Here is a 72089-nt window from a genome sequence, read left to right as displayed (position 1 = left end):
TACCAGCGGCGATGTCCAGGCTGCGTCGGAGAGGTGAGTATATCAATATTTTTATTTTAATTCTTTATTTTACACTTAAATGTGGATTCCGATACCGATTTCCGATATCACAAACATATCGGAACTCGGTATCGGAATTCCGATACCAGAATCAGAAGATCGCCGACCTCATGGCCGACCCCACACAGGGGTCGGGTCGGGTTTCATGAAACCCGACCTTGCCAAAAGTCGGCGACTTCTGAAAATGGCCGACCCGTTTCGCTCAACCCTAGACCTGACTAGTCTCGAAAGCTTGCAATTTGTTACCATCTTTTCAGTTAGCCATTAAAAGGTATCAACCACTGAGGACTCATAATTATAAATATTTTTCTATCTTCTGGCTAACAAGGTACAAAGATACAGTATATATATTTCCTGTATCATCAGTTCTATGCAGTCATATTTGTGCGTCATGTCAAAGTAATCTTCCTCACTTCCTAATACTGTCACCAATTCCCCCTTTTCTGAATCCACAGGCAGAAGGGTGTCTGGATTCATAACATCTTTTGAGGGTGACATACTCAGGTATTAGTAGAGCACATTCAAGTCTGACCTGTCTGGCCATAGACAGGTGGTTATTCCTCCTTGTGGGAGGACCGTCCAACAGTACTTCATTCACGAAAGTGCCTTTCGTGAATGAAGGCAAAAAGATACTGACAGGACGGAGGAGGGCAGAGGAAAGTGAAACATTTGGAAGTGGCTGACAGGACGGAGGGGGGCAGAGGAAAGTGAAACATTTGGAAGTGGCTGGGATCTGTGACAGTAAGGTGTGTGGGTTAGGAACAATTGAGGTCACACTCTCTGTAACATCATTAACAGCTCTCAGATCATGAATAGTGTTGAGCGATACCGTCCGATACTTGAAAGTATCGGTATCGGAAAGTATCGGCCGATACCGGCAAAGTATCGGATCCAATCCGATACCGATACCCGATACCAATACAAGTCAATGGGACTCAAGTATCGGACGGTATTCCTGATGGTTCCCAGGGTCTGAAGGAGAGGAAACTCTCCTTCAGGCCCTGGGATCCATATAAATGTGTAAAAGAAAGAATTAAAATAAAAAATATCGCTATACTCACCTGTCCGACGCAGCCTGGACCTCAGCGAGGGAACCGGCAGCGTTGTTTGTTTAAAATTCGCGCTTTTACTTGGTTACGTGAAGTCCCGGCTTGTGATTGGTCAGGGCGGCCATGTTGCCGGGACGCGGACCAATCACAAGCCGTGACGTCACGGGAGGCTGGACACGCGCGCATTTTAAAATGCGCGCGTGTCCAGCCTCCCGTGACGTCACGGCTTGTGATTGGTTGCGTCTCCCATGTGACTGCGACGCAACCAATCACAAAGCCGGGACGTAATTTTAAAATACTTAAGGACCTGAAATTACGTCACGGCTTGCTGTGATTGGTTGTGTCGCCCATGTGACTGCGACGCAACCAATCACAACGCCGGAACGTAATTTTAAAATCCTGAAGGACCTGAAATTACGTCACGGCTTGCTGTGATTGGTTGCGTCCCGGTCACATGGGCGGCACGCAACCAATCACAAGCCGGGACTCACGTAAAGGAAAGAAAAGCACGAATTTTAAACAAAGAACGCTGCCACTTCCCTCGGTAAGGTGCAGGCTGCGTCGGAGAGGTGAGTATAGCAATATTTTTTATTTTAATTCTCTCTTTTACACATTTCTACATTAATGTTGTTTCGATACCGATACCCGATATCACAAAAATATCGGATCTCGGTATCGGAATTCCGATACAGCAAGTATCGGCCGATACCCGATACTTGCAGTATCGGAATGCTCAACACTAATCATGAACCATTCTGTAGGTGTCAGGGGAGCCTCTTGGTTCTTTTTTTCTTTCTTAATTTTTCTTTATACAAAGTGGTGTCACAGGAGGAAGATTTTTTCACCACAGCCCCTGCTTGACATACACTTACATCCCTGGTCAAGGCCATTGATTTGGCTAGGCTTAAAGGGTTATTGTTTTAAACAAGGAGGAGTGGTTCCCTCTTTTAGTTCAATCATAACCAGGGGGATGGGGAGCCGACCCACATTAGTTTTTCCCAAACAGTGTCTGGTACCTGACTCGTTTCCTTGTCCTCAGACATTCTGATGTCAGGTGGTACAGTACTTTCACAGCTTTTGTCATATACACTATTGCTCCAAGCTAACAAAAGTGCTTATAAGAGAAGGGACTTGTGACTGTATTACCCTCAGAATTGTATTCTATGGTGGCCTGGATAGCACTTAGCACATCTGCTCCCAGCAAATTCATAGGAGTATTCTCACTAACAATAAGCTTTGTAAGCTTTGTAAGAACATCTTGGCTATCTTGTAATTTTAGTTTTATTTGTGTAGTCTGAGGAGCTTCAGTCACCAGTAGAGTTGAGCGACTCTTACTTTTTTAGGATCGAGTCGGGTTTCGCGAAACCCGACTTTGTCAAAAGTCGGGTCGGGTGAAATCAGCCGATTATTGCGAAAAGTCAGGGGCCGACCGAAACACGAAACCCAATGCAAGTCAATGGGGAATCAAAGTCGGCAGTGAGTGGAGGACAGGAAAACACCTACAGTGCCCATTTTAATGCCAAAAACATCAATTCTTGTTACTCAAGCTTGTCAATCTTAATTTACCTTATAATAATAGTTAGGCATTGAAAATTGGGGGTCATTTGGCTAAAGTTGTGGGGGGATAGGGCTGGCTCAAGTTTTTCGTGGGCCCAGGAAACGCGGCCTACGTCACGGCGGTGGAGCAGGGAGAGGTAAGTATTTAAACTTTGCAAGTGCTGTGATCCTGAGCAAGCAGGGGGGGCCCACTCGTTCGCATTGGCACTAGCACAGGGCCACTCTAAGTACGGCGGTGTGTTTGATGGTGGGGGCGCCTCCCACCGGCAGAGACACTTTTGCGCACTATGAGGGGCCCTGTGCCATTGACGTCGCCAACGAGTATGCCCCCCACCTGATGAAGGAACCTGCACTTTCATCTGCACCTTCCTGTTTGTCCCCGTGTAAGGTGGTATAGTATGCGGGAAGGGGAACTTGACTTTCAGCAGGGTCAGATTCTGGCTGTGTAGAGTGCAAGGGGAATGTAGGTGTCTGGGTCAGTGTACCAGCAGACTCATCTAGCAGTGGCTGGGCAATGGGCAGGATGAGGAGGAAACACAGATATAGGCCCAAATACTAAAGTAGGCTAAATGCAGTTCAAAATTGGTAACAGGACTAAACAGGCGGCATTGCTTTGTTCAGTGGAGGAAAACTGTGATGAGTGGCAGACACAGTTAGTAGGCCCAAGGAATAAAGTGGGGAAAATGCAGTTCAAAATTGGCAACAGGAGTAAACAGGCGGCATTGCTTTGTTCAGCGGAGGAAAACTGTAATGAGTGGCAGACACAGTTAGTATGCCCAAGTAATAAAGTGGGCCAAATGCAGTTCAAAATTGGTAACAGGAGTAAACAGGCGGCACTGCTTTGTTTAGTGGAGGAGAACAACAAACAGCGGCAGACACCGTTAGCCCAACCAAACAAGTAGGCCAAATGCAGTTTAATATTCGAAACAGGAGTAAACTGGCGGCTCAGCTTTGTTCAGTGGAGGACAGCTGTAATGAGTGGTGCAGACACAGTTTGTAGGTGTCACGGGGAGACTAGGTGAGCGAGAGCTAATAACCCGGGCCCCTGCAATTTCCCTCAGGCTAGGGAAATCCTGACTGACCCTCTACTTGAAGTTTACACTGATAGTGTGCATGTCCAGGCCTCGAACCTCACCCTGTCTCCTGTTTCAACCCTAGGCTGAAACCTCCGCCCACCACCCAGTGTTGGTAATACACCAATACCCACAGTTAGCACAGACAAGGATAAAGGAAAATATACACCACGCCGCAGTCACTCAGGAATACACTATAAATGTGCAGGGCAAAATAAATACAAATATAGGAAGGAGTAAATAAAACAAAGGAAAATACACCACCAGCAACGAATCTCCAACAACCAGCTCTCCACTCCAGACCGAGATAACAACGCACAAGACAGAAGCTATAATCGGCGATGCCCAATGATCAGGAGAACTATTTAAAGGCAATGGGCATGGCCCAGCTTCCAATCCGAGGATCAGGTAAATTAACCCCGGAACAGCTAGATAAAATATAGCCGACGCCAATGAGCAAATAGTGGTCAAAAGCGGAATTACCGCTGTCTGTCGAACGACCTGGTCTGAACAGCGTCCGACATGACAGTACCCCGCCTTCTACGAGGGACCCCAGGGCCCTCACGGCTTATAGGACCCGGCTTGTCTGGATGGCGACGATGAAAAAACCTGACCAGCCGATCCGCATGAATATCTGAGGCTGGTACCCAGGACCTCTCCTCAGGCCCATAACCACGCCAGTGTACCAAGTACTGTAAAGTGCGACGCACTACACGAGAGTCAACCACCTTGGAGACTTCAAACTTCAAATTACCATCCACCAAGACTGGAGGTGGCATAGGCGCCACGTCCACAGAACCCACCATCTTCTTTAGAAGAGACCTGTGGAACACGTTGTGTATCTTATACACCGTAGGGAGCTCCAATCGGCACGCTACTGGGTTAATGACGGCGGTGACCCTAAATGGACCAATAAACCGTGGACCCAATTTAAGGGACGGTATTTTGAGTCATGTTTTTTGTGGATAACCACACCCAGTCATCCACACTCAGGTCCGGACCTGGCACACGCCTACTGTCAGCCACACGTTTGAACCTAGCACCCACACTCAACAGGCGCTGTTTAACTCTCCTCCAGACTGATGACAATTGTGCTCCTAACTGATCCTCCTCCGGAACACCGGAAGAGCCCCTCTGACTCAAGGTACAAAATTGAGGATGTAGCCCATAAACACAAAATAACGGAGACTCCCCAGACGACTCCTGGCGGTGATTATTGATGGCAAACTCAGCCAAAGGAAGAAAGGTAGACCACTCCTCCTGGTTATCAGAGACAAAGCAGCGTAGGTACTGTTCCAAATTTTGGTTCATACGCTCAGTCTGACCATTTGACTGAGGATGGAACGCCGAAGAATGAGACAACTTGATCCCCAGCCGCGAGCAAAATGCTTTCCAAAAGTTTGCCACAAACTGAGACCCCCTATCAGACACGATGTCAGACGGAACCCCATGAAGTCTGACCACCTCCTGCACAAATTCCTGAACCAGAGTCTTAGCGTTAGGCAACGAAGGCAAAGACATAAAGTGCGACATTTTAGAAAACCGATCAACAATCATCAAGATGACCGTGTTCCAAGCTGAGGAGGGCAAATCAGTGATGAAATCAATGAAGATTTCCGTCCATGGCTTACTAGGTACCTCAAGAGGAAGTAGTGTGCCAACAGGACGGGAGCGGGGCGTCTTAGCCCTAGCGCACATGGTACAAGCTGACACATATGAGAACACGTCCTGTCGGATCTTGGGCCACCAAAACCGACGTGACACCTGTTGGCATATGCAACAGATTAGGACTTATTATAAGTGAAAGGAGGACTTTACACTAACCAGACAGCAGATGGCGATAGTGTGTAATGTAATATACTTGCTGTAATGTGGAGAGGGAAACTCTCTGTTGTTGTTGGTTGTTTTTCTTACTTCCTGATTCTTCATGTTAGGGTATGTGCACACGTTCAGGATTTCTTGCAGAAATTTCCTGAAGAAAACCGGAAATTTTCTGCAAGAAATCCGCATTTTTTTTTTTGCGTTTTTTTTCCGTTTTTTTTGCGTTTTTTTAACATTCTGCAAGCGTAATTAGCTTGCAGAATGCTAAAGTTTTCCAAGCGATCTGTAGCATCGCTTGGAAAACTGACTGACAAGTTGGTCACACTTGTCAAACATACTGTTTGACAAGTGTGACCAACTTGTTACTATAGATGCTGCTTTTGCAGCATCTATAGTAAAAGATAGAATGTTTAAAAATAATAAAAAAAATAAAAAAAATGCTTATACTCACCCGCAGACATCAGATCTCCTCACCGGCGTCCATTCCTATAGCTGATGTGTGCGCGCAGGGCCTTCCATGACGTCACGGTCACGTGAGCGGTCTCGACCAATCACAGGACAGTGACGTCATTCGGCAAGGTCCTTCTCCGCACACCAGCTACAGGAACCAGCCAGCGTGCAGCACAGAGGCGGGAACACTGCGCTGGACATCGAGGGTGAGTATAGGACTGTTTTTTATTTTATTTCTTATTTTTTGACCACTTATATGGTGCCCAGTGCGTGGAGGAGAGTCTCCTCTCCTCCACCCTGGGTACCAACCGCACATAATCTGCTTACTTCCCGCATGGTGTGCACAGCCCCGTGCGGGAAGTAAGCAGATCAATGGACCCCTAGGTGTGCGGAATCCCCGCAATTCCGCATTTTTAATGAACATGTTGCTTTTTTTTCCGCTATGCGATTTTTTCGCGGAAAAAATCGCAACATTTGCACAAAAAATGCGGAATACCTTGTAAATAATAGGAGGCATATGTTAGCGTTTTTTTCGCGTTTTTATCACGTTTTTATAGCGAAAAAACGCGAAAAAAACGCTAAAAATCCTGAACGTGTGCACATGGCCTTATTCTTCATGAATGTGTTATGCCTCAGTGTGCAGGTGTGACACTGAATTGTATCCTATGTTTACCAGTATGAAGTGAATACTGTTTACTCAAGATATCTTGCTGATTGAAGCTTTCCTAACTACAGCGGTGACTGCAAGAAAACGCACTCTGCAACAGGTTATGGGCCCAGACACCCCAGACACTACAGGTCTGTACTACAAGGCAGAAGGATCCTGGTTTATTCAGATAACAACGGAGCACACAGATAAGCTCTGTAAACAGAAGAAACTAAATCCAGATACAGAGTGACAGAGGAATTCAACACAGGAGCTGGACATACAGGAGAATATCTTCAGAACAACTCTCTAAACAAGTAAGACTATATAAAGATGATGAGTAACACAGAACTGAAATGTACAGTAGCTAAACTGAATAGTGAAAATTATCAGTTATGGAAATTCAAAGTAGAGATGTTGTTATCTAAGGATGATCTATGGGAAGTAATTGTTACAGCAAGACCAGATCAAGATAATCAGACATGGGATAATAAGAATAGAAAAGCTAAAGCCACCATTAGCTTATTAGTGGATGATGCTCAATTAATACATATAAGAAATGAAGAAACAGCTAAGGGAATGTGGGAAGCATTAAGAAAACTGTATGAAAGACCTAGCTTGAATCACAAGTTATTTTTATTAAGAAAGCTGTACAGTATGAGATTGAGTGCAAATGATGATATGCAGAAGCACATATTCTCAATGATGGAAGTGATATCACAGCTAAGATCTATTGGTGAAGATGTTAAAGAAAGTCATGTAGCAGCTATATTGTTGTGCAGTTTACCAGATTCGTATACAGCCTTGATAAATGCCCTTGAGACGAGACCAGAAACTGACATTACATTAGATTTTGTGAAAACAAGACTAATAGATGAATATCAGAGAAGAAAAGAACAAAGAAATGATTCTTCTACTGAAAAGGATAGTGAAAACGCTCTTAAAGCTACAGAATTCAAAAAACCCTATAATAAAGAGACAAGAGAATGTTTCAGATGTAAGAAAAACGGTAATTTAAAGAAAGACTGTACCATATGGAAAGCAGAACAACAAAAATTACAACATAAACAGCATACACAGAAAGTAAGAAACACAATTTCCGATTCATGTGAGAATAATTGGAATGGCACATTTAAAGTAACAGACAAGAAATCATCACTTGGTTGGTTATTGATTCAGGAGCAACGAGTCATATGACAAGTGACAAGAATTTCTTTACTGATCTTGATTTAGATAAGAAAGAAGCCATTTATCTTGCAGATGGAAGCAAAATAACCGCAGAAGGTATCGGACAAGGTATGCTAAATTGTTCAAACAAGTTCGGGCAAGATTCAAAGATACTTGTACAAGATGTGTTGTATGTTCCAAAATTGGAAGGCGGATTATTATCTGTGAAACCTTTAACAGCAAAAGGACTTACAGTGAAATTCAAAGACAATGAGTGTGCAATTATTGCAGGAAACAAAGTGATAACCAAAGTCAAAGCAGATGAACAATTATATCATCTTGACACACCAAAGGAACAGATGAAGGTATGTACACATGATCACAAAAACTGTATTCACATGTGGCATAGACGTCTAGGACATAGACACCCTGACAGTATAAGGGAACTACTGAGAAAAGAATTGACAAAAGATTTAAAGATATCAGATTGCTCAATTACCATAAGATGTGAATGTTGTATAAAATCCAAAGCCACAAGGATATCTATTCCAAAAGAAAGTGAGATGAAAAGCAAAAGACCACTTGATTGGTGCATACTGACGTATGTGGACCCATGAAAGTGACTACATCAGGAGGCAATAGATACATGTTGACTTTTAAAAGTTTTTGATAAACTTGTAGACTATGTAACAAGATCAAGTAACAAATTTCAAAGGAAGCCAATTGTCATCAGAAGTGATAATGGATGTGAATTTACAGGTCACAGAATAGAAGACTACTTAAGACAAAATGGAATAAAACACCAGAAAACGGTTCCATACACACCTGAACAAAATGGAGTAGCAGTAAGGAAAAACAGAACTCTAACAGAAATAATAAGATGTATGCTGACGGATTCCAAACTACCAGAGAAATATTGGGGTGAGGCAGCAATGACAGCTACATATCTACAGAACCGACTTTTTTCCAGAAAACTGACGAAAACTCCATATGAACTGTGGCAAGGTATGAAACCGAGTGTCAATCATTTAAAAGTTTTTGGATGTAAAGTTTTCATATTTATTCCAACAGAAAAACGTTCCAAACTTCAAAACATCCATGGAAGGAATATTTGTTGGACATAGTGAAAATTGCAAGGGATACAGAATCCTAGATCCCAAAACAGACAGAGTTACGGTGAGTAACAGTGTGACATTCATTGAAGATTTACATGAAGACATTATGATTTCAGTTGAAACAAAAAATGAGAAAACCAATGGTGACACAACTGAAGAAATATCTGATGAGAAAGAAGCAGAAATTAATGAAGAACAAAATACTGAAAGTGAAGAATCACATCTACAAACTGACACAGAAACAAGACGTTCAATGAGAGAGAACAAAGGAAAACCACCAAAACGTCTCTCATACAAGACAAGCACAAGAAAAATCTATGAGCCTACCTCTTGGGAAGACATATCTAATCTTCCTGTAGAAGAAGCTAATAAATGGATAGAAGCAACAGAAACAGAAATTAAATCCATGCAAGATTCAAATACATGGACACTAACAGATTTACCAGAAGGAAGAAAAACCATAGGATGTAAATGGATTTTTAAAGTTAAATACCAAACAGATGGCACAGCTGAAAGATACCGAGCAAGACTCGTAGCTAAAGGGTATTCTCAAAAATATGGAGAAGACTATGATGAGACATTTGCTCCAGTTGTCAAACACACTACAATAAGAACTTTACTTACAGTTGCAGCAATGAAACAGATGCAACTGAGACATCTGGATGTAAAGACAGCTTTTCTAAATGGAGATTTAACAGAAGACATTTATATGGAACAACCTCCAGGATTCAAAGATGAAAGAAATCCAAACAAAGTTTGTAAACTACAGAAAAGCATATATGGTTTAAAGCAAGCAGCTAAAGCGTGGAATGAAAAAATCACGGAAGTACTTACAAATGAAAAATTTCAAAGAAGCAAAGCTGATCCATGCTTATACAACAAAAAGGCTGAGTAATAGATGGATTTATATACTCATATATGTAGACGACATTTTGATTTGTTTTGAACAAGAAAGGGATCACGAAAACATTCTAAAAATCCTGAAGCAACATTTCGAAATCAAAGACTTGGGAAATGTAAAACAATACCTAGGAATACAGGTAGAAAGAGAAGAAGACGGAAGTTTCCTACTGAATCAAAATCACATGATTCAAGACATAACAGATAAATTTGGATTAAAGGATGCAAAAACAGTAAAGTCTCCAATGGAAACTAATTATCTCAAAGAGATGAACAGTGAAAAAAATATGCTACCAAATAATGAAGAATACAGAACAGCAATAGGAAAACTACTGTATCTAGCGACCGTTACAAGACCAGACATCGCAGCAGCAGTAGGAATCCTGAGTAGAAAGGTATCAAAACCAAATAAAGCTGATTGGAATGCCGTGAAGAGAGTAATGCATTATTTGAAAGGAACTAGCAATGTTAAGCTGAAATTACCCACAAGTGACGATTGCATTTTAACAGGATATGTTGATGCAGATTGGGCTGGAGATCCAACTGACAGAAGATCTACTAGTGGACATATTTTTTTTCTCTCAGTTGGACCAATAAGTTGGACAAGTAAGAAACAGTCAATTGTGACATTATCTTCAACAGAAGCAGAATATGTTGCCGCAGCACATGCGAGTCAAGAAGTACTGTGGTTAAGACAATTATTGACAGAATTAGGACAACCACAGTTGGCACTAGGGTTGAGCGAAACGGGTCGGCAATTTTCAGAAGTCGCCGACTTTTGGCAAAGTCGGGTTTCATGAAACCCGACCTGACCCCTGTGTGGGGTCGGCCATGAAGTCGGCGATCTTCTGAATCTGGAATCGGAATTCCGATACCGATTCCCGATATGTTTAAGATATCGGGAATTGGTATCGGAATTCAGATTTAAGTGTAAAATAAAAAATTAAAATAAAAAATATCGCCATACTTACCATCTGATGCGCCCTGGTACTAACCGGGAACCTTCCTTCCTTAGAATCAGCCTTCCAGGACCTTGCGGTGACATCACGGTGACGTCACCGCTTGTGATTGGTCGCACGGCCGCCCATGTGACCGCTCGCGCGACCAATCACAAGCCGCGACGTCACCGTGACGTCACCGAAGGTCCTGGAAGGGCTGATTCTTAGGAAGGAAGGCTGCCGGAACGAAGCCGAGGGTGAGTATATTCCTATTAGGTATATACTCACCCTCAGACACGCCCTGCTTCTTTCCGGCAGCCTTCCTTCCTAAGAATCAGCCCTTCCAGGACCTTCGGTGACGTCACGGTGACGTCGCGGCTTGTGATTGGTCGCGCGAGCGGTCACATGGGCGGCCGCGCGACCAATCACAAGCCGCGACATCACCGTGACGTCACCGCAAGGTCCTGGAAGGCTGATTCTAAGGAAGGAAGGTTCCCGGTTAGTACCAGGGCCCGTCAGAGGGTAAGTATGGCGATATTTTTTATTTTAATTCTTTATTTTACACTTAAATATGGATCCCAGGGCCTGAAGGAGAGTTTCCGCTCCTTCAGACCCTGGGAACCTTTGGAAACCCAATGCACTGCATTGGGTTTCGAGTTTCGGCCGACCCCGACCCCGACTATTTTATAGGATCGGCCGATTTCACTCGACCCGACTTTTGAAAAAGTCGGGTTTCGTGAAACCCGAACCGATCCTATAAAAGTAAAGGTCGCTCAACCCTAGTTGGCACCAACAAAACTGAAAGAGGACAATCAAGGATGTCTTGTTCTTGCTCAGATGGAAAGAAACACCAAAATAATATCCCTAATAGGGCCATGAAGGTATAACCATGATAGCATACCGAAACAAACACCCTCACATTAAGGCCAGATGATAGAGAAAAAATGTAAACTTTATTAATATATAAAAACAATAAAATACAGCCATAAAACTATTAGGGGTGATGACCACCAGTGCAGCAGCAATGGTGGGTCACACACAGGAAACAACCTCAGTACACACAGAAGTAAGGCAGCAGAGAGTATATATGGACCATGTGTGGCAACAGGTATATAGTAAATCCCTAAGCATAAAGTATAATATATGCATAAATATGTGACATATAACACCATGCCCATAAACAAAGTCAATCAGCTAGAACAGCCTGAACAAAATACTAACATACTGCATAGATGCAACATATAGTTATAAATATAGTTACCAGGAGGAAGAACCCGGGGACCCACCACACCCGACGCGCGTTTCGCACCGAAATGCTTCGTCCGGGGTGGTTGGGTCCTGGCCAGATAGGGGTTATATATTGGTCATGACCAATGAGAACAAAGAGGAATTAAAATAAAAATGCCGACACCTGTGACCATGCATCATAGTGGATGAACGTACCTTAAACCCAACCGCCGTACATGCAGCTCTGAGAGTGTAGTGCCTATTTTGCAGCACAAGCGCACCGTAAAGCGATCCATGTGGTTGCGTGTATGGCGCTTCAAAAAGGAAGTTGTTCGGCGTCTATCAGACGCTTACAGCGCAGGCGCGCACTGCTAAGTCAGGAAGCATACCTACTGCGCATGCGTACACTAAGGTCTCTTTCACACTTCAGTCTTTCGGCGTCAGTCAAAAACCGCCATTTTCGTAAAATGGCGGATCCGTTTTTTTTTTTGGGCGGATCCGCTATTTTCCCATTGACTTGCATTAGAGACGGATTGTAGCGGATGGTCGTCCGTTCCATCCGCCTTGCGACGGATCCGTCGATATTTGGCGGACGTTGTCTAGACATTGACGGACTTTGTAACATTTTTTGTCGCCGGCAAAAAGGCGGAACGCGGCGGATCCGTCGCATCCGCCTTTTTTTTGAATGGGTGTCTATGGGCGACGGATCCGTCGCGATCCGTTTTTTGGCGGATCCGTCGCCTCAATCCGCTTTTTTTGATTGAGCATGCTCCAAAAAGTTGCAACTTTGCCCAGACAACCCAAAAACTATATAAAGAGGACAGGTCATTCCCAAATGTACCAGCCAGCAAGAGAGACCCTTCCATGCCCGAGAGACCCAGCCAGACCCAGCCAGCAAGACCTCTGCCAGCAAGACTTTGCCAGCCAGGCACTGCCATCCAGCCAGAGAGGCCCTGCAAGCCAGAGACACTCTGCCAGCAAGACTTTGCCAGCCAGGCACTGCCATCCAGCCAGAGAGGCCCTGCAAGCCAGACCCTGCCTGAGACAGCCATGTGAGTACTGCCATCCAGCATGCATGCATGCGTGCGTGCGTGCTTGTGTGCGTGCGTGTTTGTGTGCGTGCTTGCGTGCGTGCATGCTTGTGTGCGTGCGTGCTTGTGTGCGTGCTTGCGTGCGTGCATGCTTGTGTGCGTGCGTGCTTGTGTGCGTGCTTGCGTGCGTGCATGCTTGTGTGCGTGCGTGCTTGCGTGCGTGCATGCTTGTGTGCGTGCGCGCTTGTGTGCGTGCTTGCGTGCGTGCATGCTTGTGTGCGTGCGTGCGTGCTTGCGTGCGTGCATGCTTGTGTGCGTGCGTGCTTGTGTGCGTGCGCCTGCCTGCTCTGTTTATATGTTTTTCATACTATTTAAGCTGTTATTTTTTATAGCTGAGGTGTAAAATGTGTTTTGTGTGTGTGTATAAATGATGTGTGATGTGTTCTGCATTTTTGTTGTTATCCCAAATGTAATAGTATTTCAAATAAAGAGCAGTATAGCTCCTACTGTACCATTAAAAAAAATAAATTTTTAAAAAAAAATAGTAATAAAAATTACACAAAACTGTCAGTAGTCTCATTTCAAGATAAATGTAATATTGGGTAAACATGCAGTAAAGGTTATATATATAAATGTGTAATGCAAATCTTGTGTATAGAATATGTTATCCGGTTTTAGAAAATACAAACTGTAGGGTAATCATAATTACCAATTTTTGGAATTGGTATTTTAAGTTCGAATGAGGAACTTTTTTGATAAGGTTTGATAGGTGGCTTTTACCAACATGCGCATTGCGCATATCAATTTCAGTTTTGGTGTTGCTTTAAAGGGTTCTTGGGGTTTTTTTTTGGTGGGGAAACAGGGCTAGAGGGTTTGGCAGCTTGTGCATCAAGCATATCTACCATATAAAGTATGACGGTTAGAAAAAAAATTTCATTTTGTGTGGGATGAAATCTAAAAGTTTTTAAAAAAGATGTAAGGGATGAAATCTAAAAGTTTTTAAAAAAGATGTAAGTGTTAAATCCTACAGCTGCATCTATCCTTGTGTATAGTAGCTTAGAACTGTCTGTATACTTACAGATACTTGGGACCAAGAGGTACGCAAAGACCATAATGTCTTCTTCTGAGAGCCCCCCAGCACATCAGCAGCAAACTGAGGTATTGTATTTTTTTTTTTTGTTCTCTAAAATTTTTTGGTGATACAACTATGGTCATTGTTTTTTTACCCTTTATGTGTTCTGTATTCACAGGAATATGAAGCAGAGGGGCTTACAGAAGGAGACGGACAGGGTGGAGAAAGACAAGGAGCGGGAGCGCATAGTGTAAGTTTTGAACAGACCGATCCTCACATACAATGCACTACACCCAACACAAACATTCATGACAGCACACACAATACATATGCCTCGATCTAAGAACATTATTAATTTTTTTTTTTATTTTTTTTTTATTAGTCTTCACAATCCGGGGCTCGACATAGAGTTCCTCAAAGCACCTCCCATAGTCGTCGGAATGCTAATCGCGGCGGTCGCCAAAGAGTAAGTTCCTTTTTGTTTTTGTGTTTAGTCAAATGTAAAATTCATGTGTTGTAATCTTTCCCTTTTTATTCTTATATTTTTCGTAGGCTTCACAGCGTGCTCCCGAACAAGATGATGAAGAGGAGGGCATTGATGTGAACACCCTCATCGAAGCAGTACAAAGTCGGGAGCCGCTGTGGAACATGTCGGACCGCCGCCATGCTGACCAGTTAATCACCCGACGGCTATGGGAGGAAGTGTGCAGTGCTGTTATGGATAACTGGGAGGAACTCGATGCTGGGGCCCAGGATCTAGCGCGTAAGTATTCACAATTCATAACCTTATTTTAGCATGATTTAATGTGGTGTATAGTAACAAATTTTTGCTATCTCTTTCCAGGTAACAGGATTATCGTGCGGTGGCGGTCAATCAGGGATTGCTTCAAGAGGGAGTTTAATAAGGAGATGCAGGCCCCGAGTGGATCTAGAGGACGCAGGAGCAGATACAAACATGCAAGAGCCCTGTCGTTCCTCCGGTCGACGCTGCTGAGCAGAAGGTAAATATTCAACACCACATTTTCAGTAAAACTGTAAAAATGTGTAAAACCTTCAATTTTTTTTTGCAGCAAGGGCAATTGTAATATCAAAGTACTAATTTGTTTTTCTTCTTCTTTAACAGCACTTTCTGTAGCACTCGGGAGCCTGCATCAGAGTTGCAGCCCTCTGGAGCGATCCCTCGAGAGTCCGCCACCGGGGACCACGTCGCCCCCTCTGTTTCTGCACCTTCCCTTTTGTTTGATCCCTCAGCCTCATCCACCAGCGCTGGAGCAGCAGGGCGGACTTCGTCACTTGAAGCTGCAGGTGATGAGTTAGAGTTCCCTTTACCCCACCCCTCTGCCACTGCCGCAACATCTAGACCAACTTTGTGGTCAGGACGGCAGCGCCAGAGAGGTCAGGAAAGGAGCTATGCGCCTGACTTTTTGCAGCTGAATGCATCCTTTCACAGTGCCATCAAGCTTTTGACTGAGCAAACGTCTGCTGGGTACAATATGCTTAACAAAAGCATACTTGAACTCAGCAGTCGTCTTGATAGGATGCAATCAGAAGCAAACCAGTCACCAAGACACTGCTTTTTTCAGTCGGTCCTCAGGCACATGGAAAATCTAACTCCTGACCTGCAGATGCATGTGATGCAAGGCTGCCTCACAGCTCTAGCGCAGGCGATATCCCATGCCCCTGCACCTACCCCTCATGTGTCAACACCTTTCCCCTCTCAAGTCGCCGTCTATCCTCCCATCCGTCCTCCTCCTCCTGTACGTCCTCCTCCCGTCCATTCTACTCCTTCGTCATTTGTTCCTTCCCCCCTTAGTCTTTCCCAGTTTTTAACGTCCCCCTTCCATTCTTCCCCTTTAACTTCTCCATTATCAATCCCAGCAACACCTTCATACCTCACACACACCACATCTGCACCTCAACTCTCTACACAACCTCATGTTTTCACCACCCATTCCACTTCTGTTCCTCCCCGTGATGTCCTGTCCCCCACTCTCGACGTGGTCCGGCCGCCTGTCAGCCCCTCCGCTACTATCTCCACCCCAAACTATGAGAATCTGTAAAAGTCAATAAACATTTTTTTTGGTTTAAAAACAATTTTATTGTCTTTCTTTTTTTTTTTCTTTTAATTTTTTAAGTCACCAAGGTTATGGCAATAGTAACATTAACAGTGTTTAAAGGGTACCGTTGCAAAACATACAATGCTGCATTAAAGTACAAAGATTTTGTATGCAAACAAAAATTGGTATTTTTACAAGTATAAAAATAAAAAATTTTTTTACACCATTTCATACTGCCAGTCAACTGATCCTGCAGGAGACATGAAGTAGTCTGCAAAACTGTCCCGCATTCTGCAGACTGCAACTGGACTGCGAAAAGTGGGGTTTTGGTAATCCCGTAAGGTGCTTTCTGAAACATTATCCTCCAGGGAAACTTGTTCTTTTGATAGAACAAAATTATGCAGGACAACGCACGCTTTGACCACATCATCGACAGTTTCAGTCTGCAGTTTAATGGCAGTTAGTAGCACTCTCCATTTGGCAGTTAGGATGCCAAAGGCACATTCCACTACTCTGCGTGCTCTGGTTAAACGGTAATTGAAAATTTTCTTCCTCTGGGTCAGTCCACTACTTCCAAAGGGTTTAAGCAAATGTGGGGAAAGCTGGAAGGCATCATCTCCAACACAAACAAATGGTAACGGTGGACCGGTGGTTCCAGGGAGAGGTCTAGGGGGCGGAAAATCAAATGTCTCTCCATATAAACGGCGCCCCATTGGTGAATTTTTAAAGATTTGTGAATCATTTGCACGTCCATACGCACCTATATCCACAGCGATGAACTTGCATTGTGCGTCAGCTATGGCCATCAACACAATAGAGAAATACTTCTTATAGTTATAAAACTGTGACCCAGAGCCTGAAGGTTTGACGATCCTTATGTGCTTTCCATCAACTGCTCCAACACAATTTGGAAACTGGCAAATCTGATGAAAAATTTGGGCGATCTCCAGCCACCTCTCCTGTGATGGCTCTGGGATGTATTCCACTTGTAGGCACTCCCACAATGCCCGGCAGGTATCTCTGATGATACCCGAGATGGTGGATATCCCAAGTCGAAATTGAAAATGGAGGGATGAGAAGGACTCTCCAGTTGCAAGGAATCTGTTAACAAAAAGAAAAGACAATACTTAAAGGGAACCTGTCACCACGTTTTTGGAAGATGGGATAAAAATAGCGTTAAATAGGGGCAGAGGTGGGCGTTACATTAGTGTGTGTGTTATGCGTTTATTACCCACCTAAGTTGCCGAAATAACTTTGCAAAGTCTCCGTTTTCGCCTGTCAATCAGGCTGGTCAGGTCGCATGGGCGTTGTCTTCCCCCAGATTTGGCGTAGTTTTCCGTTGGTGGCGTAGTGGTGTGCGCATGCCCAAAGTCCGGAATCCTCTTCCAGGGGATTTAAAATAGCGCGGTGTTCGTTATTGCATTGGTGATCGGTGGGCGCGGCCATCTTCCTTTGGCCGCGCGTGCGCAGAAGCGGCGCTCTGCTGGCCGCGGCTTCAGGAAAATGGCCGCCGCGATATCCATCTGCGCACGCGCGGCATCCCGCGGCCATTTTCCTGAAGCCGCGGCCAGCAGAGCGCCGCTTCTGCGCACGCGCGGCCAAAGGAAGATGGCCGCGCCCACCGATCACCAATGCAATAACGAACACCGCGCTATTTTAAATCCCCTGGAAGAGGATTCCGGACTTTGGGCATGCGCACACCACTACGCCACCAACGGAAAACTACGCCAAATCTGGGTGAAGACACCACGCCCATGTGACCTGACCAGCCTGATTGACAGGCGAAAACGGAGACTTTGCAAAGTTATTTCGGCAACTTAGGTGGGTAATAAACGCATAACAAACACACTAATGTAACGCCCACCTCTGCCCCTATTTAACGCTATTTTTATCCCATCTTCCAAAAACGTGGTGACAGGTTCCCTTTAATAAAAAAAATACAAAAAAAAACAACACAGTTATAAGTCTGATGAATGAGAATCATTTAATAAAAAAAATGACTTACCGAATAGTCACCATGAGACGCTCTGCTGGTGATATTGAGAATTGCATCTGGGTGTCTCGTCTCCGTATAGAATCTTCCACATGGCCCAATAAAAATTCAAAATTTTCAGCTCTCATCCTCACATAATTGAAGAACTTTTGAGGGTTTTCCCTTAGTTCCATGTAAAGCGTGGAATAAACACCACGGGTCATACGTTGTGCTGTGATGGGATGGATCCACAGCCTTCTCTTACGCCGCTGCCGTAGGATTCGCAGTCTTCGTTCCTCCCTCTCTCGAACACTGACTGCCAACTGATTTGCCTCAAAAGTAAAATCTGCATAGATCTTTGCAATGTTCGCCAGGACTCCTTCCATTTCTGCCACTTTCTCTACAACCTTTCAAAGATGTGGTGTAAATACACGCTATATATAGTTTTCCAGAAGTTTCCAGTAGCCAATCACATTGAAATCCTCCCCTTTTTAAAAACGGATCCGTCAAAAAACGGTTGCAACGGATGTAAAAACGTTCACAACGGTTCTAACGGATCCGTTTTTTTAACGGATTAGGGCAGCTGATCCGTTAAAAAACCGGATCCGTTAGAACCGTTTTTGGACAAAATTTGACGGATCCGTCGATCCGCCACGATGTCGGACCCAACTGACGACACACAACTGAAGTGTGAAAGAAGCCTAAGCGGGCAACAGTTGCTAGAGCCAGGATACAGCAACGCTGGCGAACAAAAGTCGGAAATATGCAGCCGTACTATAAAACGATAAGGCACGGGCGCATATGCTAAGTCCTATATAAGGATGCACAGCACAACCATACGAAGTGACGTAACAGTATAAGGGAACAGTTCCTGAGAGGAAAATACAGATGAGACTAATAAGACCCAATAAGATAAAGAGAACTGGAAATAAAGACAAACTGTGCATGAAAAAGATATTGTGACGTACACACACACTAGCTAGGAAAAATGGAGTGTATAAACAAAAAATTAGAATAATGGCACAAAGGAACGAATGTGCACCAGTGAAGGGACAAATGAATATAATAAGTGAACAATAATAATAATCAAAAAAGAATATAAAGTTATTACAAATAATATACAATTGTTGCAATAGTGAAGCTGGTGTTAAAGGGATGTGAATATGTCAAAGAGACACAACGACTGGTTAATTAGTGAAAATAATTGTGGGAAGAACTATAAAGAAACCTGTTGACTATATAATTGTCACAAAGACGTGAGGCAACATACATTATGGTATATAAATATCACAACAAAGTGAGGCAACGTGCAATATGCTATAGGTAAAATAAAGTGACATGAGTGCATTCAAATAGATATAATTGTTCCCAATTGAGGGAACCACAATCCGAGTGGTGTATAAGTAACAGGTGACACAGTATAACACATGTCCATGCAGGATTATAAATAAAGAAGTACAGATAATAAATATGGTAATATAAAAGCATGAAAAAATTAATTAATAGACACAGCAAATGTAATGCCACGAAGCAAGTATCCTCTTGAAGCAGCTGATAATGACATCCTCTTGAGACATCGTGAAGGAATATGACCAAAGATTCTAACCCCTAAAAAATATATATACACAATCAATTATAAATAAAACACAAACATACAACATATAATGTTTATTAAAAACAAAGCCAGGATAAAAACATACAGAAGACAGCAATGAAAGGTCATAGAGACAATAGCTGGAACAGAAATATCATATAGGCAAAAAGGGAACAAAGCTGTTGTGATCGTTCAGTCCATGTGGGAAGATGGTATTCAGTCTATATATCCACCTTGTTTCCCTTTGAGCCAGAAGTCTCTTCCAATTCCCTCCATGGGGGCCAATAAACACTCTATCAATACCCTTGACGCTCAACCCCGTAGGGTCGCAGTTGTGAAAAGCCTTAAAGTGGCGCGGTATTGGTTTGAGTTTGATGATGTCATCTTCGGTGGATGCATTTTCAATATCCAGGATGTGCTCACGCACCCTGTGGCGAAGTTCACGCGACGTCATACCCACATAAATAAGGCCACAGGGGCAAGTGGCATGGTATACAACCGCTTTGGTAGTACATGTAATTGTGTGGGTAGTTTTAAAAATTCTATCCCCAGCAGAATTGGGGAACTCAGTAGAGTCACAGATATTTTTACACGCAACACACTTGCCACATCGAGTACAGCCCCATTTTGGGCCTCTGGAATCAAAAATGTATTTTTGTCTCGGACCTTTGTGATGACTGTGAACTAAATGGTCTCTGAGATTCTGAGATCTCCTAAAGGAGACCGCTGGGATATCGCCAATAAATTGGGAGATTGTGTCGTCTATTTGAAGGATGTGCCAGTATTTGGCAATGGCGGCCCTAATTTCACTGCTCCTGGAATTGTAGTCCAAAATGCATCGTACCTGATCATTTTGTCCAGCAGGCTTCTTTTGCTGTAGTAATTCGGCTCTCCGACTCCGATATGCTCGTTGGTATGACCGACAGATGGTTCTTCTCCCATATCCTCTGTCCTTGAATCGTTTATGGAGATCCGATGCCTGTTTTTCAAAAAGAAGATAATTTGAACAAATTCTTCTTGCCCGTAGATATTGTCCTGTTGGGATATTTTTAATAAGATGATATGGATGTTGTGATGACGCATGTAGTACTGAATTAACCAACGTACTTTTACGGTACAAGTCGGTTTGCAGAAACCCGTCTTTATCAACAGAGATGGAGATATCTAGGAACTCGATACGGCTGGTGTCACATTTGTATGTAAGTTTAATGTTCTTATTGTTATTGTTGAGAGCGGTAAAGAATGAATCCAAATCAGCCCGAGTTCCCTGCCAAATCATGAGTATGTCATCGATATACCTCTACCAGGCAATAACCCCTGTGCTGAGATGGTGTGGTGATGTTTGGAAAATCCCGCGCTCCCAGAGGCCTAAAAACAGGTTAGCATATGAGGGCGCACAGGACGCCCCCATAGCTGTACCCTGTACTTGACGGAAGAATGAGTCCTTGTATATGAAAAAGTTGTGTGTCAGGATGAATCTCAAGGCTTTGATGAGAAAAATACATAAATATTCATCCAACCCACTATTACTTAAGATAGAAAGTGACTGCCTCCAATCCATCATCGTGGCAAATCGATGTATACAGCGACTCAACGTCACAAGTTACAAGGATCATACCAGATTCCAATTGGATCCCATCTAATTTTTTCAAAGTGTCTGTCGTATCCTTCAAAAAGGAAGGGAGTGTTTCCACCAATGGTTTAAGGTAGAAATCAACCAGTTTGGAAATAGGGTCCGAGATGTTATTAATACCCGACACTATGGGCCTACCTGGTGGTGTGCTGGGATCTTTGTGGATTTTTGGGAGTAGATAGATACTTGCTATCGTTCGATCTTCAATCCAGAGTCCTTCCATCTGCTTATTTGTTAGGACGCCATTATCTACCGCCTCCTGTAAAAGACCACGAAGTTCAACCTTATACTTCAGTAAAGGGTTAAATGTCAGTTTCTGATAACAGGACGTATTCTTTAGCTGTCTCGTCATCTCTTTTTCATAAGCGGTAACTGACCATACTACCACATTCCCCCCTTTATCAGAGGGTTTAATAGTTACCTCATGGAGATTTCTCAATTCCTTAAGGGCCTTTCTTTCATCACTGCTGAGGTTATCGCCTCTGATAGTTTCAGGGATCTTTTTTACTTCCTGCATAACTGAGCGTACAAACATATCAAGGGCAGGTACAGTCTGGATTTGGGGGAATTTTTTAGATTTAGGAAGAAGATGTCTAGGAAAATTACTCCCCTCAGCGTCCGCTGCCAAGTCTTCTAGGATCTGGATTGTTTCCGCCTCTGTTGCTGTTGAAGATAAATCGTCATGTGTATCACGAAAGAACGTTTTTTTAAAGAATAACCTTCGGGTAAATAATTGCAAGTCCTTAAGGACCGAAAATTGGTCTAGAGCAGAGGATGGGGAAAACGTAAGACCTTTCCCAAGGAGAGAAATTTGAGCAGATGATAAAACAACATTAGAAAGGTTAATTACCTTCATGGAGGTATTCTGGGAAAGGTCTTCAGGGTCCAAATCCAAGTTTTTGACACGACGCCTCGTGTTGTACCCACGAAAACGATCATCCCTCCGCCTTTGGTTAAATCTTAAATGTCGCTCAACAGTCTGACCGACTGATGAAGTAGAAGAATTAGCGCTGGAGGTACTAGCAGATTCTAAAGTGTGACCATTCTTATTAGTTGGATCAAGATGAGACCATTTATACACCTTATTGTCCATTTTATCCTGCTGATCACGTAGAAATTTCTTATTTTTGTTACTAGAAATATCTCTCTCCCATGTATCACAATGTTCATCGATTTCCTTGATGAAAGTCTCAAATTCCTCAGGTGTACATTCCATCTGTAGTTTTTTGTAGATCTCATCGATCTCAATACCCAAATCATTAATGGATTTCCCATTGATTTCAATCAAAATGGTCATAAATGTCGTGGAACATACATGGCATGCAGTCTCCCATCTCATACGCATGGCTGGATCACTAACCGGGAATGAAGGAAAAATCTGGACACGCAGTCCTCTAGGGATAAGACTCTTAGATATATAATTTTCCAATGATGTCCTGTTCCACCACAATCTGGTACGACGGTTAAGTAGATTTTTAAAAGTTTTTTTCAATGCTGTCTTCTGAACTGGCTCCTGCACCGGTGGAGCACCACCACCAAACACATTTTGAGCATGTACGGTCCAAGAAGCATCTCTGCTTCTAAAGTCCATAGTGGACTGGGATATCAATACGCTGTGAAATAAGATAAATACAAGAAACACCAAAATAATATCCCTAATAGGGCCATGAAGGTATAACCATGATAGCATACCGAAACAAACACCCTCACATTAAGGCCAGATGATAGAGAAAAAATGTAAACTTTATTAATATATAAAAACAATAAAATACAACCATAAAACTATTAGGGGTGATGACCACCAGTGCAGCAGCAATGGTGGGTCACACACAGGAAACAACCTCAGTACACACAGAAGTAAGGCAGCAGAGAGTATATATGGACCATGTGTGGCAACAGATATATAGTAAATCCCTAAGCATAAAGTATAATATATGCATAAAAATGTGACATATAACACCATGCCCATAAACAAAGTCAATCAGCTAGAACAGCCTGAACAAAATACTAACATACTGCATAGATGCAACATATAGTTATAAATATAGTTACCAGGAGGAAGAACCCGGGGACCCACCACACCCGACGCGCGTTTCGCACCGAAATGCTTCGTCCGGGGTGGTTGGGTCCTGGCCAGATAGGGGTTATATATTGGTCATGACCAATGAGAACAAAGAGGAATTAAAATAAAAATGCCGACACCTGTGACCATGCATCATAGTGGATGAACGTACCTTAAACCCAACCGCCGTACATGCAGCTCTGAGAGTGTAGTGCCTATTTCGCAGCACAAGCGCACCGTAAAGCGATCCACGTGGTTGCGTGTATGGCGCTTCAAACAGGAAGTTGTTCGGCGTCTATCAGACGCTTACAGCTCAGGCGCGCACTGCTAAGTCAGGAAGCATACCTACTGCGCATGCGTACACTAAGCGGGCAACAGTTGCTAGAGCCAGGATACAGCAATGCTGGCGAACAAAAGTCGGAAATATGCAGCCGTACTATAAAACGATAAGGCAAGGGCGCATATGCTAAGTCCTATATAAGGATGCACAGCACAACCATACGAAGTGACGTAACAGTATAAGGGAACAGTTCCCGAGAGGAAAATACAGATGAAACTAATAAGACCCAATAAGATAAAGAGAACTGGAAATAAAGACAAACTGTGCATGAAAGAGATATTGTGACGTACACACACACTAGCTAGGAAAAATGGAGTGTATAAACAAAAAATTAGAATAATGGCACAAAGGAACGAATGTGCACCAGTGAAGGGACAAATGAATATAATAAGTGAACAATAATAATAATCAAAAAAGAATATAAAGTTATTACAAATATTATACAATTATACAATCTCCATAAACGATTCAAGGACAGAGGATATGGGAGAAGAACCATCTGTCGGTCATACCAACGAGCATATCGGAGTCGGAGAGCCGAATTACTACAGCAAAAGAAGCCTGCTGGACAAAATGATCAGGTACGATGCATTTTGGACTACAATTCCAGGAGCAGTGAAATTAGGGCCGCCATTGCCAAATACTGGCACATCCTTCAAATAGACGACACAATCTCCCAATTTATTGGCGATATCCCAGCAGTCTCCTTTAGGAGATCTCAGAATCTCAGAGACCATTTAGTTCACAGTCATCACAAAGGTCCGAGACAAAAATACATTTTTGATTCCAGAGGCCCAAAATGGGGCTGTACTCGATGTGGCAAGTGTGTTGCGTGTAAAAATATCTGTGACTCTACTGAGTTCCCCAATTCTGCTGGGGATAGAATTTTTAAAACTACCCACACAATTACATGTACTACCAAAGCGGTTGTATACCATGCCACTTGCCCCTGCGGCCTTATTTATGTGGGTTATATGACGTCGCGTGAACTTCGCCGCAGGGTGCGTGAGCACATCCTGGATATTGAAAATGCATCCACCGAAGATGACATCACCAAACTCAAACCAATACCGCGCCACTTTAAGGCTTTTCACAACTGCGACCCTACGGGGTTGAGCGTCAAGGGTATTGATAGAGTGTTTATTGGCCTCTGTGGAGGGAATTGGAAGAGACTTCTGGCTCAAAGGGAAACAAGGTGGATATACAGGGCCGTATTTAGAGTTTCTGCTGCCCTAGGCACTTTTAGCGCTGCCTCCCCCATTGGTGAGTATGACACTATCGGCAGTGACTTTGGCAAGAATCGCTGTTGTGAAAATAGCCTTTTGCAGCAGATCGGGCAGTTTTTTTGCATCTGACGCGTAACAGATCACTTACAACGGATCACTTACGGCAACACTGCGTTTGGCTTCATTCATTCCCTATGGGATTTGTGTCACTTGCTGTGATCTGGCAAATGCGGTACCATACCTCCCAACTCTTGAAGGGAAAGAGGTATAAAGGTTGCGGCGCACTACGTGCGCCGCGGCAAATTTTAGGCCACTCCTCTGACCACACCCATTTCACAACTAGTCACACCCATATCCAATTCCCAACCACACCCATTTAGCACTGCTGATCACAACTGTTTCATATACAATAATTATAACCAAAAAAATATGGCCACACATGATGCTCCATACTGTATAATGACCGCACATGATGCTCCATACACTGTATAATGACCGCACATGATGCTCCATACACTGTATAATGACCGCACATGATGCTCCATACACTGTATAATGACCGCACATGATGCTCCATACTGTATAATGACCGCACATGATGCTCCATACACTGTATAATGACCGCACATGATGCTCCATACTGTATAATGACCGCACATGATGCTCCATACACTGTATAATGACCGCACATGATGCTCCATACACTGTATAATGACCGCACATGATGCTCCATACTGTATATTGGCCACACATGATGCTCCATACTGTATAATGACCCCACATGATGCTCCATACTGTATAATGACCCCACATGATGCTCAATAGTGTATAATGCCCCCCTCCCATCTTGTATGCATGGCTCACCTTCCTCGGCGGTCGGGAGGTGGGGAAAAAAAAAAACAAAACAAAAAAACCTTGCTCGCTTGCTCAGGTGCCGCCCCCCGCATCGTCCCCGCCCTAGGCACGTGCCCTCGAGTGCCTAGTGGCAAATACGGCCCTGTCCACCACCCCCTTCCGCTCCCCGCTCCTTCTCCCATGGCACGGGCGGCTTACCGTCCTCCTTCAATCCCCCCTGTCCTCTGTCCCTCATACTCACCTGTCAGCTGTCTCACACCAAGCGGGCGCGCCGACGGCGACATCCCTCCGGCTCTCTGTCCCGACTCCCGGCGCACAGGCGCAGGCTCGCAGCTCCTTCTTCCTGAGTGAGCGGTCACGTGATACTGCTCTCATTAAGGCTCATGAATATGCGCATATTCATGAGCCTTAATGAGCGGTACCACATGACCGCTCACTCAGGACGCGCTACAGAAGCTGAGACCAGGCATCGCTGGAGCAAGGTGAGTATCGTCTTCAAGGAGGGCGGGGGGAGGCGGGGGGGCGGCGGTCGGAGGGTGGGTGGGAGGCTGGTCCCGGGGGGGGGCTGAGGGGGCTGGGGGGCGGGGGTTGGGGCGGTCGGGAGGTGGGAAAAAAAAAAAAAAAAAACCTTGCTCGCTTGCTCAGGTGCCGCCCCCCGCATCGTCCCCGCCCTAGGCACGTGCCCTCGAGTGCCTAGTGGCAAATACGGCCCTGTGGATATATAGACTGAATACCATCTTCCCACATGGACTGAACGATCACAACAGCTTTGTTCCCTTTTTGCCTATATGATCGTTCTGTTCCAGCTATTGTCTCTATGACCTTTCATTGCTGTCTTCTGTATGTTTTTATCCTGGCTTTGTTTTTAATAAACATTATATGCTGTATGTTTGTGTTTTATTTATAATTGATTGTGTATATATATTTTTTAGGGGTTAGAATCTTTGGTCATATTCCTTCACGATGTCTCAAGAGGATGTCATTATCAGCTGCTTCAAGAGGATACTTGCTTCGTGGCATTACATTTGCTGTGTCTATTAATTAATTTTTTCATGCTTTTATATTACCATATTTATTATCTGTACTTCTTTATTTATAATCCTGCATGGACATGTGTTATACTGTGTCACCTGTTACTTATACACCACTCGGATTGTGGTTCCCTCAATTGGGAACAATTATATCTATTTGAATGCACTCATGTCACTTTATTTTACCTATAGTATATTGCACGTTGCCTCACTTTGTTGTGATATTTATATACCATAATGTATGTTGCCTCACGTCTTTGTGACAATTATATAGTCAACAGGTTTCTTTATAGTTCTTCCCACAATTATTTTCACTAATTAACCAGTCGTTGTGTCTCTTTGACATATTCACATCCCTTTAACACCAGCTTCACTATTGCAACAATTGTATATTATTTGTAATAACTTTATATTCTTTTTTAATTATTATTATTGTTCACTTATTATATTCATTTGTCCCTTCACTGGTGCACATTCGTTCCTTTGTGCCATTATTCTAATTTTTTGTTTATACACTCCATTTTTCCTAGCTAGTGTGTGTGTACGTCACAATATCTCTTTCATGCACAGTTTGTCTTTATTTCCAGTTCTCTTTATCTTATTGGGTCTTATTAGTCTCATCTGTATTTTCCTCTCGGGAACTGTTCCCTTATACTGTTACGTCACTTCGTATGGTTGTGCTGTGCATCCTTATATAGGACTTAGCATATGCGCCCGTGCCTTATCGTTTTATAGTACGGCTGCATATTTCCGACTTTTGTTCGCCAGTGTTGCTGTATCCTGGCTCTAGCAACTGTTGCCCGCTTAGTGTACGCATGCGCAGTAGGTATGCTTCCTGACTTAGCAGTGCGCGCCTGCGCTGTAAGCGTCTGATAGACGCCGAACAACTTCCTGTTTGAAGCGCCATACACGCAACCACGTGGATCGCTTTACGGTGCGCTTGTGCTGCGAAATAGGCACTACACTCTCAGAGCTGCATGTACGGCGGTTGGGTTTAAGGTACGTTCATCCACTATGATGCATGGTCACAGGTGTCGGCATTTTTATTTTAATTCCTCTTTGTTCTCATTGGTCATGACCAATATATAACCCCTATCTGGCCAGGACCCAACCACCCCGGACGAAGCATTTCTGTGCGAAACGCGCGTCGGGTGTTGTGGGTCCCCGGGTTCTTCCTCCTGGTAACTATATTTATAACTATATGTTGCATCTATGCAGTATGTTAGTATTTTGTTCAGGCTGTTCTAGCTGATTGACTTTGTTTATGGGCATGGTGTTATATGTCACATATTTATGCATATATTATACTTTATGCTTAGGGATTTACTATATACAGTACCTGTTGCCACACATGGTCCATATATACTCTCTGCTGCCTTACTTCTGTGTGTACTGAGGTTGTTTCCTGTGTGTGACCCACCATTGCTGCTGCACTGGTGGTCATCACCCCTAATAGTTTTATGGTTGTATTTTATTGTTTTTATATATTAATAAAGTTTAATTTTTTTCTCTATCATCTGGCCTTAATGTGAGGGTGTTTGTTTCGGTATGCTCAGATGGAAAGAGTCAATCCAAGAACCAAGCATATTGATGTGAAATATAATTTCTTGAGAGATCATCAGAAACAAGGAGTCTTGAAGTTAGAGTACTGTCCTACTGAAGAAATGACAGCAGACATCTTTACGAAGGCGTTGAATGCTGATAAACATCAGAGACTAATAAAAAAGTTGGGTTTGATTGAATAAGTCCTTACTGTTGAGAACGGGTGTTGGCATATGCAACAGATTAGGACTTATTATAAGTGAAAGGAGGACTTTACACTAACCAGACAGCAGATGGCGATAGTGTGTAATGTAATATACTTGCTGTAATGTGGAGAGGGAAACTCTCTGTTGTTGTTGGTTGTTTTTCTTACTTCCTGATTCTTCATGTTATTCTTCATGAATGTGTTATGCCTCAGTGTGCACGTGTGACACTGAATTGTATCCTATGTTTACCAGTATGAAGTAAATACTGTTTACTCAAGAATAGATATCTTGCTGATTGAAGCTTTCCTAACTACAGCGGTGACTGCAAGAAAACGCACTCTGCAACAACACCAACTCCAAGGTACCTCTAACCCCTGGGTGGCCAGCCAGGACAGCATCATGATGCTCTGCCAAAACCTTTAAGTGGAGATGAAGCAGTACAAAAGATTTGTTGATGTGAAGCTCAGATGGTACCTCCTCCTGAGCCTCGGCAATCTCAGCCTCAACCTCGGTAGTGAGAGCCGAAACCACAACACCCTTTTGGAGGATGGGTACTGGATCTTCCCGAGGTTCACCCCCCGGAAAACACCTGGACAGTGCATCCGCCTTAGTGTTTTTAGACCCCGGTCTGTAAGTGACAACAAAATTGAACCGCGTGAAAAACAATGCCCAACGAGCCTGCCTGGGGGACAGACGCTTGGCTGACTCCAAATACAGCAGATTCTTAAGATTGGTAATAACAGTAACCTGATGTACCGACCCCTCCGAGAAGTTTCGCCATTCCTCAAAGGCCAACTTGATTGCCAACAACTCCCTGTTGCCGATATCGTAGTTACGTTCGGCGGACGACAGTTTCTTGGAGAAATAGGCGCACGGACGCAAACCACTCAAAGATGAGCCTTGAGACAGTACTGCCCCCACACCAACCTCAGACGCATCGACTTCCACAACAAAGGGTTTTGATACGTCTGGCTGCACAAGAATGGGGGCTGAAACAAAACTGTTCTTAAGAAATTCAAATGCGCGCACAGCAGCCTCAGGCCAAACGGAGAAATTGGTACCCTTTTTAGTCATGTCAGTTAGTGGTTTAGCAATGATGGAAAAATCCTTGATAAATTTCCTATAGTAGTTAGAAAACCCAAGGAACCGCTGAAGTGCTTTCAGGTTATCAGGACGTTCCCAATGCAGCACCGCTTGCACCTTAGCGGCGTCCATTTTAAAACCAGAAGCAAACACAATATAACCCAAGAAAGGCAACTCTTGAACAGAAAATACACATTTCTCAAGTTTAGCATACAGCTTATTCTCTCTGAGAAGCTGTAACACCTGCCTGACATGATTTAAATGAGCATCACGGTCGCAAGAATATATGAGGATGTCATCTAGGTACACGATAACGAATTTCCCCAAAACATGCGAGAACACATCATTGATGAAATGTTGGAACACTGCAGGTGCGTTAGTCAACCCAAAAGGCATCACCAAACTGACTCCGCAATGCTGGATCATTCCATTGTGTATCGATCGCCCAGCGATGAAATTCAGAACAGTAATCCTCTGCAACTCGCTCCCCCCTGGCGAATAGTGCATATCTTAGATTCTGCTAGAGCCATTCTGTCAGGTTCATCGTAGATTTTTCCAAGAGAGGAAAAAAAACTCTCCACAGAGTCAAATGCAGCAGAATCAGATGGCAAAGAAAATGCCCATGCTTGGGGATCCCCGCTTAACAATGACAACACCAGGCCCACACGCTGAGCCTCATTACCCGAGGAGATCGGGCGCACGCGGAAATATAGTTTGCAAGCTTCTCGAAAAGAAACAAATATAATGCGTTCCCCAGCAAATTTTTCAGGCAAAGGAAATTTAGGCTCAGCAACTCTTCCTGTCGCTCCAGCTTGCACATTAGATACTGCTAGTCCCTGTTGCTGCACTGCCCCCCTCAACTCAGTGACCTGTAGGAACAGCGCCCTCAACTGGCGGGTTATGGAAGTCATGGGATCCATGACAAGACAAAAAAAAGAAACCCCTTTTTTTTGTTGTTGTTGTTGTTGGGCCGATTATAATGTCACGGGGAGACTAGGTGAGCGAGAGCTAATAACCCGGGCCCCTGTAATTTCCCTCAGACTATGGAAATCCTGACTGACCCTCTGCCTGAAGTTTACACTGATGGTGTGCATGTCCAGGCCTTGAACCTCACCCTGTCTCCTGTTTCAACCCTAGGCTGAAACCTCCGCCCACCATCCAGTGTTGGTAATACACCAATACCCACAGTTAGCACAGACAAGGATAAAGGAAAATATACTCAGGAATACACTATAAATGTGCAGGACAAAATAAATACAAATATAGGAAGGAGTAAATAAGACAAAGGAAAATACACAACCAGCAACGAATCTCCAACAACCAGCTCTCCACTCCAGACCGAGATAACAACGCACAAGACAGAAGCTATAATCGGCGACGCCCAATGATCAGGAGAACTATTTAAAGGCAATGGGCATGGCCCAGCTTCCAATCCGAGGATCAGGTAAATTAACCCCGGAACAGCTAGATAAAATCTAGCGGACGCCAATGAGCAAATAGTGGTCAAAAGCGGAATTACCGCTGTCTGTCGAACGACCTGGTCTGAACAGCGTCCGACATGACAGTAGGCCCACATTAAAAAAGTAGGCTCCAAGCAGTTCAAAAATGGTAACAGGACTAAACTGGCGGCATTGGTTTGTTCAGTGGAGGTCAACTGTAAGGAGTGGCGCAGACAGACTTAGTAGGCCTAAAATAAAAAAGTAGGCTAACTGCAGTTCAAAACTGGTAACAGGAGTACACAGGCGGCATAGCTTTGTTCAGTGGAGGACAACTGTAAGGAGTGGCTGACACAGTTAGTAGGCCAAAATAATAAAGTGAGGTAAATGTCTGACAAAAAAAAGGACATAAATAAACAGGTGGCATAGCTAGGTACAGGGGTGGGCTCTTCTGCTGAGTAGCAGACAGTAGTAGTTGGCGCAAAGTATTAACTGGTCTAAATGGAGGCCAGGGCCCGTGTATATTTTTACTATCATCTATCATTTCAACAAATTAGTATTGGCAGTGCCATTGAAGGATTTAACAGCACAGACTACACAGTGATGGAGCAGGGAGAGGTAAGTTTTGCAAGTGGTAGAGCACTGTTCGACCTGGGGGGAACACTCTCTCGTGGGAGGCAGTACTGGCACAGGGCCCCTCATGTTACGACGGTGTGTCTGACGTCGGTTACATCGATGCAGCAGTACCTGTCGTGTCTGCGGTCATTGCGAAATCACTCCACAACCTGGTCATAAAACCCCTCTGTCCAACGCCACTTCGGATTTGTGCACCTCTGCCATGTTGCCCCCTACAGCTCGTGTGAGAACCATCACCGCCGCTGTGTGCTGGGAATGCCTGAACCAAATGGTCAACAAGAGTTGCTTGTTAGCCAATATTTGCTCAAGGTTCTTATGTGGCTTGATATTTTGTAATTTTCCTTTATATCGTGGATCCAGGAGGCATGCCAACCAGTAATCGTCATCGGTCATCATTTTGATAATGCAGGGGTCCCTTTTTAGGATACGCAAGGCATACTCAGCCATGTGGGCCAATGTTCCAGGTGTCAATTCACTGCTTGTGCTGGGTTGAGGGGCACTTTCTTGCAAATCAACATCACTTGTCTCCGGCAAAAAACCTGTACCTGACCTTGCAACGCCACCAGTTTCTATTGCCCCTGAGAGCATCCTCCTCCCATAAATATTCATCCCCATCATCCTCCTCCTCCTCCTCTTCGTCCACCACCTCGTCCAGGAGAGTTCCCTGAGCAGACAATGGCTGACTGTCATCAAGGCTTCGCTCCTCCTCGGCTGCAGACACCTGCTCCTTAATGTGCGTCAAACTTTGCATCAGCAGATGCATTAGTGGCATGCTCATGCTTATGATGGCGTCATCTGCACTTACCAGCCGTGTGCATTCCTCAAAACACTGAAGGACTTGACAGAGGTCTTGTAGCTTCGACCACTGCACACCTGACAACTCCATGTCTGCCATCCAACTGCCTGCCCGTGTATGTGTATCCTCCCACAAATACATTACAGCACGCCTCTGTTCGCACAGCCTCTAAAGCATGTGCAGTGTGGAATTCCACCTTGTTGCAACGTCGATTATTAAGCGGTGCTGGGGAAGATTCAGCAATCTCTGATGGTTCAGCATACAGCTGGAGTGTACGGGCGACCGGCGGATGTGCGAGCAAAGTCTTCGCACCTTCAGGAGCAGGGCTGGTAACCCCGGATAATTTTTCATGAAGCACTGCACCACCAGGTTCAAGGTGTGAGCCAGGCAAGGTATGTGTTTCAGTTCTGAAAGGGCAGGTCTTTGCAAAGCTTAAAACCACCTTTGACACCCGCACTGCTACAGAAATTAAATTGACGTTCTATGAATGCAAGCAGAGGCTGCAGGATAGCTTACGGGACTATGCCCTTAATCTCCAGGAGGCACTGCGGGCAATCAAGCAGGATGATCCAAACAGCATGCAAGATGAGGATAAACTCTTAAAGGAGCGGTTCATCGAGGGGCTCCTGTGCAATAAACAAAGGGCCCAACTGCACCTCCTGGCCATGCAGAATCCTGACCTGACCTTTGCGCAATTTAAAGACAAGGCCATCCAAGTCCTACTGGAGTGACAGCCCAGCCGTGCAGTACTTCCTAGGCGTGAAGCCCTCATGTACCACCAGGAGGTGGCGCCAGATCCTCAAGTTTATGCCGAGGCCGATGCCCAGATCCTGGAACACGATTCCCCTGCAGGACTACGCCTTCAGATGCAGGAGCTGACCAAGAGCGTTGCTGCCTTAGCTCAGACTGTGCAGTCCCTACAGGAGGCCCCCAAGGAGAAAATCAAGTTGGCTTCCAGACCGAAGGATGTTCCCTGGTGACGACAGAGGAGGATCCCGCCGACCAGAGGCAGAGACGACAATCGCTTTCATCAGGACGGACGACCCATCTGCTGCCGCTGCAACCAGCCAGGCCACATTGCAAGGTACTGTCATTTAAATGAGCAACCCCTGGGGCAGAGGGCCAACTCCCAGGAGTAGGACGACCAGGCCCGCAGAACTGGAGAGCCAAGTACATTGGAGGGCGACCTGTTGTCCCCATTGTGATTGACGGTATCCCCATGAGCGCTCTGTTGGACACCGGTTCTCAGGTGACAACTATGCCTTACATCCTTTATAAACGTTATTGGGAGGACGTCGACATTACTCCTTGATGATTTCACCATAGTAGCCAGTAACGGTCAGCCATTGCCACAAGTGGGGTACAAAGAGTTCACCATTAAAGTGGGATGGGTAGAATTGAAGGCCCAAGGAATTGTGATTGTTGATGTTGACCGACGTGAATGTAACCCCATGATGACCATTGGTACTAATGTCATAGAAAATTGTCTTGCAGAGGTTATTGTCTTGTTACAGCAGGTGGCAGAAACAGCTGGTTACAGTGAACATCGTGTCCTGCAGAAAGAAATCCGAGCTCTGATGCAGAGACAGCAGGTAGAACTGACTGGTGGAGAAATTGGCCGTGTCACTGTGAATGATTCAATCCCCATTGCAATACCCCCCAGGAGTGAAATGTTAATATGGTGTCGGGCAGCAATAGGCCTCAGAGGTAAAGACTATCAAGCTCTGGTAGAACCTGTGTATTCAGAAAGTAGGCCCACCCTCCTGAAAGCCAGAAGGGTGGTTGAAGTCCGCAAGGGGAGGGTGCCAGTACGTGTCCTTAACTGTGGAGAGGAAGAGGTCCACCTAACCAAATATGCCACACTTGCCAAATTATTTACTGTTGATAATAATGTGATAGAGGCAACAGAACCCTTGGTCCCGTCCAACCAGGCGGAGGACAATGGCTCTGCAGGACAAACGGAAGATTGGTGTCAGAAATTACACGTGGGCACTGACTCTACCCCATCGCACCAAAAACAAGGGGCTTACAGGGTGGTTCATGAGTATGAGCGGGTATTCAGCAAGCAGCCCCTAGATTTTGGGCAGGTAAAAGGGATTCAACATCATATCCCCACGGGAAATCATCCACTCATTAAAGAGAGATACCGTCCTGTACCACCAGCTCATTATCAGTGTGCCAAAGACATGTTGCGAGAGATGAAGGAGGCTGGGGTAGTTAGAGATAGTTGTAGCCCCTGGGCAGCTCCATTAGTCCTCGTCAGGAAGAAGGATGGCACGATGAGGATGTGTGTTGATTATAGGCAGATAAACCGCATTACACATAAAGATGCATACCCACTGCCCAGAATAGAAGAGTCCTTGTCTGCTTTAAAATCTGCTAACTACTTCTCTACCTTGGATCTCACCAGTGAGTACTGGCACGTTCCCCTAGCAGAGGCGGACAAGGAAAAGACGGCCTTCACCACACCGATGGGTCTCTGTGAATTCAACAACATGCCATTCGGATTGTGCAACGCCCCAGGAATGTTCCAGAGGATGATGGAGTGCTGTCTTGGACACAAGAATTTCGAAACCGTCCTGCTGTACTTGGATGATGTCATCGTCTTCTCCAATAACTATGAGGACCACCTGAAGCACCTGGCAGAGGTGTTTGAAGCTCTGTCCAACTTTGGCCTAAAGGTAAAACCGTCCAAATGTCATCTATTAAAGCCCAAAGTGCAGTACCTGGGCCATGTGGTGAGTGCTGAAGGAGTGGCCCCAGACCCTGACAAGGTCAGTGTGATCAGAGACTGGCCAAAGCCCAGCAACCTCCATGAAGTCCGACAGTTCCTTGGGTTGGTAGGCTACTACAGAAGATTCATCAAGGACTTCACCAAGAAAGCCGCGCCATTGCAAGACCTGTTGGTGGGCCAATCCAAGAAAACCAAGGGTAAGAATACCCCATTTGACTGGAATGACAGACTGGAAGGATCCTTCACTTGTTTGAAGTTGGCGCTGATGGGAGAAGAGGTACTGGCCTATCCTCAATATGACCAACCGTTTGTGCTGTATACGGATGCCAGCAACATGGGACTGGGAGCTGTATTGTCCCAGGTCCAGAAAGGCAAGGAGAGGGTAATTGCTTACGCCAGCAGGAAACTTCGTCCCACTGAAAGGAACCCTGAAAACTACAGTTCCTTTAAGCTGGAGTTCCTCGCCATCGTTTGGGCAGTGACGGAGAGGTTCAAGCACTACCTGGCCTTAGCAAAATTCACTGTCTTCACGGACAACAATCCACTGACACACTGGGACACAGCAAAACTTGGTGCCTTGGAGCAGCGGTGGATGGCCCGGTTGTCCAATTATGATTTCACCATCAAGTACCTGGCAGGGCACAAGAATGTGAATGCCGATGCATTGTCCAGGATGCCCAACTTGCCAGAAACAGGAGAAGACTCGGAAGCACTCAAAGAAATAGAGTTACCAGCTTTCAATCGCCCCAAGGCCACTCAGTATTCCCATCATGTGAGGAGCGGGTGCAGGAATAAGCAGGATGCCACGCTGAATCCCCTGTCCCACCATGGATGGGCAGAGACTCAGGACAATGACCCCGCAGTCCGTCAGGTGAAAGAGCTCCTGACACAGGCAGGTTCACACCCTGGCCCGGATGATCCACAAGAGACGCAACAACTGTGGAAGGGGAGAGGCAAGGTGTTTATCTACGATGGTAAGCTGTGCCGAAGAAGCATTGACCCACGCACTCATGAGTTGGTATGGCAGATAGTAGTCCCAAAGCAAGATGTGCCAAAGGTTCTGGAAGCGTACCACGATGAAGCAGGACACTTCAGATGGAGGAAGTTGGAGAGTCTACTCTGTGGAAGGTTCTACTTGGGTTGGCATGAAGAAAGCCATCGAAAAGTGGTGTCGAGAGTGTGGCCTATGTAGCCTATGCAGGAAGGACCGTGACAGCCAAAAAGCTCCCCTGCAGCCGATCATCACCAAACGGCCGCTTGAACTGGTCACGCTAGATCATGTAAAGCTAACACCCAGCCGGTCAGGCTATGTCTACGCTCTAATCATCGTGGACCACTACTCTAGATTTCTGGTAGTTGTGCCTGTCAAAGACCTGACAGCCAGGACAGCAGCCAAAGCCTTCCAGCAGTACTTCTGTAGACCACACGGGTACCCAGAGAAGGCACTGACTGATGAAGGACCAGCATTTGAAACGGAAGTGTTCCAGGAATTCTGCAATTTATATGGGTGTAAAAAGATCAGAACGACACTGTATCATCCACAAACCAACGGGATGTGCGAAAAGATGAACCAAGTGGTAATTTACTGAAGACCTTGCCTGTGGAGGAATGGAACTTATGGCCAGCAAAGTTGCCCGACTTGGTCGACATGTACAACCACATCCCAGTGAATTCCACCAACTGTACTCCAGCATACCTGATGAGAGGAAGATCCAGTAAGTTACCTGTTGATCTAGATATGGGAGTCCTAACCCCAGAAGATACCTCGCCAGATGCAGATTGGGATACAGAAAGACAGCAAAGGTATCGCAAAGTACAGGAATGCATGGAAAGAAGTTTAGCCCAAGCCAGACAAAAACAAGAAAGGGACTACAACCAGCATGCTCCTGCAATTCCCTTGTCACCATGTGAACAAGTACTGAAACGGAAAAGGAGACTACACAAACTTGATGACCAATGGGAAGCGGAACTATATACCATCCTGCCATCCGACTTTGACAATACAAAGGTCTGTCTCATCAGCAAAGATGGAGGAGAAACTTCGACAGCAATATCCAGAGACCACCTCAAAACATGCCCTGATAAGTTGAGAGATAGAGAAACAGATCCAGGAACATCTCCACCCGTGGAAGAGGAGCAGATGATACACACTGTACTTGGAGACTTTCCCCAGTCTTGGACTCAAATAAATCAGGCCATCATGGTACCTGTTTTGATGTTCTGTCAGCCGAAACCGCCGGAACCAAATGTGATGCCAGATCATCTTGAGCTAAAAGAGGCTCTGCACCAACAGATTCCAACAGCCGATGCGATCCCAGCCATAACTCAACAACAGCAGACTCCAACAGAGGACGCCATGCCAACAGTTGAATCGGCAAGTCCACCCTCTGCTGTCGGTGAATCTGCCATGCCTACAAGTAGTAGAAGCAGTCCTGAGAGCTCCAGCATACCAGTGCTACCTAGACTCACTAGAAGTGTAGCCAAAAGACAGTGCACTAAACCAGCGATAGCAAGCACAGCGGACCCTGTTAGGTCACTAGCAACTCCTGCACTGCGGAGGTCTACACGTAGCACCAAAAATCAAACCCCAATTCACTACAAAACTTGGAAATATTAACGGTTGCTGCTGTTTGTTTGAAAATGTCTGTATATATATCTTTGTTACAGGTTCAAAATGGGCAATGGAGTAATGGACAGTGAATTACTCAAAAACCTTCATTATACTTTTAAAAGGGATCCCTTTGTTTACCCAGGATCCTTGCTGTTTCAAGTTTGCACTCACTGAACTGGGAGTCATGAACTGTGCATGACCAAGACTTTCGCAACGTTCAAGTGTCCTCACCTCCTATAAAGGGAAGCACTACTTTTGCATAAGTTGTTCATAGCATTTCAAAATTGTATGTCTTTTGCTAATATGTATTGTTGTTCTTCTTTTCCCAGTCCCGGAGTACTGGATTTAACAGGGGGGAGTGCGGCGCCCCAGTGTCCTGGTCGTCGCAGTGATGTCATTATCCTTTCAGGGGAGAAGTGATGTCATGTCTGAGGGCAACGAAAGACAACCACATTCAGGTATCACACAAATGCAACATGATTACACTCCAGACCAGAAGGGGAGCTCCAAGCCTGTTTAGGGTGAACTCCCCTATTTAACATCCTGATCTGGAGGGAAAAGAGTTCAGTTCCTGTCAGGCAGACAGAAGGAGAGGAGCTCTGCTGGCATGAAGTGCTGCAACTCCTGGGAAAAGACACTAAAAGGTGAATATACTGCAGGGAGTGTGCAGGAAAGCAGAGCACAGGAGAGGAATACCTGACAGCCAGGACAGCAGCCAAAGCCTTCCAGCAGTACTTCTGTAGACCACACGGGTACCCAGAGAAGGCACTGACTGATGAAGGACCAGCATTTGAAACGGAAGTGTTCCAGGAATTCTGCAATTTATATGGGTGTAAAAAGATCAGAACGACACTGTATCATCCACAAACCAACGGGATGTGCGAAAAGATGAACCAAGTGGTAATTTACTGAAGACCTTGCCTGTGGAGGAATGGAACTTATGGCCAGCAAAGTTGCCCGACTTGGTCGACATGTACAACCACATCCCAGTGAATTCCACCAACTGTACTCCAGCATACCTGATGAGAGGAAGATCCAGTAAGTTACCTGTTGATCTAGATATGGGAGTCCTAACCCCAGAAGATACCTCGCCAGATGCAGATTGGGATACAGAAAGACAGCAAAGGTATCGCAAAGTACAGGAATGCATGGAAAGAAGTTTAGCCCAAGCCAGACAAAAACAAGAAAGGGACTACAACCAGCATGCTCCTGCAATTCCCTTGTCACCATGTGAACAAGTACTGAAACGGAAAAGGAGACTACACAAACTTGATGACCAATGGGAAGCGGAACTATATACCATCCTGCCATCCGACTTTGACAATACAAAGGTCTGTCTCATCAGCAAAGATGGAGGAGAAACTTCGACAGCAATATCCAGAGACCACCTCAAAACATGCCCTGATAAGTTGAGAGATAGAGAAACAGATCCAGGAACATCTCCACCTGTGGAAGAGGAGCAGATGATACACACTGTTCTTGGAGACTTTCCCCAGTCTTGGACTCAAATAAATCAGGCCATCATGGTACCTGTTTTGATGTTCTGTCAGCCGAAACCGCCGGAACCAAATGTGATGCCAGATCATCTTGAGCTAAAAGAGGCTCTGCACCAACAGATTCCAACAGCCGATGCGATCCCAGCCATAACTCAACAACAGCAGACTCCAACAGAGGACACCATGCCAACAGTTGAATCGGCAAGTCCACCCTCTGCTGTCGGTGAATCTGCCATGCCTACAAGTAGTAGAAGCAGTCCTGAGAGCTCCAGCATACCAGTGCTACCTAGACTCACTAGAAGTGTAGCCAAAAGACAGTGCACTAAACCAGCGATAGCAAGCACAGCGGACCCTGTTAGGTCACTAGCAACTCCTGCACTGCGGAGGTCTACACGTAGCACCAAAAATCAAACCCCAATTCACTACAAAACTTGGAAATATTAACGGTTGCTGCTGTTTGTTTGAAAATGTCTGTATATATATCTTTGTTACAGGTTCAAAATGGGCAATGGAGTAATGGACAGTGAATTACTCAAAAACCTTCATTATACTTTTAAAAGGGATCCCTTTGTTTACCCAGGATCCTTGCTGTTTCAAGTTTGCACTCACTGAACTGGGAGTCATGAACTGTGCATGACCAAGACTTTCGCAACGTTCAAGTGTCCTCACCTCCTATAAAGGGAAGCACTACTTTTGCATAAGTTGTTCATAGCATTTCAAAATTGTATGTCTTTTGCTAATATGTATTGTTGTTCTTCTTTTCCCAGTCCCGGAGTACTGGATTTAACAGGGGGGAGTGCGGCGCCCCAGTGTCCTGGTCGTCGCAGTGATGTCATTATCCTTTCAGGGGAGAAGTGATGTCATGTCTGAGGGCAACGAAAGACAACCACATTCAGGTATCACACAAATGCAACATGATTACACTGCAGACCAGAAGGGGAGCTCCAAGCCTGTTTAGGGTGAACTCCCCTATTTAACATCCTGATCTGGAGGGAAAAGAGTTCAGTTCCTGTCAGGCAGACAGAAGGAGAGGAGCTCTGCTGGCATGAAGTGCTGCAACTCCTGGGAAAAGACACTAAAAGGTGAATATACTGCAGGGAGTGTGCAGGAAAGCAGAGCACAGGAGAGGAATACCAGAGGGAGATCAACCAGGAACAAGCTGCTCCTTTTGAGGCCCAGAAGCCGGTAGCCAGAAACACAGAGGGAGCAACTGTCTCCAAACCTTGCTCCAGAGACCAACAGGACAGTCAATTCCAAGTTGGCTGCCCGACCTTAATACCTAAGAAGACACAGTGGCAACTTGTGGGGGCCGGGGCATCTCTAGGGTCCCTATAAAAGGCCTCAGGCCATCAGTCATACGGGTTTGTCCTATCCATACCATCTGGGGGACAAAGAGGAAGAAATAACATCCAGAACATCTACAATAGTTGTGAAGACCTTACCGAGAAGCTCAGCAGGGAGGTACTACAACACACAGGTGCTAGTAGGAAGGCTACTGATTTCCACCTGGATAAGGGGACTCTGGATTTGCTGTCAGGCCGGCCGGACTCTGCCTACCCTGTCATCTGGCGCTCAGGACTGAGGATAACATCTGTAGTCTTCAGTAAACAAGGTAAAAGACTGCAAACCTGTCTCCTCGTTCTTTACTGCACCTTGCCCATATATAAACTCTTTTACTGGACACCCCTGAGGGCCACGGACCGGGTCAGCCAATGTGACATCCCTCGAACCGCAGGACCCGGTGCCGAGTACCCCATTGCCCTACTCTGGGGGAGATCTAAATTCATCTGTTGTGAGGTGCACCTTTCTACTTACTGATTGCCTCAGTGCATGGACAATGCGGTCTTTGACATGCTGGTGGAGGGCTGGGATGGTTTTCTTGCAAAGAAGTGTCGACTGGGTAGGTCATAGCGTGGTACTGCTTAGGCCATCATGTCTTTGAAAGCTTCACTTTCAACCAACCGGTAGGGCATCATCTCTAAGGTGATTAGTCTTGCAATGTGGGCGTTCAAACCCTGTGTACATGGATGAGAGGATGAGCACTTTCTTTTCCTAACGAGAGTCTCTTGTAGGGTGAGCTGGACTGGAGAGCTGCATATGGTGGAACAAGCGGTGGTGGTGGTGGTGGACATGGCGGATTGAGAGAGGGTTGGTGATGGTATTCTTGATGCTGACCTACATACAGTGTTTCCTACCAAAAACCTTGTGATTCCCTGACTGCTTTGGCCTTGCGACGATACCTCCAAATTTGCTGCTGGTGGTGTCCTAATCCTAACCGGTGGGCTTACAGTGAGGGAAGCAATGTAGCTTTGCTGACTACCTTCATTCTGAGCAGGTGCACCAAAGGTACGTGACGTTTGGTAGTTAGTCCAGGCTTGCAAGTGCATGCTGGTTAAATGTCTACGTATGCACGTTGTATTTCAATTTTGGGGATTCTTCCCTCTGCTTAAGGTCTTTGAGCATTTCCTACAGATAACTTTGCACTGATCATTCGGATCTTGGTTAAAAAATGTCCACACTCCACTATTCTTACTATGGAATACCTCTTCAAGCATTGCACGCTGTGCTACTTTCACCGGATGGCCACGCTGTCCTAAAACAATTTTTTTTAGTTGACAAACGTTTTTGGCCTGAGACGGGCCTGCCAGATGAAAGCTGTTGTAGATGGCTGCTGTGGATCATCCTCCTCCACTTCTGAGATACTGTCAGCGGCACCCTCTTCCCCCAATGGCTGCCAATCTGGGTCAACAACTGGGTCATCTATCACCTCCTCTTCAATGTCATGTGCACCTTTCTCTGTGTCACCGTGTAAGGTGCTATAGCGTTCGGAACAGGGCACCATAGTCTCATCAGGATCAGATTCTGCCTCAGTAGACTGCGAGGGCAATGTAGTGATCTGAGTTAATGGAACAGCATAATAATCTAGCTGTGGCTGTGCATCAGTGCACTCCATGTCCGATTTATCTTGTAATGGGCTGTTAACAATTTCCCTTTCTAAGCCAGGCACGGTATGTGTAAAGAGCTCCATGGAGTAACCTGTAGTGTCGCCTGACGCATCCTTCACTTTTGGTTTGGGTGAAGGACACAAGGAAGCGACTTGTTCCTGACCGGTAGCATCCACTGACGACTCGCTGCTTTTAAATTTGGAACTTTCTGCAGAGGAGGCGAAAGAGCTAGAGGCTGAGTCCGCAAGGAAAGCCAAAACTTGTTCCTGCTGCTCCGGCTTTAAAAGCGGTTTTCCTACTCCCAGATAAGGGAGCCTTCGAGGCCTTGTGTAGCCAGAAGATGACGATGGCTCAACAACTCGAGCCTTAGCTGCTATTTTGCTTTTCCCACTACCACCAGATGCTCCACCACCACCACCATCATTACCAGCTGGCAACGACCACCCACGGCCACTTCCACCAGACTTTCTCATTTTTGGGAAAATGTAACCAAAATAACAACCGTTATATGGTTCTGTAAAACAAGGTAGAAGGTGTATCTAAACTTGTTGAGAATTTTAATCTCCCTTTTTTGGGGGGGAGACTGCAGCAAAACTCAGGCCCAGTGTGTAACACAACGCAATGTGAGTGGTAGCAAGTAGCTGGCTGATACACCACAAACTAAGAGGACTGAGGTATATTCACTTTGTGAGAATTTCAATCTCACTTTTTTTGGGGGACACAGAACCCAAACTCAGGCCCAGTGTATTTTACAACGCAATGTGAGTGGCAGCAAGTGGCTGGCTGATACATCACAAACTAAAAGGACTGAGGTATATCCACTTTGTGAGAATTTCAATCTCACTTTTTTTTTTGGACACAGAACCCACACTCATGCCCAGTGTATTTTACAACGCAATGTGAGTGGCAGCAAGTGGCTGGCTGATATACCACAAACTAACAGAACTGACGTATATCCACTTTGTGACAATTTGAATCACCCTTTTTTGGGGGGGAGACAGCACCACAACTCAGGCCCAGTGTGTAACACAACGCAATGTGAGTGGCAGCAAGTGGCTGGCTGATACACCACAAACTAAGAGGACTAATGTATATCCACTTTGTGAGAATTTCAATTTCACTTTTTTTTTGTGGACACAGAACCCAAACTCAGGCCCAGTGTATTTTACAACGCAATGTGAGTGGCAGCAAGTGGCTGGCTGATATACCACAAACTAAGAGGACTGAGGTATATCCACTTTGTGAGAATTTCAATCTCACTTTTTTGGGGGGACACAGAACCCAAACTCAGGCCCAGTGTATTTTACAACGCAATGTAAGTGGCAGCAAGTGGCTGGCTGATACACGAGAAACTAAGAGGACTGAGGTATATCCACTTTGTGAGAATTTCAATCTCACTTTTTTGGGGGGACACAGAACCCAAACTCAGGCCCAGTGTATTTTACAACGCAATGTAAGTGGCAGCAAGCGGCTGGCTGATACACCACAAACTAAGAGGACTGAGGTATATCCACTTTGTGAGAATTTCAATCTCACTTTTTTGGGGGGGAGACAACACCACAACTCAGGCCCAGTGTGTAACACAACGCAATGTAAGTGGCAGCAAGTGGCTGGAAGATATCTGAAAAAATCCAAGGACTGTAGTACAATTTCAATCTTCCTACAATGATCTCAGGACAAGTATGGCAGCAACAAAAAGAACTGCTGCACACAAAAGTGTGGACAAATAAACAAGATGACTGCAGAAAGGAGCAACAGGATTTTTGCTTTGCAAACAGCAATGCAGCTATCAGGGAGCCTTATAAGGCAGCCTAATAAGCTACAGAGCTGATGCACAAGATATAGCCTCCACTGTCCCTGCAAAACAAAGGTGGTGTTGGACATTTGAAATCGCTACAGCACAAGCGGTTTGGGGGTTAATCTTCCCTCCCTAACTATATCCCTGCTTCTGACGAAGCTGCAGCAACCTCTCCCTATGCTGAGATCGGCAGAAGTAAGATGGCGGTCGGCGTGCACGCCCCTTTATAGCCCCTGTGATGCCGCAGAAAGCAAGCCAATCACTGTCATGTCCTTCTCTAAGATGGTGGGGATTGAGACCTATGTCATCACGCTGCCCACACTCTGCGTCCTCCTTCATTGGCTGAGAAATGGCGCTGAACGCGTCATACGAAACGCAACTTTGGCGCTCTGATCGCTGACCGCATTGCTGATCCCACACTAGGATCGGGTTTCACGAAACCTGACTTTGCCGAAAGTCAGCGATTTTTGAATTTGTCTGATCCGTTTTGCTCAACCCTAGTCACCAGTCCTTCTACCCCCACACATTCCACCATCTCGTTAGAAATCATGTCGGGCATTATCAAGTCTTTGTGCACCACAGTCCCTGCTGCCCCTTTGTCAATCAAAAATTCTGCCTCTTTCCCCCTTGGCATTGTTTTGGTCATCATTAAAGTAGGACCAGGTCCTGAGGTGACAAGAACAGGGTATTCATTTGTCACGGGGTTGCCAGTTTCCTAGTCTGAAGGCAAAGGAGGTGGAAAATCCATCTGCTTAGTGCCCTTTGTCACCTACCTTCGCACTCATCAAACTGTCTAGGTCTGCCCAGGTGCACTTATACGTCCATTGTATTGTCTTTTTTGTCTGTAAAATGGGAAAGGTTGGTTCTCAGGGTCAAGCAACTGTTTCAGCATGGCTAGCTGGTCAGGGGGGCTCCACGGATAACCCCTGAGTCTGTCTTACTCTAGTCACCCTCCTTGGTCCTTATGTGGATGGTTGTCTGTTGATGGAAGTTCCAGATGGTCAGTGGGGGTGGCATAATGTTCTACAACTTCCTCCCTCTCCTACATGTGATCTTGCCTTGACAGGATTCAGTGTAATTCGCTTAGGTTGGGTTGCAGCACAGGTCACACAAGTACCTCTCCAGTCTTGGTTTGTGTGACCACAGTGTTTACAAGTCCATCTATCTTGTCTGGGTCTCTGGTTATACAGAGGTAGAGCGGTAGCAGTCATGTGACATGCAGTTGGCTACCCCCTTCCGCTGATCCTCAACTAGCTGTACATCAGCAACACAACTAGAAGAAGGTACCAACACACGTTGATAACCAAACAATCACTTTCATTTTCTTCTAAAATAGGCACAATATTTTATTTTCAACTTCCAACTTCAACTTACAATATTACTTTCCACATCTATACAGTATTGTTACTTTAAAAGCACAAACCTTTAAGTGCACATCACACCCAGCAGCACAGAAATACAGAGAACTTGCACACAGCTCCATCACCCCTACCCCTAACGTACTAGCAGAGATAAGAAAACTTGCACCATCTTTTACACAGAAACAGAATGCAGAAGTTCTCAGACTTAATTTATTTCTGCAAAACCTTCATCCTCATTCGCAGGAAACCAAGGTATTTCACTATAAGGGCAGATCACTGCACGATTTGAATAATCTGACCGCGTCTGGCCAAACACATACAGGAACCCGTCCAATGTCATACCATTTACAAAACGGGCTTCATTGTTACACAATCTCAGAAATAGATAAAAATATCTATAACGTCCTGGACCAACTGCAATAATTGGCAAAGTAAAGGTATCAGGAATCCATGAAAAAAATCCTGTAGGGCTTAGCCCCTTGACTCACTACACCCAGGATACCTTTGCACCTTTCACAGAATAGTGTGTGATGATTCATGTATACGGGACCATTCAGGGATTACTTCCCAGTGATCTGAAATCAGCTGATTTTACAAAAAAAAGAACAGAATCCCTTATCTCAATCACTCCGCCTGAATTCAGCTCAAAGCGAGTTGAATAATGTCCTCTGTCACATTATAGAGGACCATACCTAACGGAACTCCTCATCAATCAGGAACTTATTTATTTGTCTCTTATACTCAGTAACTCGTCACTCATGTCATTCAGAGGTTCTCAGACACACACTGTATATACAAAGATTCACACAGCCTGCCTACCATACCTAGGAATTAGCACACCTTATGAGGACCGCAGTGGCCACTGACACTCTGAGAATGGCCGAAGCCAACTACATAAACATAAAACACAGCCTTATACAAAACACTGCCTTATTCAATGTACTGCTAATCCAAGATGACCAAAGCAATAAAACTGCACAGAGACTGTCCCAGCTCTGCATTACACAACCAGTTAAGGTACCTTCACACGAAGCGACGCTGCAGCGATAGCGACAACGATGCCGATCGCTGCAGCGTCGCTGTTTGGTCGCTGGAGAGCTGTCACACAGACCGCTCTCCAGCGACCAACGATGCCGAGGTCCCTGGGTAACCAGGGTAAACATCGGGTTGCTAAGCGCAGGGCCGCGCTTAGTAACTCGATGTTTACCCTGGTTACCAGCGTAAAATGTAAAAAAAACAAACAGTACATACTTACATGCGTCCCCCGGCGTCCGCTTCCTGCACTGTGTGAGCGCCGGCAGTAGCAGGGCACAGCGGTGATGTCACCGCTGTGCTGTGCTTTCACTTTCACTTTGTGGCGCTCAGTCAGTGTGGGAAGCGGACGCCGGGGGACGCATGTAAGTATGTACTGTTTGTTTTTTTTACATTTTACGCTGGTAACCAGGGTAAACATCGGGTTACTAAGCGCGGCCCTGCGCTTAGTAACCCGATGTTTACCCTGGTTACCAGTGTAAAATATCGCTGGTATCGTTGCTTTTGCTGTCAAACACAACGATACACGGCGATCGGACGACCAAATAAAGTTCTGAACTTTATTCAGCGACCAGCGACATCACAGCAGGATCCTGATCGCTGCTGCGTGTCAAACTAAACGATATCGCTAGCCAGGACGCTGCAACGTCACGGATCGCTAGCGATATCGTTACAAAGTCATTTCGTGTGAAGGTACCTTAAGTAGTCTGACAGATAATACAGATAAAACAGATAACACTTAGGCTGGGTTCACATTGCGTTAATGGCACTGCGCTGACGGCATCCGTTACATAGCGGCACTAACGCTATTTAATGGATGCGTTAGCGCACCCATTGACTGCCATTATGTAGCACATCGCTAACGCATGTCATAATCGGCATGCATTAGCGATGTGCCGTCATTCTGTGACGTACCCTCAGACGCAGTCTGCAGCGTTTTCAGGTCCGTCACCACTAGCACAGATGAAGCATCTGCGCTAGCGCGATCGCATAGCGCGATCTTTTTCGACACTTGCGTTAACGCAGTCCGTTTAACGCATGCGTTGAACAGACTGCACTAACGCAATGTGAACCTAGCCTTATTACTCTTACTACTCTATTCAACTCTTATACAGACATAAACAGACATAAAATCACAAAACTCACTGGTGATGTCGCCGGAGAGGTGAGTATATGGATATATATGGATATACTTACCTCTCCGGTGGCCCCTGGATCTTACCGCTGTAACTGGGAGCCTCCGTTCCTAAGAATGAGCCCGTGAAGGACCTTCGATGACGTCGCGGCTGACGTCGCGGCTTCTGATTGGTCGCGTGAGCGGTCACATGAGTGGTCACGCGACCAATCAGAAGCCGCGACGTCATCGAAGGCCCTTCACGCGCTCATTCTTAGGAACAAAGGCTCCCGGTTACAGCGGTAAGATCCAGGGGCCACCGGAGAAGTGAGTATATCCATATTTTTTATTTTCATTCTTTATTTTACACATGAATATGGATCCCAGGGCCTGAAGAAGAGTTTCCTCTCCTTCAGACCCTGGGAACCATTCCGATACTTTGCGTCCCATTGAAATGCATTGGTATCGGGTATCGGTATCGGCGATATCCGATATTTTTCGGGTATCGGCCGATACTATCCGATACCGATACTTTCAAGTATTGGACGGTATCGCTCAACACTACCTATAAGTACTGGCCTGGAGGCAGGGTTAGTCCGTGTGAGTCTGGGAAGCATAGAGTGAAGGAGGAAGAGGCAAGAGAGGACAACCTAGGGGATTGGAGCTGCGACTGAGCTCCAAAGACTGGACACCGGAGTCCGTGGTTGTGTGGGAACTGCAGGCCCAGCAACTAAAGCCGGAGGGCAGGAGATTGCAAGTCTCCTGGCCCCAACTGACACCCTGAGGAACAGCAGCATACGAGAGCCCGGAGTCACCACAAGGGAGTGACATCTGGAACAGGCTCAAACTGTCTGCCATGCGGGGAAATGTTCCATTTCATGGACAGACTGTAATAGGAACTTGTGGGGAGCTTAAGGCACCAAGGACCTAGGGAGCAGCGCAGAGAGGAAGGCCTCCAAATCCTCCTGGCTAGGTGGACCCTGAAATGCTTCCAGGCTGCCCGGATCTCCATGACCACCTGTCACTAGTGCCCTGGACTGCATCTGCCATTAAAGGTAAAACAAACTACAGTCTTTGTGTCCTCAAGTCCTTTTCCCACATCCTCAGTCCTGCACCCCAACGTCCACGATCTCTGATAGACTGTACTCGTAGCCCTGGGGCCTTGCTCCATCTGAGGGGAGCAGAACCATCTCAGCTGTGACACCATCAGCCCCAACAGTCCTCTTAAGCAGCGTCGGCTACCCCTTTGCCGAACACCACAGGTGGCGTCACGTGAAATCCCCTACAAACATTCCCTCATCACTTTTATTGCACGCCCAGGGCCACGGACCGAGTCACTGCTGCTGTGACCACCCCTTTAAGAATCATCCGACCAAGTTCCGAGTACCCCACGGCCCTAGCGGGTGTTGCACAGGCAAGACTTGGGATCTACCCTGTGCAGCGGGAGAATCCTGGCACCTAACACCCTGTTACCCAGGTCATGATGACTTTATTTACCATGAACCAAAACATGTTTTTGCAGACACTTGAAAACATTGCATATGAGATGAGAAGTATAAAATCCTTGAATCCGAGACTACAAGGCTACAACAATATAAAAACAAATTCTAGCAAAAGAAGGAAAAACATTAACCCTTCTTTATCACCTGCAATGAAGAATTAGAGAAGGTGATGACAGAATATACTACCACGCTACTAGAGAAAAATATGTGGATGCTACTCTCCATGTCTCTCTGTGTAAGTGGATGCCCCTCTCTGTGTCTGTCAGAAGATGTCCAAATGGCAGACATGGAGAGGGGCATCCACTGGAGGACGCTCCACAACGGACTGCTACTAGTAAGTACCCCACTTAGAAGAGGCACCACAACTAATTTTATTACATGCACTGTGTGGTGTCGCATCTAAGCAGACCCCCAGCGGCTGATCAGGGGACACCTCAGGCGCCTTGATTTCCTGAGAAGTATTCATTTTATTTACTATGGGCATATATTACTCGTTAATAATTAGTGGAGATATCTACAGCCACTGGAATGTGCTAAAATACGGCATAGATATATTGAGCACACTCGCGTCCTTTGGTGGACCACCAGCTTATGTGCATCACAACCATATGTGACTTATCCACATGTCTGGTTTTAACCTCACTCTGCTTCATACCCTATGGGCTCTATTTTTCTGTAGGTGCGTGGTAGTATATTCTGTCATCACCTTATCTACTTTGCTGATAGGCTAACATGCAGAGCCTGCCCTTGTGCCAGCAGCTTTATTTTTTTACCAATACTTCGTGAGCGCCAGTATGTTATTCTCTCTTTCAAGAATTAGAGTAATAGGGCAAATTCCCCTATACTTGGCATGCAAGAAGTTGCATGTTTGGATCCCAGGGAAGACCAGAATTCAAGAAAATTGAAGAATGAGTTAATTAAATGAATGCAACGCATATACAGATGGCAATTTCTACCCCTTAGTAGGAAGAGGACGAGGACGCCCTATTGAGCAATGAACTCCTTAGCTACTCAAGCTGTGAGCCTGCATGACAAGGATTTTGATCCAACACTCAGATCAAAATCAGACATGTCAATGATTTTTCCTCTGACCGCAAAAATAATTGAGCACAGCCACATCGAAAACTATGCGTATGAGTGCTTCCCTTAAAATCCCAGGATAGCTCTCGGACATTTTAAACGAGCAAAACATCTGACAGGGTACTTGACAACATGAACACAAATTAAAGACCACTGCCCAATGATTTAAACACAAATCTGATGTATGAAGAAAATGTATACCGTACATTTGTAGTTCAACATCTCAGAATCACTTCATCTATAGGAGTTATCAGATCAGATGGAAATGTTCTTAGAAGATTATTGCTGCCATAAACTAAAACTGATGATAAAAAGAATTTAAGGATTGTACACCTCTGGGGACAAATAGTTTTTTACTTAAATGTTTAATATTTTCCAACAGTAAAGATATATATCTTGGTACCGTAGAGGACTCTCAATTCTAAATATTTTAATATTTTCCAATGCATTTAAATAGAGGAAATGTTTATTAAACCTTTCATGGTATCCGAACTAAGGACATTATCAGATTTCCTGAAGCTTTTTCTCTTGTTTTGAATAGGATCTATGTATTGAAGGATAAAGAAGACAGTGGCCTCCTACATCTTTCCCTCGCTTTCCTGACATACTGTAATTGGTATTTTCTATCTCAGCTAATCCAGCTGAGACTGGTATTCCCCCCAAGGATTCAGTGGGTTCCTGTCCGTAAGCCTTATACATTGTACATTATACAGTGAACATTATGCAAATAGTGTTATGTTTAATCTCTCAGGACTTTGAAGATCTTCAGAAAGTTTCACTTCTGTTGTTGAAAAATAAACAGAAGCCATTAATGAATTAAGTATCATGCTCTCTAATTTATAGTATTTTACAATAGCTCTGAAAATATAACCACTGACAGGTGAAGTGTATAACATGGACTGTCTCTTTACAATGGCGCATGTCAAGATGTGAGATATATTAAGCAACAAGTGAACAGTCAGTTCATTAGGTTGATGCGTTGGAAGATAAATTGGGCAAGAAGAGATATGAGTGACTCACATAAGAGTAAATACAATATCACATAAAAAGTGCAGGGAGATGTAGCAAGAGAAGCTTTATTGCACATAAGTGTCACATCGTGTTCGAACTTTATGCTGCAACCCCTGCATTGGTCGCTAGTTGGCACCGCACTAACACTGTGGTTACTGATTGATTTCGGCAGTATGTGAATGTTTAGGTTTTAAATTTCTGAGACTAGTTCTATGGTGTTTCCTATACACTTGTGTTTTGCTGCAGCGAGCTGGTATGTAATTAGCTCTCTGCTGGAAGCCATGGGCAGTATTCCCTTCTATTTAAAGGGAACCTGTCACCTGAATTTGGCGGGACCAGTTTTGGGTCATATGGGCGGGGTTTTCGGGTGTTTGATTCACCCTTTTCTTACCCGCTGGCTGCATGCTGGCCGCAATATTGGATTGAAGTTCATTCTTTCTCCTCCGGAGTACATGCCTGCGCAAGGCAATATTGCCTTGCGCTGGCGTGTACTCCGGAGGACAGAGAATGAACTTCAATCCAATATTGCGGCCAGCATGCAGCCAGCAGGTAAGGAAAGGGTGAATCAAACACCCGAAAACCCCGCCCATATGACCCAAAACTGGTCCCGCCAAATTCAGGTGACAGGTTCCCTTTAAACCCCAGCTGACAGTGTATAGCTGCCACTTATTAGTTAGTGTTCAGCTACTGACCTAGGCTGTCTGACTTGACTCCTGTGTTCTGATTAGTATTTCCATGTTCTGACTCTGGCTTATATGTGACCACTCGCTTGTCGCCTGATTTTGTCCTTGACGCGACTTTTCGACTATGACCCGATTTGGCCACCCTTTCCGAATCTGGTTTGCTCTACCAGACGTCAGCCCTTCCATGGAAGCAATGGCGAAACGCACGTAGGGGCTGCGGGTCGGGGTCCATTCACTCACTTACTATGTAGGTATTTGCCTAAATATTTATATCATACTATTTCGTTTTGCACAGCGGGCACTTTCAATGAGTTTACACATTGTACCCATTTTATTCTCCACCTCACATGAGGATGCCACTTGCTGGTATGGAGACTTTGAACTTATAATTGGACTCTATTGAGTATATTGGTGTTTGCATCTCTGCTCTCATGCTGTTGATTTTGCATGGAGATTAACCCTTGATGTTTTTATATTATTCCTTTGCATTAACCCTTTATGAACATTATTTTTTTGTTCTCATTATTTATATATGTGCAATAATATTCCATCTTCTTGAGCACTTATTTGGACACTGAACAACCATTGTGCATTTTACTGGCTATACCACTATATTATTACCCCATTAATTGTCCAGCTTTTTGGTAGTGGTTTATTATCTTTTTAATGATTAATTAATAAAATATTTGTTATGGTTTAATATACTTTTCTGACCTTCTCATTTGATTTAATACATTGAGTTAGTCCTTGGTGATACTTATAATTGAGTTATAACCAGTATTTATTACTTTAATATCCTCTTTTTGGAAAACCTTTTGTTTAACTGTGTTTTTTAGTGGTCTAGAAAATATATAATTGGCATGAGCTGTCTAGTTGCCATTTCTAGGTCAAAGAAATAATTTTACAGGACCGCTGTTTTTTTCTAGTTATTTAGCAAATAAATATATTGCATAAGCCATCTCGTTGCCATTTATGCTCCCCAAATATAAATTTTCTCGACTGTGGTGTGTTTTTTAGTAGTCTGGGAAATAAATAATTTGTATTTGAGAGCTGTGGGCACATCATATTGTGTTTAGTGGACTCAGGTGACATTATTACTGTTGATGGGGGGCATTAGGGGAACATTATGACTGTATGTAGGGCAGCACTTGGAACATTATTACTAAACGTGTTGCAGCACTCAGAGAATATTACTGTCTGTGGAGGGAGTAAGGGGACATTATTACTGTATGTGGAGAAGTCATAGGACATTATCATTGTACATGGGTGGGATTCAAAGGGCATTATTAGTGTATGTGGAAGGACTTAGGAGACCTTATTATTGTACATTGGAGGCTTAGAGGACATTATCACTGTGCGTGTAGGGGACTCAGGGGACTTTGTTACTATATGTAGGGGTACACAGGACATTATTAAATGTTAAGTAGGTAGTTAAGGAGCATTATTGTTATAGAGGCACTCAGGACATTGTTGCCTCAAAGGGGCACACAGTTGAATTTATTACTTTCTAGGGGGAACAAATGTAGGCACCGTTTTCTAGAGCAGTTGCAAAGGGCATTAACTTTTTTTTATAGGGACCTTCTATACCATCTAGAGAACACAAAAGAGGCATTTTACTTATTAAGGAAGAAATTTATTCTTCCTGCAATTTACTGTAACCTGCACCAGGGCGACTTTGTGCATTGACTGTGTCATATCCTGGTGCATCAATTATGGTGAGCTGACTGGCTCTCTTTTTTTTTATATTTTACTTATTAAAGTGCACAGTGATGGGCATTATTATGTCAAAGATAAAGGAGGTCCTCCAGTGGCAAATATCCACTATATAAATTGCTGATCCAGTTGGAATAAAGAAAAGCCTTTTACTATCTCAACATAAGAAACCGACGCATTTCAGCAATGTGCCTTAATCATGGTGTGTATCACAGCATACCGAAGAGGATTCTGATATACTTCCCCCATTCCCCACACAGGTGAGTTGTGCAGAGACTGGATAATTACAACAAATTTGAACTGTCAAACATCTGGTCCTGGCCAACCAGCAACATTGGTTACATGCGACCTGCATGGCGCAGCACCCTCACAGCACAAGTCCTCACACCCAGCCAGGACCCCTACTTTCATATATGTGATGGGATGCAAGAGACACGTACCTCGCCCACAGCTATTGCCCTGCCACACGTTACACTCTCTCTCTTGTTATATACCCTGGGAAAGGAAAAGTTACTTGTTGTCACCTGGCATCAGGGGCATTTGCCCCTCCAGAACCCCCTAACTTTGCGTCTGATCTTTTGAAGTACATTGTTCAAAACTTTGATTAATACTACCACATTGGTTGTACCAAATTGTGCAAATTGTGATGCTAGGATAGCAGAGCTTGTTTTAGTGCTAACACTTGTTCTTTTTTATCCCTTCAAAAACTGTAAAAAAAAATCAGTAAAAAGAACTAAAAGTTAACTTAAGTCATTGACTTTGCTGTCAACTTCCTGGTAAAAGAAACCAATCCCACATGTCTTCCTGTCTAATATATGAGTTACAGATGGAACTAAATGTTATACTACTGTAAGTCACAACCCTGACATGCTCTGACCATATTCCGCTTCTAATTAAATGTTTGTGCCTAAGGACTTGTTTATACAAGTGTCCTATAACTCTGTATATTCCCGATTTCATTCTGGGAACCATACTAATGTTTGTGATGAGATATGACATGACATTTAGAGAGAAGTGCACAGACATTTTGATGAGAAAAAGAGGGAAAAGTGCATGAGTACAGCAGGTGAAATAAGAATTGAACACGTCACCAAGAAATCAAACCATAGATGTACATATACTTAAATAAAGTTCTGTGTAATAATGAGACAGGACACAGGAAAAAAGTATTGAACACATGAAGAAAGAGAGGTGCAAAAAGCCATAGAAAGTCAAGATGCAACACCCGCCAAGGCCGTGGGGTCCCCGGTACCAAGTCCGGTATCCACAGGGGGATGTCACGGTGGCCGTGACCAGGTCCGTGGCCCTGGGTGCCCATGTTAAAGGGAATGTCCATAAAGGGGTTTTGAATAAAGTTTGTGTTCATGATGCCACCTGTAGTATTCAGTCAGTGGGGACCGAAGCTGCTTAAAGGGGTCCTCTGGGGTGATGTTATAGCAGCTGAGATGGTATAACTTCCCACAGGTGAAGTATGTCCCCAGGGCTCCCGGTGTATAGATGAGGATGGTGAGTGGTGCAGTAAAGAGTGGATGACATGGGTTTGCAGTCTCTTTACCTGGTTTACTGAAGACTTCAGGCAGCCACAGTCCTGGGCACCAGATCACAGGTAGAGGCAGGGTCCAGCCGGTTTGGAAGCATTTCAGAGTCCCCTTTACCAGGTGGAGTTAAAAGCCTTCCTTATAGCGCGGCGGTGTTGTAATCTCTTACTGCCTATGGCTTCTGATAAGGTACTCACAGTTCTCTCTGTCCTCCATAAAGGTGGGACACAAACCCATATGGCAGGTGACTCGAGCCTTTTTACAGGGTCTCTATCACAACCCGAGCTCTATATGCCACTGTGCCTCCTTGGTATTAGGGCAGACAGGTGATGTGTAATCCAGCTGTCCTGCCGGTTTCTGCTGTAAGTCTTAGAGTCCCTCACAACCTCGGTGTTCCGGCTACTGGTAATCTGCACCAGCCAGGGAGGTAGCTAATTCACTGCTCTGCTCCACTGGTATCACTCTCCTGTGCTTTGCTCTCCTGCACGCTTTCCACAAGCTGTCCTTTCCTTCTTAATTCTCTTTCTTTAGGAGCTGTAGCAACTCTGGCTACATGGCTCCTTCAGTCCTTCCGACACTCAATGTCTGACTGCTCTCTTCTCTGTCCTCTGACAAACTCCTAATCTCTCTTTCTTTTCCTCCAGACCAGTATGTATTTATAGGGGAGTTCACCCTAAACTAAGTTTAGAGCTCCTCCTTCTGGCCTGGAGTGTGAACATGTTGTGTGTATTGTGGTTACCTGATAAAAGAGATCCTTCATCACTTCCAAGCGTGACATCACTCTCCCTGTGAGGAAAGAAATGCTACTGCGACGACCAGGACCCTGGGGCATCATAAAGACATCAGCAGAAATCTACTAGTAATTAGAAAGCAATCCTGTATGTAGTATGGTACTTTTTTCCAAAATTGTCATTACTAGTGCCTAGGCAAAGGTGGCTATTGTCACGGTTCCACCCCTCAGGGTGTCTGGGATGCAGTTATTGACAGCACGGCCATCCAATCTGGTTCAGGAGCATGCTGAAGCTGTCAGTACTTTGATTAACAGCATGACCATCCAGTCTGGTTCAGGGGCATGCTGAGCTGTTGGTGTGGTTATTGACAATTGAGTCATCACAATATCAGTTGCAGGGTCAGATAAATAACTTGATGAAGACCTCCCACAGCCCCCCACTGCTGGCAGTGGCTGTGATGTCAGTATCCTCTGATGTACAGCTGGTCTCTCCCGAACCTGTCATATCCCTCCCTGATAAATTTTCAGGAGAGAAACACCAGTTGAGGGTATTCATGGAGAGCTGTAAGCTATTTTTTACCCTGCACCCCAGTCGTCACAGGAGTCCAGAGGGTGGGAATAATCATGTCCCTACTGTGAGGGGGTCCTCAGACCTGGGCATTTTCTTTTTATTCTGCCTCCTGCAGCAACGTTTCGGTCCGAAGACCTTTGTCAAGCACAGTACTGTGCTTGACAAAGGTCTTCGGACCGAAACGTTGCCGCAGGAGGCAGAATAAAATGTGAGCTGCTTTTTCACTTCCTGGTGTGGGGCTGTCCTTCTCTTCATTTGAATCTGGATCTTCTGTCTGGGATGGACCCCCTGGTGAGGACGTGCGCCCTGATGTCCATAGAGACAATGTTATTTTAGGGTGCGGCCTGACTAAATTGTTTTGGATACTGGGCATTTTCTTTGTCCCCACAAGCTCCAGAACGGTTTTCCATTTTTGACAGTCTAGGTCTAATCTTTGACAAACCTGACAGAATCCAGGTTGCTGAGGCCTTTCCGAGAAACTCAAGGATGCTATGGTCCTCCATGACACCCCTTGTTCTCTGATGGAGGCCATGACTCAGGCCATACAATGGACTGCAGAATCCATGAGAAACAAGGTGAACAGCAGGCTGAATATTATACTTCCCTGGAGCAGGTCTATTTACCTGAGGTTAGAGTTGCCAGTCTTCGTGTTGAGGAGATGGAGACAAGATCTCAGACTCTGTCTATACTGTGGTCTCGCTGGAAATTTTCTTAAGGGTTGCCCAACTCATCCTCAAGCCACCATCCCATCAGGAGAATGTCTGAGTCTGGGTGATGACTGAGGAGGTCACCCAGTCTCCCAGGTACCTTTTTCTTCCTCTGACAAAGTACTGATACATACAATTATATCCTTCGAGAGCCAGCTGTTATCAACATTGGCGTTCATTGACTGTGGGTCTGCTGCTAACTTTATTGATTCATGACTGGTTCTGAAGTTAGGGTTAGGGACAGTTAGTTTTGAAAGACCCATTCAAATCATCGCCCTTGACAAGACACCATTAGCTCACAATTTTGTCAATAGAGCAACAGTGGATTTCACTCTCCAAGTGGGGTCACTCCACTGTGAATCCATCTCCTGTTTTGTGCTGGTTAATTTACCTGCTGGATTGGTACTGGGGTTTCCATGGTTACAGACTTACAATCCAGATATTGATTGGTGCCTGAAGGAGATTGTGAAATGGAGCCCCAACTGTTTTAAGAAAAGTCTAAAATATTTACAGATATGCTCTGCTAGTCTGGAGGGTCTTCTGGGGAACCTGAAGGACTTTGGAGATGTGTTCTCAGAAAAAGAGGCAGAGATACTACCTCCCCATCATCCCTGTGATTGTGCTATTGATCTTATTCCTAGCTCCAAATTGCCAAAAGCTCGCCTTTACAATTTGTCGGGGCCTGAACAGACCGCCATGAAAGAATACAGTACAGAGCAAAACTTTGGACACACCTTCTCATTTAAAGATTTTTCTGTATTTTCATGACTATGAAAATTGTAAATTCACACTGAAGGCATCAAAACTATGAATTAACACATGTGGAATTATATGCTTAACAAAAAAGTGTGAAACAACTGAAAATATGTCTTATATTCTAGTTTCTCCAAAGTAGCCACCTTTTGCTTTGATGACTGCTTTGCACACTCTTGGCATTCTCTTGATGAGCTTCAAGAGGTAGCCACCAGAAATGGTCTTCCAACAATCTTCAAGGAGTTCCCAGAGATGCTTAGCATTTGTTGGCCCTTTTGCCTTCACTCTGCGGTCCAGCTCACGACAAACCGGTTGTGAATTCTGCTCTTGGGTTCCCTCCGGTGGTTGTTGGTAGTAATGCAGTTGTCCCTGGGTTGCAATCCTGGGCAGGTGTCCCTGCTGTTTGCAGCTCTGACTGGGATATTTAGGTGTGCAGGATTCATTAGCCCTTGCCAGTTGTCCATTGTTCTTGGAGGTTTTGCATCTCTGTCTGGTTCCTCTTGCCCAGCTTCCAAATCAGCAAAGATAAGTGTCTGGTTTTGTTTTTGTAGCACACATGCTGTGTGCTTTACAATTCAGTACTATTCAATGTTTTTTCTTGTCCAGCTTAGACTGTGTTTGGATATTTCAGTCTAGTTGGATTCTCAGGAGATGCAGATATACATTCCATGTCTTTAGTTAGATGGTGGAATTTTTGTATTATCTGCTGTGGATATTTTTAGGGTTTTAATACTGACTGCTTAGTATTCTGTCCTATCCTTTCCTATTTAGCTAGCGTGGCCTCTTTTGCTAAATCCTGATTTCTGCCTGCGTGTGTCTTTCCTCTAATACTCACAGTCAATATTTGTGGGGGGCTGCCTATCCTTTGGGGTTCTGCTCTGAGGCAAGATAGAATTCCCATTTCCATCTATAGGGGTATTTAGTCCTCCGGCTGTGTCGAGGTGTCTAGGATGTGTTAGGTACACCCCACGGCTACTTCTAGTTGCGGTGACAGTTTAGGGTTTGCGGTCAGTACAGGTTCCACCTTCTCCTGAGAAAGTCTCTTGCGGCTCCAAGGTCACCGGATCATAACACAAACCATCTCGATTGGGTTCAGGTCTGGTGACTGTAGAGGCCAGGTCATCTGGCGTAGCACCCCATCACTCTCCTTCTTGGTCAAATAGCCCTTACACAGCGTGGAGGTGTGTTTGGGGTCATTGTCCTGTTGAAAAAAAAATGATGGTCCAACTAAACGCAAACCGGATGGAATAGCATTCCGCTGCAAGATGCTGTGGTAGCCATGCTGGTTCAGTATGCCTTCAATTTTGAATTAATCCCCAACAGTGTCACCAGCAAAGCACCTCCACACATCACACCTTATTCTCCATGCTTCACGGTGGGAACCAGGCATGTAGAGTCCATCCATTTACTTTTTTCTGCGTCGCACAAAGACACGGTGGTTGGAACCAAAGATCTCAAATTTGGACTCATCAGACCAAAGCACAAATTTCCAGTGGTCTAATGTCCATTCCTTGTGTTCTTTAGCCCAAACAAGTCTCTTCTGCTTGTTGCTGTCCTTAGCAGTGGTTTCCTAGCAGCTATATTACTATGAAGACCTGCTGCACAAAGTCTCCTCTTAACAGTTGTTGTAGAGATGTGTCTGCTGCTAGAACTCTGTGTGGCATTGACCTGGTCTCTAATCTGAGCTGCTGTTAACCTGCGATTTCTGAGGCTGGTGTTTTTCTTTACTTAGCTGCTTTTTTCTTGCCATAATACAAATTCTAATAGTCTATTCAGTAGGACTATCAGCTGTGTATCCACCAGACTTCTGCTCAACACAATTGATGGTCCCAACCCCATTTATAAGGCAAGAAATCCCACTTATTAAACCTGACAGGGTACACCTGTGAAGTGAAAACCATTTCCGGTGACTACCTCTTGAAGCAGTCATCAAAGCAAAAGGTGGCTACTTTGAAGAACCTAGAATATAAGACATATTTTCAGTTGTTTCATACTTTTTTGTTAAGTATATAATTCCACATGTGTTAATTCATAGTCTTGATGCCTTCATTGTGAATTTACAATTTTCATAGTCATGAAAATACAGAAAAATCTTTAAATGAGAAGGTGTGTCCAAACTTTTGTTCTGTACCGTATGTTAATGAAAATTTACGGAAGTGTCATATCTGTCCTTCCTCCTCCCCTGTAGCTCCTGGATTTTTCTTTGTTAAAAAGAAAGATGGGTGGTCTTAATTCTTGCCTTGATTTCGAAGAACTAAACAAGATCACGGTTAAAAATTCCTACCCACTTCCACTCATCCCCGACCTATATAATCAGCTTCTGGGGGCCAGGGTGTATTCTAAACTTGATTTTAGCGCGCTTACAATTTGATGCGCATCTGGAAGGGTGATGAGTGGAAAAACTGCGTTTTTAACATTTGAGGGTCTGTTTGAAAACCTTGTCATGCCTTTCAGATTATTTAATGCACCTGATGTGTTTCAGAATTTTATGAATCTTATTTTCTCTGATTGCATTGGAAGATTTGTTGTAATATACCACGATGACATTCTAATTTTCTTGCCAGACTTGGACACTCACAGGAAAATGTCCGTTTGGTGTTACAGAAATTGAGGGAGAACTCTCTGTTTGCTAAATTAGAGAAATGTTTTTTTTCTGTTCAGGAAATCTCTTTCTTGTGGTTTATCTTGTCAGCATCAGGGATTAAGATGGACCCCGGGAAGGTGCAGGCCATAATTGATTGGTTTCAACCTCGTGATCTTATGGCTTTGCTGTGTTTTCTGGGATTCGCCAACTATTATAGAAAATTTATCAAGGGGTTTTCATAAATTGCTAAACCACTTACCGACCCTACCCGTAAGGGGAGCGAATCTCAAGGTTGGGCCGCTAGGGGCTATAAGGGCATTTGAAAGATTAAAAGAGTGTCTTATGTCCGCACCCATTCTGATACAACCTGATCTCCATGAACCGTTCATTGTGGAGGTGGATGCTTCAGAGATCGGAGTGGGGTCAGTCCTATCGCAACGGACCAAAACTCTGACCAACCTGCGTGTGTGCTTTTCTTTCTAAAAAATTTTCACCAGCAGAGAGAAATTATGATGTATGGAATCTGGAGTTACTTGCTGTCAAATTGGCCTTTGAGGAATGGAGGCATTTTTTGGATGGGGTAGTTCATCCAGTTACGGTGATAATGGATTACAAAAATTTAGCTTACATTGACTTGGCTAAAAGGTTAACTCCTAGACAGGCCAGATGGTCCTTGTTTTTCTCTCGATTTAATTTTTCTATTACATTCAGACCAGGGTCTAAGAATGCGAAAGCTGATGCTTTATCTCATAGTCTAGATTCCAATTCTCCTCCAGAACCTCCACCCTCCAATATTCCTCAGGGTATTGTGGTGTCTATGGTAACCTCGGACCTGGAAGAGGAGATTTGTAAAGCCCAGTTGTTGGCTCCTTCTACTTCCCCAGGGTCCAATTTATTTATGCCTGTGTACCTAAGGTTGCGGATGTTACAGGAATTTCATGATTCCGTTATAAGTGGCCAACCTGGGGTTACTGCCACAAGGAAAGCCATTGCTAGACTTTTTTGGTGGCCATCGGTGCATAAGGATATTATAGATTTTGTATTTGCTTGTGAAGTCTTAGCACGCACCAAAGTCAGTCATAGCCGGTCGGCTGCTGGATTGGCTCCATTGCAGAAAGACCATGGACTCATTTATCCATGGATTGTATTAGGCTATGTTCACATTTGCGTTGCGTCAGTCGCAGGTTCGGCGACGCATGCGTCATGCGCCCCTATATTTAACATGGGGGCGCATGGACGTGCGTTGACTAGCGTTTTGTGACGCATGTGTCATTTTTGGCGTAAGCGTCAGGGCGCAGAGGACGCTGCATGATGCAGTTTTTTTTGCGCCAAAAATCATGCCAAAAAAGGACGCATGCATCACAAAACGCTGCGTTGTGCATGCGTTTTGCATGTGTTGTGCGTTGCGTCGCCGACGCTGCGCCGCACAACGCAAATGTGAATGTAGCCTTACAGATTTGCCTCTGTCTGATTGGAAGGCTGCTATCTGGGTGGTAGTTGATTGATTCAGCAAACAAGCTCATTTTGTTCCTTTGTCAGGATTATCTAATGCAGAGACACTCTCCAGGTTGTTTATTTCTCATATTGTAAGGTTACATGGGATTCCTCTGAACATTATGTCTGATAGGGGAGTACAATTTGTCTCTAAATTTTGGAGAGCTTTTTTTGCAATTAACTAGGGATTGACCTGTCATTTTCATCTGCTTATCACCCTTTGGAACAAATTTTAAGGAGCTTTGTGGCAGCGCAACAGGAGGACTGGTCTTCATTTTTACCTCTCGCTAAGTTTGCTTTCAAAAGTTGAGTAAATCAATCAACCGGAATTTCACCATTCTTCTGTAATTATGGTTTTCATCCCCATTTTGGTGAAGTTTCTATGATTAGTTCTGAATGCCCTGGGGTGGAGGTCGTCGTGCAGAGATTGGGGATGTCTGGAGGAAGGTTCAAAAGAATATTGGAACTGCCTAGATTTGCCAAAAATGTGAGGCCGATAGAAGACGTTCGGTGGGTCCTGTTTTTAAGATTGAGGATAAAGTTTGCTTGTCGTCTAGGAACATTAAACTTAATGTGCCATCGGCAAAGTTGGGTCCAAAGTTTACTGGTCCATTTGAGATCCTAGAGGTGGTCAATCCTGTGGCATTTAGGTTAAAGCTTCCTCCATTCCTTTTCATCCCTAATGTATTCAATAAATACCTCTTAAAGGAGTATGTCCCTTCTGCATTGTCTCCCTCATCCCCGCCTCCTCTGATTTCAGTTGATGGTGGCCTGGAGTGTGAGGTTCAGAGGGTGTTAGATTCTCGGATGGTCCGTAATTCCCTGCAATACCTCATCCACTAGAGGGGATATGGATCAGAGGAGAGATTCTGGGTCCCTGCTCGAGATGTGAAGGCCAATCGGTTAGTCGGGGCCTTCCAACTAAAATTTCCCGGGAAGCCTGGGGGTCCGGTGGTCCCCCTAGAAGAGGGGGTACTGTCACGTTTCCACCCCTTAGGGTGTCTGGGATGCAGTTACTGACAATCGGCCATCCAATCTGGTACACGGGAGTGCTGAAGATGTCCGTATTTTGATTGACAGCATGTGGAGCGCCCCCACCGTTGCAGGGCCGTGGGGTACCCGGTACCAGGCCTCTCTGTCTCGGTTCTGGGATTGTCACGGTGGCTAGACCCGGTCCGTGACCCTGCTAAGGGGCGTCCAGTAAAAGTTGAGAGTGATGATGTGTGGTGCGGGGTGCGATGAATAACGAGGACACAGGGTTGCAGTCTCTTTACCTCTTTACTGAAGGTTTCGAGATACTCAATCCAGAGCACTGTTAACAGGGCTGGCTGAGACCGGCCGGTCCAAAGGCACATCCGGAGTTCCCTTAGCAGGTGGGAATCAGTGTCTACCTTCTAGCGCCTGTGTGTTGTAGTCCTTCCCTGCTGAGCACTCTGGGATAGTCCTCACAACTGTTGTGTCTGTCTTTGATGTTTGTTCTCTCCGTCCCCCAGATGATATGGTTAGGACTCACCCGTATGACGGGGTAGGCCTGGAGTTCTTCCAGGACCCTAGAGTCGCCCCTCTCCCACAGCTGCCTCCATTGTCTGCTTAGGTGTTTAAGTGAGACAGCCAACCTATAATTGGCTGTCCTGCCGTTGTTTGAAGTAATGCTTAGAGTCTCTTACTTTCTCGGCGTTCCGGCCACCGACTTTGCGCCTCAGAAGGATGTTGCCTCGATCTTACAGCACGACTCCTTCTGGTCCTATCACCTCTGCGCTGTATTCCCGTTTCTCACTCCTTCACAATACCCCTCGCTTCTTGTCCTTTCCAAGGAGACTGCCGCTGTAAGCACAGGCACGGCTCCGTAACGTTCTTTCCTGTTCACTAGGGCTCTGCCAGGATCCCACCTCTGACAGGTCCTCTCTCGAGCTCTTCCCAGCTCCTTTCTCCTTCACTTCCTGTCCAACCCCCCAGTTTTACCCAAGTGTGAGGAGTGGTCTAATAGATAGAACCACCCCCCCTGGTGGCCGGAGTGTGAAGTGTATTGTGGGTGTGTGTTACCTGGTCAGGTGAACTCCTTTAGTGCAGTCAGACATACCATCACTCCCCTTAGTGGCAGAGCAACAGTACTGCAACGACCAGGACTCTGGGGCGCTGCACATGACCATCCAGTCTGGTTCAGGGGCGTGCTGAGCGATTGGTGTGTTTATTGACAGTTCAACTAGCCAATCTGTGACTGGGAGGTGTCGGCTGTCTGAGGTGTTCATTATCCCGGGTAATGGCCATGCCTACTTAACTGAGCTGCTTCTCCTAGACCACTGCCAGACGTACATTCATATTGTGAGGTTTGTACTTTGTGCTCCCTGTGCCTTAAATTCTATATGCTTGATCTGTTGCCTGTTCTTGGACTTCGTTCTGACCATCCGCCTGTTTAACCCCTTCAACTCTGATATGCTATCCTCCCAGTACTCTGACCTTGGAACGTTACCTGACTGCGCTTTTGTCTCTTCCTTCTGTTTATGACGTACCCTCCTGGCTTCTGACCTTGGACTCTTTGAACACTGTGACTCATGGCTTAGCCATGAGAAGTGACTAGCATCAAAGCTATGACTAACATAGAATGGCAAAAAAATTCATGCAAGCTGTAAAGTTTTGTACATTTAGCCCCACCATTGTCTCTCCTGTAATTTCTAAAACCACAATTCTAACTCAAGAAAGAAAAATGAAGTCAAACACCTGATCACACAGCGGTACACTTTTAGTTAGGCCTGTTTCACATGTCCTGATATTTACGGTACCAGAAAAAACAATGCCAGAAAAAACAGTACTGGAGATATCAATGTCCATATGTAATACTTGTGGCATACGTGTGGCAACCGTGTACCACCTGTTTGCCGTATCATTACCACACGTACTGGCACGGTACTGTTAGCACTGTTCCCTGGCGCCTGGTGCTGAAGACCGCTCTCATCATTCTCCCCTACTCTGCCAGTGATCAGCGCTAGCAGGGGAGAATGATTAGAGTTATATTCAACTGATAATATCGAGAGCAGGCAGCAGCTGATGTGACTACTACTCCCAGCAGTCTACACCTGCATCAGCAAATAACAGTGAGAGCAGGCACTGGCTGATGGGAGTATTCATCAGCCGCCATATGCACTACAAATAAATAAATAAATGAAAAAACTTTTGTGGGGTTCCCCCTATTTTTCATTACCAGCTAGGCAAAACTGACAGCTGTGGGCTGCAACCCTCAGCTGTGAGCGTTAGCAAGGCTGGTTATCAAGAATAGAGGGGTCCCCATGTGTTTTTTTTTATTATTTAAAAATATAATATTAAAAAGTCACGTGAAGTACCTCCCATTTTTGACAACCAGCCAAGCTAAAGCTGACAGCTGGGGGCTGGTATTCTTAGGCTGGTAAGGGGCCATGGATATTGACCCCCCCAGCCTAAAAATAGCAGCCCACAGCCACCCAGAAAGGCACATCTATTAGATGCGCCAATTCTGGTGCTTTGCCTGGCTCTTCCTACTTGCCCTGTGGCGTTGGCAAGTGGGGTTCATATTTGTGGGGTTGTTGTCACCTTTGTATTGCCCACAGCTGTCAGTTTTGCCTGGCTGGTTATCAAAAATAGAAGGATACCCACGCCGTATTTTTATTTTATTTATTTATTGGCAGTGGCTGATGAATACTCCCACCAGCCATAGCTTGCTCTCAGTGTTATTAGTGGCAGCAGATATTGGCTGTGGTGGATGTTTTGCGGCCAGTCCTGCTTTTAAAAAATGGACATGTCAGCATATTTTTGGTCCGTGGAAACACATTGACATGTGCACAGATGGGTCTATGTGTGTAAGTGTCCCCGGTACATCTGAAAACTGTCACCACATGTACCGGACACACTGACGTCTGAAAGATGCCTTAGGTGTAGTGTAGCACTCTAAACTTGTATATTTCTAGAACAATGATCCCTATAACAGTCACAACAAGTACAACAATGTCCCACTAGTGCAACTACTATATTGATTCCATTACTCCAACCCTCAGTTCACACAATGTAGAGCAAGCAATATTATCCTCATAAGAGTGTCTGTCACAGTTCCTCCAACACAAGTCAAGCCATGGTGTACCTGAAACTGAACTTGGAGTGGAAAATCTTTTTTCCCCCTCTAAATCATCCAGTTTCTAATAGGATACGATACCACGCAGTTAAAAAGAATCAGTCAGATTTTTTCTGCCCCATCTAGAACAGCATCAAATAAAGGACAAAGACCCTGATTCCAGCAATTTTTCACTTACTGGGATTTTTGCTGCATTTTTTATAAAATCACTGCTTTATGTTCTGTAGCTCTACTAATTAGTAATGGTCAAGCACTAAAATGCTCGGGTGCTTGTTGCTCGGGCCGATAAAATTGGAATGCTCGAGTGCTCGACCCGAGAAACGAGCCCAATGTAAGTCTATGGGAAACCCGAGCATTTTTACCGCAACCCCACGGGGTCTAAAAATGTCAGAAATTGATGGGAACAGTGCTTAAATGACATGGCAACATCATGAGGAAGACCCCTGGAAGCAATTCTAACTCCCAGGTCACTGCTGTGGACAATGTTGTCAGAGTTTTACCCCATTTTTCCGGGAGCACAATAAAACATACCAAAAACGAAACCAAAATTGATCTTCCTGGGAAATATGTTAAGAACATCCTTTCCAGGGTAATGATTTTGTATGTAAGGCAAAATAAATAATCCAAAACAAAAATGATCCTCCACCACTTGGGCTACGTTCACACGTAGCGCTTTTGATGCGTTTTTCAACTTTAGCATTGTTTTTAACCAAGACAAATACACTCACTGGGAAATGTAGTTTTAACATTTTACAACCTTAGCTGGCCATGTGGTGTGTGACACATCATCTGAGACATCCTGTTTAATTTATGAAAGAGGAACTGTTAAAGGAGGAGGGCCATCAGGCAGACTTTAATATTCTTAAACGGACAGCAGTTGGTCCTCACTATTCTTAGAGAGCCATCAGCCGACTATGCTTTGTTGTTCCCATTATTAAACAGTGTGTCTCCTATACTGTTATTGCCTGTTCATTGAATGCAAGGCCTGTCCCACATTTGGACACTCCCCAGTAACCCATTGAACAGGCGTCCTGGATAGCTACATAAAACCAAAGTTCGCATTATTATTGATTTGCTACTGCCATACTGTTAGCCTATGCATTGAATGCAAGCCGTGCCCTGCCCCAATAACCCTTTGAACCAATGTACTGGATGGCCACATGAAACCAAAATTCCTATTATTATGATTTTTTTTACTCCCAGAAAGTTTGCCCATGAACTGAATGCAAGGCCTGCTCAAAATTTGGTTGCACCCCAATATACGTGGAGTAGGGCCCCCTAAAAATCATTTCCCAATTTAAAGGAGTGGGTCTCCTATACTTGTAATCCCTATACACTAAGTGTATGGGCTGACAAACATTTCCCCCTGGGGGTATACATCAACATACTGTGTAAACTTTTTCTTTACTGGCATCATAAACACCCTTGGAAACAATAATGTGACTGTTGCGTCACAGGACATATTCACCCTGGTGATCTAGTGGTGGTGTCTGAAGAGACGTGGAGGATGGCCTCCTAAAAATGTTTTCCTAATTTAAAGGAGCAGGTCTCCTATACTTATAATGCCCATACACTAAGTGCAGGGGCATTTGTGCACATTTAATCGAAGTACATTTCATCAAAGTACTGGCAGTTATAACATGGCAGTAAGACAGGGCAGGAGACAGGTAAGACAATTAAATATTTCTATTCCCTGTTAGTGTTGAGCAATACCGTCCGATACTTGAAAGTATCGGTATCGGAAAGTATTGGCCGATACAGGCAAAGTATCGGATCTAATCCGATACCGATACCCGATACCAATACAAGTCAATGGGACACCAAGTATCGGACGGTATCCTGTATGGTTCCCAGGGTCTGAAGGAGAGGAAACTCTCCTTCAGGCCCTGGGATCCATATCAATGTGTAAAAGAAAGAATTAAAATAAAAAATAGGGATATACTCACCCTCTGACGCGCCCTGGACTTTACCGCCGTAACCGGGAGCCGTTGTACCTAAGAATGCGCGCTTGAAGGGCCTTAGATGACATCACGGCGCTCTGATTGGTCCGTAGCGGTCGCGTGACCGCTACGCGACCAATCACAAAGCCGTGACGTCACCTAAGGTCTTTCAAGCGCTTGAAAGACCTTAGGTGATGTCACGGCTTTGTGATTGGTCGCGTAGCGGTCACGCGACCGCTACGGACCAATCAGAGCGCCGTGACGTCATCTAAGGCCCTTCAAGCGCGCATTCTTAGGTACAACGGCTCACGGTTACGGCGGTAAAGTCCAGGGGCCGCCGGAGAGGTGAGTATATCCCTATTTTTTATTTTAATTCTTTCTTTTACACATTGATATTAATCCCGATACCGATTCCCGATACCACAAAAGTATCGGATCTCGGTATCGGAATTCCGATACCGCAAGTATCGGCCGATACCCGATACTTGCGGTATCGGAATGCTCAACACTATTCCCTGTACATTTGGAACACAACAAATATTCACCATATGCATTTGTATAATCTATATCCTGGCTCCTGCATTAACTCACATTCACCGCCCTTGCATTAACTCTTTACACTCCATCCATATCGGCCCCTCTGTCCTTTCCTCTCCTATGTATAGCACCCATGCTCTGTTCACATTGCTAAACAGCCCAATCCATTTAGTCCCACCATCCAACTCACGAGACGCTCTCACAAATCACTTAACCATCTGCTCACTCTTACTATCCTCCTTCTCCTAGTCACAGGAGACATCTCTCCCAACCCCAGCCCCATGTTATAGCAAGTCAAACCTCTCAACTGTTACACTCAGAAACCCCTCTAACCTTATTAATATTCCCTGCATGGCTTCTGTTTCTTTCATTTGTGCCCTTTGGAATTCTCGCTCAATGTGTAATAAACTCCCCTTCATCTATGACTTCTTCCTTTCTAATTCTCTTAACCTTCTAGCTCTTACTGAAACCTGGATCCAGCAGTCTGACACCACCGCTGCTGCTGCTCTTTCATATGGTGGACTACACTTTTCTCATACCCCATGATCGGACAACAGAGCAGGTGGAGGCGTTGGTCTGCTCCTTTCACCCAAATGTACAGTACTTTTCAGGTTATCCCCCAAGTACTCTCACTTGTATTTCCTTCTTTTGAGGTCTATGCGGTCAAACTTTTCATCCCCTTCTCCATGCAAGTGGAAGTGGTGTATCGTTCTCTGGATCACTTTGCGACCTGGCTTCCACACTTTCTCTCCTGTGACATCCTCACCCTCATCATGGGTGATTTCAACATCCCCATTGCTTTTCCCCTCTCCCCATCTGCTTCTTACCTTTTATCTCTTACCTCCTCTTTCGGCTTCTTGCAGCATACTAACTCTGCAACTCATGAAGACGGAAACTCCCTCAACTTGGTCTTCTCCCGGCTTTGCTCAGTGGATGATTTCACAAACTCCCCTCTCCCACTCTCTGACCACAACCTTCTTTCATTCTCTATCAAGAACTACCAACCCGCTCAGGTCACCCCCACCTTCCACACTTATAGAAATATACAGGCCATTAACACCCAGAAACTTATGAAGAACTTGCAGTCCTCATTGGCCCATATCTCCTCCCTCTCATCTCCTTATTCTTCACTGAAGCATTACAATGAAACCCTGCAAAGCGCCCTGGATGAAATTGCACCTCCTATACATAGAACAACTCGGCACAGATGGTGACAACCGTGGCACACGCTGCAAACACGTTTCCTGCAGCGGTGCTCCAGGTGCGCCGAACGCCTGTGGAGAAAATCTAATCTACCCAAGATTTCATCCATTATAAGTTTATGCTTAAAACATACAACTCTGCCCTTCACCTCTCTAAACAAACCTATTTCAACATCCTCATCACCTCACTGTCCAATAACCCTAAACGCCTCTTTGACACTTTTTATTCCCTACTCAACCCAAGAGTGCAGGCCCAAACCACAGATCTCCATGCTGACGATCTGGCCAATTATTTCAAAGAAAAAATTGACCATATCCTTCAGGAAATTATTTCCCAATCCCCTCATATCATGCACTGTCCTCCCTGCTCCACTGCATCTAGCTCACTCTCTGACTTTGAACCAGTCACAGAAGAAGAAGTAATCAGGCTCCTTGCACCTTCTCGCCTGACCACTTGCACCAGTGACCCCATTCCATCACATCTCCTCCAGTCCCTTTCCACTGCTGTCACATCTCACCTAACAAAAATATTCAACCTCTCTCTTTCTTCCGGTATCTTTCCCTCCTCATTTAAGCATGCCATCATACATCCATTACTTAAAAAACCATCCCTGGACCAAAACTGTGCTGCTAACTATAGATCTGTCTATCATCTTCCCTTCATCTCTAAACTCCTCGAACGCCTGGTCCACTAACGTCTTATCCGCTATCTCTCAGATAACTCTCTTCTCGACCCTCTTCAATCTGGTTTCAGGTCTTCAAACTCTACTGAAACTGCCCTCACTAAAGTTTCTAATGATCGAACAGCTAAATCTAATGGTCACTGCTCCATGCTAATTCTCTTGGATCTCTCTGCAGTATTCAACACTGTGGATCATCAGCTCCTCCTCACTATGCTCCGCTCCATTGGCTTTAAGGTCACTGTTCTCTCCTGGTTCTCCTTCTATCTCTCTGACCGCTCTTTCACTGTATCTTTTTCTGGTCCCTCCTCCTCTTATCTTCCCCTTACTGTTGGGGTTCCTCAAGGATCAGTCCTAGGCCCCCTCCTTTTCTCTTTGTATACCAGTCCTATTGGACAAACAGTCAGTAGATTTGGGTTCCTGTACCATCTCTATGCTGATGACACCCAATTATACCCTTCTGCTCCTGATATCTCACCTGCCTTTATAGAAAACAGCAGTGATTGTCTTACTGCTGTTTCTAACATCATGTCCTCCCTCTATCTGAAACTGAATCTGTCAAAAATTGAACTCCTCATGTTTACTCCCTCTACTAACCTACCTTTGCCCTACATTGCCATTTCTGTGTGTGGTTCCACCATTACTGCCAAGCAACATGCCCGCTGCCTTGGGATCATACTTGATTCTGAGCTTTCATTCATACCCCACTTCCGATCACTGGCTCGCTCTTGTTATCTGCACCTCAAAAACATTTCTAGAATTCAACCTTTTCTTACTTTAGACTCTTACTGTTTCTCTTATTCATTCTCGTCTGGACTATTGTAACTCTCTACTAATCGGCCTCCCTCTTACCAAACTCTACCTTCTCCAATCTGTCCTGAATGCTGCAGGATCATATTCCTCACCAACCGTTATTCCGATGCCTCTACCTTGTGCCAGTCATTACACTGGCTACCTATCCACTCCAGAATCCAGTACAAACTTATTGCCCTCACCCACAAAACACTCCATGGCTCAGCACCACCCTACATCTCCTCCCTGGTCTCAGCCTACCACCCTACCCATGCCCTCCATTCTGCTAATGACCTAAGATTAACATCCTCAATAATTAATTCTTTGGAATGCACTACCCACGTTAATGTGATTAATCTCCAATCCCCACAGTTTTAAGCGTGCCCTAAAAATGCATTTGTTCAGACTGGCCTACCGTCTCAACGCATTAACCTAACTATACCTGTGTTGCCCATTCAAAAAACTAAAACCATAATCAGGTTCCTCGCATGATGTTCTCATACGCTTTATGCATTTAATAGCCATCTGTTCTGTACTGTTACATACTTAGGCTAATAATAACCGGTTCATGCAGCATTACATGAACACAGATTCTTACACTATGGTTGGTCTGAACAATGAAAGCAGTTGTTACCATCCACCTTTCATGTCTCCTCTTTTTCTGTAATGTCTATTGTCTGTACAAGTCCCCTCTATAATGTAAAGTGCTGCGGAATATGTTGGCACTATATAAATAAAAATTATTATTATTATTATATTATTATGGGCTGACAAACATTTCCCCGAGGGGTACACATCAACAAACTG

Source organism: Ranitomeya variabilis, chromosome 5 (assembly GCF_051348905.1).
Source record: "Ranitomeya variabilis isolate aRanVar5 chromosome 5, aRanVar5.hap1, whole genome shotgun sequence".
Lineage (NCBI taxonomy): Eukaryota > Metazoa > Chordata > Amphibia > Anura > Dendrobatidae > Ranitomeya > Ranitomeya variabilis.
This window is presented reverse-complemented; position numbering follows the sequence as displayed.